Source organism: Pseudochaenichthys georgianus, chromosome 8, assembly GCF_902827115.2.
Source record: "Pseudochaenichthys georgianus chromosome 8, fPseGeo1.2, whole genome shotgun sequence".
In the NCBI taxonomy this organism is placed as follows: domain Eukaryota; kingdom Metazoa; phylum Chordata; class Actinopteri; order Perciformes; family Channichthyidae; genus Pseudochaenichthys; species Pseudochaenichthys georgianus.
In genome coordinates this window covers 12,347,022-12,415,486 of record NC_047510.2, presented here as the reverse complement: position 1 = coordinate 12,415,486, position 68,465 = coordinate 12,347,022, and the positions used below count along the sequence as shown (strand labels likewise).

The following is a 68,465-nucleotide window of genomic DNA, read 5'->3' as shown; positions in this document are numbered from 1 at the left end:
TGAAAGATATCCCTGCCCTAATGCCAAAAGTAACTGGCAACTGCATATGTGTCGCCGTATGATGTCTATGTCTGGACCGCTCCGTAAAAAGGAGGGTTTCTGCCCCATTACTTATCTTCTTACTTCTATAAGAATAAAACACGGAGGACGGAGATCTCTTTTTGTCCCCCTCTTCTCCCCGCTGCAGCCTAGCAGCTGATATCAAAGCACGCTCCCCTCTCCTGCAGGGAGAAAAACTATATTTATATACTTTATATAGGTTGATACAGTAGCCCCTTTTTTAAAATAGTTTTTATAGGTGTTGCTATCTGTTTTGTGTAGCGTGGTTCTACAAGCAAGTCAATGCATTCATTGGGTGGTATCAGAGAGTTACACGGGTCTGTAAATGCAATGAAAACAATTGGCCACAGCAAATAATTTATATTAAACATGTAATTTTTACTTTTGAATACTTCAGTACAAAGGATGTCTTGAATAATTTAAGTGATATATGTGTACACATATAAATCATTAGTCAAAACAGGGCTACATTTGATTTAATTAAAAGGTATAATATGTGGTAAACTGAAGAGCCCTTTGGGAGCCGAAAGAGCCGGCTCTTCTTGGTGAGCCAAGAAGAGCCGGAATTCCCATCACTAGGACGAATGACTTCTTCTGCGAGGATTTCTAAAAGCAGCTGGAATCCCTTAAGTTGCTATTGGATAAAAAAAGTTAGGAAACGCCCCTATACGATCCGCCCCTATACGATCCGCCTCCTTGCTGCGGTCTGCAGCCAGACCCATCTCACTTCCATTCACATTTTTCATCATTGTTCCACAATGTTTATCATCATGAAATTAATATCTAGCCTATATATTTTATACTATAGGCCTACTATACTTGCACTGCTTACCGTTTTCATACTTTATATATATTAGCATATTCATACACTGTTTATACTGCTCACAGTCTGCTGTGTATATCTATTCATACCTCTCCTCACTGTTTATTCATCATTCAATTAATTATATATTTTATTCTGTAGATTGTGTACATTACTTTTCACTTTACTGCTTGTTGCACTCCTGGTTAGAAGCTAAACTGCATTTCGTTCTCTCAGTACCTGTAATATGTGCAATAACAATAAAGTTGAATCTAATCTTGAGCAGGAACAAATGTATTTACTTAGTACATATCTGACATTAACGATTAAACACATTTGTGCATTCTTTATAAATGCAAACCCAGTCAAGCCGACTCCGGAGGCGGCAGTATGCACCTTAAAGTTGTTTACAATCCCCCAAAAAACCGAGAGAAGAAGAAGAAGAAGATGAAGAAGCCGACTCCGAGCTGTCCGACTTCAGGCGAGCTTTTTGAGACCTCCCCCGGCTGCGATCGGCTATTCTCGTCTACTTTCGAGGCGAGCCGCAGCTCGTCTCAAACAAGCCGAAAGAGAAATCTACAACGAGGCGTTCTGGGGCAGCATAGACAGGTATTTTCTGTGTTAGAGTTTTACTCGCTACAAGGTGTACTTTGAGGGTTTGTGACTTTGCAGACTGTTTACATGCAGAAAAACCTTCATAACACGCAAGGGGACGGGTAACCGGAAAAGCATGACATGGGACCTTTAATGTTACTGTTACAATACAGAATAATGGAGATTACTGCCACCCTGTGTTCAATGTGTGGTACATCGCTCAAATTCAATTGAATTTAGTGTATTCACAGGAAATGAAAGTGAATTTAGTGTATTCACAGGAAATGAAAGTGAATCTAGTCTATTCATAAATAAAAATGTAAAGTGGACAAAGAGTACTAATATGGAGAAGAAAGTGAATCCATTAATCAATGTAATAAAATAAAATAAAAATAAACAGAAAAGATACCAAAAATCACCATCATGTATCATCTTTTGTGTTTTATTTGTGCTCTATTCATTCATTTACAGCTCCAAAAACTAATGCAGATGTAGGCTTGCACTTTTCTAAGATGATTTTATACAATTCGTTTTGTTTTTTAAATAATTGATTTATAAATGATTGCATGGGGTAGAAATGTAAACTTGTCTAAATCTGTAGTTAAGTGCAATGATAAAAAAATGATGGGGATCAAGATGATAATTGAGATGTAAAAATATATCTTGACACTGACACTAGTGATTGGGAATATTTTAAACAAACACTTACTGAAACAAAACATGTAATGCAATCAATAATTGTGACATCTGCTGGATACCTCTTTGGTATTTGCTTTGAACATTTGGAGTCAAAATAAGTTAACTCACTGTTATCACCAGTTGTGTTTTTCTTAAAGGTCATATATTTTTTTAAACCTCCTTGACTCTTTCAGTCTTATTCAGTCTGTGGCTGGCCCAACACATGATATAGGACACACCTTAGACTTAGTATTATTGTTTGGATTGTCTATCTGGATGAAATCTGTGCAGAAACGCGTATCTCAGACCATTTACCGGTTCTGTTTACAACCTCGATCCCTTCTGTAGGAGTCGAATCACGTGCTCCTGCGCGTTGTCTGCGTTCAATTAACCCCTTGACTGCCTCACAGTTTTCAGATGCTTTTAATACTTATCCGATTAGTAAGTTAGAGGTGAACTGTGCTTTTAGTGCGGATGAGCTTATCTCTTTGTTTGATTCGACATGCACACTAATACTCGATTCCGTTGCTCCTTTTATGCTTAGATGCAACAAAGTTCTCTCAGAGCCGTGGCTCAATGATCGTACTCACGCTTTTAGACGCGCTTGTAGGCGTGCAGAGAGAAAATGGAAAAAGGATAGACTTCATGTCTCCTTAGAAATTCTTCGTGCTTGCCTTTCCGATTATCAGACGTCAGTCAAAGCAGCCAAAACAGAGTATATTTCTCTGTTAATCTCCAAAAATAGCCATAAACCTCAAGTTCTTTTTAATGTCCTCAATTCGATCATTAATCCTTGTGATGCTTCTCCAATTGTGCCATCAACTACTCTCTGCGATACATTTCTTACATTTTTTATCGAAAAAGTATCTGCTCTTAGGCTAGCCTATACTAGTGCTACCGCAGATCCTGCTCCCTTTCTGTGCCCTGCTGTCCTCGACCATTTCGAGCCTGTATCCCTCTCTTCTCTCTCGGAAGTAGTCAGGCACCTGCGGCCGACAAACTGCACCTTAGACAGCATTCCCTCTCGCTTCCTTAGAGATGTTTTTGAATCAGTTGGAGCAAGTGTTTTATTGCTTGTAAACACTTCTCTTAGCTCAGGATGTGTCCCAGCTGCCTTCAAACATGCCGTGGTTAAGCCACTACTTAAAAAGATCCATTCTCGCAAATTTCAGGCCCATCTCCCAGCTACCCTTTTTATCTAAAGCCCTGGAGCGAGTAGTCTACGCCCAGTTGCAGTAATTTTTAACCACGCATGGTATCCATGAAAAATTTCAGTCTGGCTTTAAACCTATGCATAGTACTGAAACAGCCCTTTTAAGAGTTTTTAATGATCTGCTCTTAGCCGCCGATTCAGGCAGCCCAGCTGTTTTGGTGCTGTTAGATTTTACTGCTGCCTTTGACACTGTGGATCATAGTATCCTGTTGTCACGGCTTGAACAGTCCGCTGGCATTACAGGCTCTGCTCTTGCATGGTTCAGGTCTAATTTGACGGACCGTAGCTTCTCAGTGCAGTTAGGTGTCTTCTCCTCTGCCAAAGCCCCTCTTACCTGTGGGGTTCCCCAAGGCTCGATTCTGGGCTCCATCCTTTTTCTATTGTAGGCTACATATACTGCCCCTAGGTTCAATTCTTACAAAACATAATATCCCATTCCATTTTTACGCTGATGATGTACAGATTTATCTGTCTCTCAATCAAAATGCCAACTCATTACAGTAGTTGAAGGACTGCTTAACAGAGATTAAATCCTGGCTGAGCCAAAACTTCCTCACCCTTAATGAGAGTAAGACCGAGGTCATTTTTTTTGGACCCCAACCAACAGTCTCCCCGGTTGATATTCTGGGCTCCCTCAATAAAAATATCTTCCCCTCTGTTATGAACCTTGGAGTGACCTTCAAGAGCGCCTTTACATTTTATAAGCAGGTTAGCACTGTAGTCAAGACCTGCTTTTTCAAAATACGACTGTTGACTAAGACCAAGTCGTTTTTATCTTTTAAAGACCTAGAAAGGGTTATTAACGCCTTTGTTACCTCGAGACTGGATTACTGCAACGCTCTGTATGTGGGTATGGATCAGGCCTCAATTAGACGCCTCCAGCTAGTTCAGAATGCAGCTGCACGTCTTCTCACTGGCCATAAAAAGCGCGACCATATCACCCCAATTCTGGCTTCATTGCACTGGCTTCCAGTTCGGTTCAGAATAGATTTTAAACTCCTTTTATTTGTTTTTAAAGCCCTAAATGGGCTGGCTCCTGCCTATATAGCCAAACTCCTCCATTGCTACATCCCAGGCAGAGCCTTAAGGTCGGCTGATCAGCTGTTGTTGATAGTTCCTAAGACCAGGCTTAAAACCAGAGGGCATCGAGCTTTCACAGCGGCTGGCCCTAGGCTCTGGAATACTTTGCCCCTCCATGTGAGGTTGGCGCCCAGACCCTGTTTTTTTTTTTTTTAAATCAACACTTAAAACTTACTTTTTCTCTTTGGCTTTTGTTTAATTATCTATCTATTTATTCATTTATTTATTTAGTTATTTATTTAGTTCTTTATTTTAATATTTATAACATAACATAGGATTTCATAAAGTATTTTTAAAATAGTTTATACATTATTCAAATATAGGAATAGTAGATAGGATTACTTAAAATATAGTACCTTATATTTCATATTTTTTCCCTTTAGACCATTGCGGTTTATTCTTAAAAATCCTTACCCTTACACACCTGACGAAGAGGTTGTTGTGCTCCGTATCTCTGTTTCTTATCCTATATCTAATAGAACTGCTCGGGTCTTGATAGATTGAGTGGGAAAGTTCATGAGATCTTTCTAGAGGGTTATCAAGAATAACTTGTATCCAATGACCTTTCCCCTCTCTGTCTGTGTCTGTGTATTCTCTTGTTCCGATTAACCCAGCCAAATCTTTTTTCTTGTTTTGTATCTATATCTATGCCGGGAACCGGAGTCGAGGCTGATCCTCTTGCTGTAGTCCTGTGTCTTGGATCCTCTATCCTGAGTTCTGGATTAAGTCGTGGACTTCGGGTCGTGGCTGAACCTGTCTCTGCTGTCCTGCCTTGGGTCTCGTCATGCTGCCTGCTTCCCTGATGGCTTCCACAGGATTGTAGCTGACATCCTCGTGGATTCATCTTCTTATTATAGACACATGCATTTCCTAACATTCGGTCTATATGCTGTAAAATGTATTATCTCTTCGATTTACACACGGCATCTATTGCACGTCTGTCCGTCCTGGGAGAGGGATCCCTCCTCTGTTGCTCTCCCTGAGGTTTCTCCCATTTCCCTTTAAACTGTGGGTTTTCTCCAGAAGTTTTTCCTTGTACGATGTGAGGGTCTAAGGATAGAGGGTGTTTGATTGATTGATTGATTGATTGATTGAAAAGTTTATTAACAGCTTGTATATTGGGTACAGTACAGTACAGCTCAAAAAATACAATTGTTAAGGGGATGCAGACCAGAGAAAGACTTTCGTCTTGTTTACATCAGGGTCCCCCATTTCCAATTCATCATATCATTTAAGACATATAAGACATATTTGACATACAGATGGCTTATTTACAATTTACATACAGGTGGTTTTTTACATACAGATTGCTTATTTACAATTTTCATTTTAGATTTCGTTCTAATACATCCTAACCGGACATTTAAGACATACCAAGTCTACAGATATACAGTTAGTAACATAGTCTAAAATGCGAGTATATACATAGATGGGGGGGGAAGCTGTCCATTGGACGACAGGTTGAGATTTGTACCATTACCGGGGCCAGTTTTGCAATGCTCTCCCCCGAAGGTGCTCTTTAAGAGAGGTTTTGAAGGTAAGTAAAGTTTTACTTTCCTTTACAGTTGTGGGAAGAGCATTCCACCTTGATGTGGCATAATTGCGAAACGTGTATTCCCCTTTTTTGTGCCAAATCTGGGTTTCACATGATTTGTGGAGCTCCCTCTGGTGTTATGATCATGGTATTCCTTGACCTTTGGGAAGAACTTTGACATGTACATGGGTACCATAGAGGTGTAGTGGATCTTGTAGACCAGGCCCATTGCAAGTAGCTGTACTCTGTCGTCTACTCTAAGCCATCCTAGGTTGTCAAAGTGGGCAGAGGTGAGGTGGGTTCTAGATGAAAGGTCAAGCAGTAGTCTGACCAGTTTATTTTGCGATGTTTGAAGTTTTATTTTTAGCGCCTTGGAGGTGCTATGGTACCATGACGTGCAAGCATAGTCATAGTACCCTTGAATGAGTGCTCCTGCCAGAGTTTTCAGGGTGTTTTTGTTTACCAGAGAGGAGATCCGGTATAGAAATCTAGTTCTTTGATTGACTTTTTTTATTACATTGGATGCCATTTTGTCACAGGAGAGGTTTGCCTCAAGAATAGATCCTAGGTATGTAATTTCCTTCTTACTTGTGACAATAATGTCACCCACTGCAACTGAGAAGTCGTCGGATTTGCTGAGATTATGTTTCGAACCGAAGAGAATGGACTCTGTTTTACCCAGGTGTAATGACAATTTATTATCGGCGAGCCAGGTGCAGATTCTGCCGAGCTCGGAGCTGAGGTTTTTTCAACCTGCAATCTGCTCCTGTCAGAGACCAGCAGGGCTGAGTCGTCCGCGAACAGGAACAAGTTGCAGTCACATGCTGATGACATGTCATTTGCATAAATTAGGAACAGTAACGGACCTAATATGCTTCCTTGTGGAACACCACAGCTCACTGGGAGGGGGGGGGGACAGAGTACCGTTTACCTCCACCATCTGTTCTCTCCCCTCCAGGTAGGATTGCATCCAGCTCACCGATAGTTTATCAAAACCAATTGCTTTTAGCTTGTCAATCAGAATGGGGTGATTGACAGTGTCGAAAGCCTTTTGTAGGTCCAGCATCACCATGCCGCAGTACTTGCCCTCGTCCACCTCTTGTTTGATGTGGAAGCTCAAATAAAGAAGGCATGTGTCAGTGGAGTGGGATGTTCTAAAGCCAGATTGAAATTCATAGATTAGTTTCTTTTCCGCGAGGTACTTTTCGACCTGTTCATATACTATTTTTTCCATGACTTTCGAGATGGAGGTAAGTATAGAAACAGGGCGGTAGTTGCCTGGGTCCAATTTGCTGCCCTTTTTGTGCAGGGGGGTTACTCTTGCAATTTTGAAGTCTTTGGGTACTTTTCCCTGTTTTATGGAGAGGTTAATTATGTGAGCTATGACTGGTGAGATGGCGGTTGCTGTGTCTCTGAGGAATTTGGAGGGGATATTGTCGTGGCCAGTGGCCTTGTTTTTCTCATACTGATATTCTGAACAATCTGTGCTGTTGTATTTGCTGTAAAGTGTCTCTACTGTGTAGGCTATTTTTATTTTATGTACAGCACTTTGGCTCGACCAAAAATCGTTTATAAATGTGCTATATAAATAAAACTTGATTTGATATTCTTTATAGATATTTATTTGAACTACTTTTAAAACTCGTGTTCTATGCCTGGTATGATCATATATGAAGCCTATATAGATAGTAGTATGATCAGTTTTGTTTGGAACCTACATAATGCAATGCACAGTTACACAAAAAGCCGTCCTTAGTGCCACTGCCACCCAGTGGTTGCAATGAATAACTACCAGTCCCATTTAAAAAACGTTTTATTTTGAAAGTGTTGACAGGAAGTTTATGCTATTTGGTCGTTCAACTTGATAGTGCAGTTACCTGCTGTAACCTCCAGATGGCACACATCGTTCAACAGAACACATTTTGCACTGTTGTGTACAGTCCTCTGCCCTTTAGTTGGATGGCCATAGCACATTTCCCTGAAAACGTAATGTCATCTTTTACAACAGAAAATTAAGTTGTGACCAACCTCGAGTGATACAAGAGCTTAGTAAACTATTGTATTACTCTTTTCTGCTGTGATGGCTAACGTATTATGAGTTGTAATGCCCTCTGGTGGTCCCAGTGAGTAGCTACTCCTCAAGCGTCAAGTTAGACATAACATAACGATGCTTCCGTTGGACAAAATACAACATAACACGTTTTAGATACAATCCGTAACCATTAGAATAGCGATAAGGAGAGTGTAGGGTTTAAGCATAGCCTATTTTACATCTAATATCTGCTTTGAAGTCAATTTGTTTCGCCTTGACTGCGTTCAGTTTAACATTATCACCACCGGAGACTCTCTTGGCAGTAGGTGACGCTGTGACTTTAGTTAGCCAACAATATTGATGCCGAGAGGAAGAAGAAGAAGCCGTTCATGGTTCTATCTGATAGCTTTTGAGCCGGCTAACGTAATTTGTTGTTAAAATTGCATCTCTTAGACTAACTACGACCCGTTGTATGGGACCGAATACAAATGTGAGTCACATTTTAATTAAATAAGCATGCCAAATAATGTTAATTCAGTGTCATTAATGGGTTTGACACCGTCAACTAGCTAAAGTGACTAACAGCCACATATGTAGCTTTAGCCGCATTTGTTGTCGTTAGCCTAGCAGTTTTTGTCCAGTGTGTAATCGTGGATATATTTGGAGTGTTCAGTTTAGTCTGTAACTTTAGTATTGTTTTTCTGGCTAAGTCCTTAGTTTGTGCGATTTGGGGTCGCTACAATTCAATTGATGTTAGCCCTAACCGTTAAGTTGCTTCAACTAGGGTTATTATTACACTTTTATTAACGTTGTTACGTTTGCTAATCTTGTGTTCCTTGATGTTTTTCTCACACACAGAATCCTTCAAGCTAAGTAATGTCACCCGCTTGACCTGCAGTGAATCTGGCTTTGCTTTGTGCTTGTTGGTCAAGATGAATCGTGCAAAGCCAACAACTCTCAGGCGCCCCAGTGCTGCAAAACCATCAGGTACTCCAGTGCAATATTAGTGTTTCTCTACAAACATTACCTTCTTTTCCATGATGGGAGTTGTTGCTTGTACGCGGCAAGAGTCTAATGGCACTATATTTTGTATGCTGTACAGATTGTAAATCCCCCTTAAGATAATGTTATTTTGGGCTCTATAAATAAATTTGATTGATGATTTATATAAGAACCATTTCCCTAGATTTGGCATATTTTGTAATATTAGCGTCTGCATTACATAATGCTTTTCAAAATGTACTAGACTATTATATTGCCTTTAACCACTTTATATGTATATATCTGAATTACTGATGATTATTTAGCAAACAATATTATTGTGTAATATTTTTGTAAAAGCACCAATAGCCTCCCTTTCAATATAATTGCAATATTTTTCCAAAATATCATGATATGTAATGTTCTCCCAAATGCACATCCCTGCCTGACTTTGATATCTGCTTCCCCCAGGTCACCCTCCACCAGGAGACTTCATTGCTCTCGGTTCGAAAAACCAGAGTGGAGACCCTAAACCCCCCGCTGTCCTGCTGAAGCCAGCATCCACAAGTTCAACTGCTGACCGTAAGAGAGAGACTTCCTCCGCTCTGCCCTCTGCAGGTCTATCTGGACTCACCAAGCGACCCAAACTATCCACCACCCCCCCAGTCAGTGCTCTCGGACGACTTGCTGATGTTGCTGCTGTGGACAAGAGGGCGATATCACCCTCAATAAAGGAGCCATCAGTGGTGCCTATTGAAGGTATGTTTTACTAAAGCCTCACACACATGGAAACACAATGTTTATTCGACACTGTCAAAGAAGCAAAGATAGTTTAAACTATATTTTTGTATTGTAGTGTCACCATCTCTGCTTCTTGATGAGATTGAAGCTGCAGAGTCTGAGGGTAATGATGATCACATCGAGGGACTGCTGTGTGGAGCGGTCAAACAGCTCAAATCGAACCGAGCAAAACCTGACATAACGCTGTACCTCAGTCTCATGTTCCTGGCCAAAATCAAGCCCAACGTTTTTGCTACCGAAGGAATTATTGAGGTAAGATTTCTCACTGATACTGTGTTAGTCTCACAAATAAACACCCTCCTAAAGTGAATGTTGAAATTTGACTTTCCACCTGTCCGACTCTTGTCTCAGGCTTTGTGCAGCCTCCTGCGTCGAGATGCTTCTATCAACTTTAAAGCGAAGGGGAACAGTCTGGTGTCTGTTCTTGCTTCCAATCTGCTGATGGCAGCCTACGAGGAGGACGAGAACTGGCCAGAGATCTTTGTAAAAGTGAGAAAGAAACACTTGAACCTGCTTATAACTTAGTTTTATCTTAGCCATTTTGTGCAGTTTATTCATATGTAATGTCATTTCAGGTGTACATTGAGGACTCTCTGGGGGAAAGAATCTGGGTTGACAGTTCTCACTGCAAGACTTTTGTTGACAACATCCAGACTGCTTTTGGGACAAAGATGCCTCCCAAGAGTATGCTGCTGCAGGCTGACACAGGCCGCTCAGCTGGAGATCTCAGTGCAGGTACACTGAGAAAACACACTGGCTCGTTTGGTTGATGCAGTGAACAAGTGCTGTAAATTAAGCTGCTTTTTACATTGTGTCTTTAGGTAGCAGCCCTCATCCCTCGACCCCTGATGAGGACGACTGCCAGACTGAACTGCTGATAGCTGAGGAGAAACTCAGCCCTGAGGATGAAGGGCTGATCATGCCGAGGTACGAAAACAATTTGCGTGTGTAAATACAATTCCACAATTATATTGAATAAGATTTAGATATTTTATAAATGTATTACAACTTATTTCTTGAGATTTTTGCAAAACATTTTCTCATTTCCTCCACCATTTTGTCTTCCCCTGTGGTGTTCTGTAGGTATGAAGAACTGTCAGAGAGTGTGGAGGACTACGTGCTGGAGGTCCTTAAGGACCAGCTGAACCGCAGGCAGCCGATGGACAACGTGTCCCGGAACCTGCTGCGTCTGCTCACTGCCACCTGTGGCTACAAAGAGGCACGGCTCATGGCCGTACAGAGACTGGAGATGTGGCTGCAGAACCCAAAGGTGAGTAACACATCCTGAATACCACTTGTTAGTCTGCATAATCCACTATCTTATTGGCAGTATTATACACCTGTAGTAAAATACTTCATTTGGTGACCTAGATACCCGGTCAAATTAAATGACAACATCTGTATAATTGTCACGTTTCTTTTGTTTATGTGAAATCATGAATATGTAGATTGCTGTCAATAACCATAATGAATAAAGCTCTTTGTCTTTATTGTTGTGTGTGCACAGCTGACTCGCCCTGCCCAGGACCTCCTCATGTCTCTGTGCATGAACAGCATCACCCAGGGAGCAGATGACATGGAAGTGATCTCTAACCTGATCAAGATCCGACTCAAACCCAAAGTCCTCCTCAACCACTACATGCTGTGTGTCAGGTCTGCAGACTCTTGTTTGTACTTACAACTTGTTGCTACACACAGTGACCTAAGACCCTTTCCCACTGCACAATTATTCAACTTATCTTAGGTACAAGATGTACACTTGATATGCTTTCCTCAAAGCCACCATTGACAGATACAGTACTTTTTCCTCACTGATTATTTTAAAACATTCAAAGATACAACTTATTACAAGTGTGTTTGTTAGTCTTCTCACGAGTCCAACAATCACTACTTTAGGGTTGAGAGTTTTCAAGAGCAACTAAATAGGTAAGATATATTAAAAAGAGTTACCTCTATAAAATGTCCGCCGTGTACTTATCTAGCTTTGTGGGACACACCAGAAAAAAATAAAAATGGAAAATGTTTCTTTTGCCTATTTTTAGCACTTTTTCCAATGTTTGAGAACACGTCCATATACTGCTCTGAAAACAATTAAGAGACCTTTTAAGAGGTTTATCTTTAATCTTAATCTCTACATGTATGGCAACCATTCCATTCCAGTGTCTGTTGAATTCCAACTCAGAGAAATGTTTTCAGCAGTTTATAGAATAAAATAACACATATCTATAAATAGTAAAAGCAGAGAAACTGATCATTTTGCAGTGGTCTCTTCAGGGTCGTTTACTAACTGGTGTTTTGATGTTTCTTTTCCAGGGAGCTGCTTAATGCTAACAGAGACAACCTGGCCACGATGGTGAAGCTGGTGATCTTCAACGAGCTGTCCAATGCCAGGAACCCTAACAACATGCAAGTCCTGCACACAGTGCTGCAGCACAGCCCCGAGCAGGCTCCAAAGGTCACTGGAAACGTTCAAATAGTTGGAACAGATAGCAGTTTGGAAATGGTTTTAATAGTAGTAGTATAAGTCTTTATCATCTGTTACAAATGCAATAGTTTCTCTAAATCAACATTCCCCTTGTCTTCCATTGTGTCTGTAGTTCCTAGCGCTGGTGTTCCAGGACCTGCTCACCAATAAGGATGATTACCTGCGTGCCTCCAGAGCCTTGCTGAGAGAGATCATCAAACAGACCAAGCATGAGATTAACTTCGGGGCCTTCTGCTTCGGCTTAATGCAGGAGAGAAAGGAGACTATCTATTTGGAACTGGAATTCAAAGTATGTGTTTCTTAAAATCATTTGAGCTTTACTCTTCATGCAGTTGCTCTGAAGCTGAGAATGACCGGCTTTGTCTCTCCCTTAGGAGCGTTTTGTTATCCAGGTGACAGACTTACTGACTGTCTCCATGATGCTGGGCATCACTGCTCAGGTCAAAGAATCTGGCCTTGCTTGGGACAAAGGGGAGAAGAAGAGTGAGTGCTTTATATTTGTTGTTTTGATGCAATTTGTTTTAGTGCAATCATTAGCATTTTAGCACTTACATTTTCCTTGTCTTAAAGTAAATTGATTGTTTTTAAATAGATGTGTGGTAAGGTCTTGTGGGGACCTTCTTGTGTGACATAAGTAGGTCACTTTGTGTCTAAGGGTGCGGTCACACCTAATAGTCCGCTCTCTGGTGCGCACCAGACCACAGTTTGTTGCATTGTTTCATTCTCAAGGTTCGGTTTGCGTTCACACGTCAAAACTCAAACGGACTATAAACTTTAAACACAAGTCATGTGCTCGGAAATGCTGTTCAACCATTGGTCAGACATTAAGGGGGTAAAAACGCAAATACCGGCAATTTCTACCGGATTCTCCGCCATGGAGCATCGGCAGGTTATGTTCATGCTGCTGTTAATCTGGAGAGCATATCAACGGCAACGGCGCATATGATTATATAATCAGACAACGTGCGATACAAAACATTATAACACATATCATGAGAGACGTTCTGCAGTAAGGAGGGGGTTTCACCGACGGCAGGTGGCTCTGACTTGTATGTATAGTTTTATAGTTGTTTTGACTTTACGCGACACTGTTCAACCTGTGTTCAACACATCACTCTGCTTCACTCTTTCACTAAAGAAATGAAGACACCCGCGTTCTTATGACACGGAAATACTGCGCTTCCTATGTTTTGGTGCGGACTGCGTTCACACCAGCGATGAACCGCTCCAGAGTTCACTAGCAAGCGGTCCGAGACCACCTATTTTAGCGGTCTGGTTGTTTAGTTCACTTAAGAGGTCTCGGACTGTGTTCACACCGACCCAAACGAACCGCACCAAGCGGCTAAACGCACCAGGGTTCGATTCAACCGGACTTTACAAGGCAGGTGTGAATGCGCCCTTAACAATGGTGGTTGAAGTGGCTAAATGTGAGTGCACAGGTTTTCAGGGAAAACAAACACCTGTCCGCCTTTCATTTGAACTCATGACTAGGGTTGCAACATTCTGGGAATTTTCAAAGATGGAAACTTTCCACGGGAATAAACTGGGAATTTTCAAAATTGAATGTTGGCTCTTCATAGGGAACTTAAATGTAGTTAGGGAAAGTACATTTTAGCATAATCTTGACTAAAACAAACAGATGCCATTCAAGTACATTCAAGTACACAAGCACACTGCTTACTGCATGGCTATTGAGACCACAACCCCTCCATTCCTCCATCACATGCACAGATGAGTAATATTTAACTCAACATTCCTGTTTTCGTTCATCAATGAAACAAATAATTGTTCAATAAAATAATTAAAAGTTGTTCTGTTCTACTTTAAAAAGAAAAAAAGGTCTGTTGAAATGTCATGTTTTTTGTTTAATTTTGCATTGAATATTTCCAAAATTCCCCATCTTCACTTCCCGCCCCTTTGCAACCCTACTAATGACACTGTGGTGTAGTTTGCTTAAACTTTAAAGCAAGGTTTCCACTTTTGGTGATTGCCCTTTTTAATTTGAAAAATCCCAAAAGTTATTTTGCTGAACAAAACATGTTTGCATCATTAACTATAGTTTGCCATAGAGCTTTGTTCTGCAATAATCCAAATTCCAAGTGATTATTTCAAAGCAACCAGGGTGATGCTAACCTTCGGCTTGGGTTTTATTAATAAATCATCCCTGCTCTATACTGTATGCTGGATTAGCTTTGGTTTGAATGTGTGTCTGTTTGTTTCAGATCTGGAGAGCCTGCGGGCGTTTCAGAATCAGATCGCTTCCATCCAGAGAGACGCTGTGTGGTGGCTTCACACCGTGGTTCCCTCCATCAGCAAAACTGGCGCTAAAGACTACGTTCACTGGTCAGTCACTCTATGATGTGATTATTGTTAAACTGCACACGCTTATCATATTTCTTGCTGCTTTATATGAGACTTCTCTCTTTATGTCCGCAGCCTCCACAAAGTGCTGTTCACAGAGCAACCTGAGACATACTACAAGTGGGACAACTGGCCTCCGGAGGGCGACAGAAAGTGAGTTTCCCCCAATATTTAGATTGATTCTTATGCAGTGTTACATATATTACTTGTATTTATATACAGATAAACTGTGATTGATGGATTATTTTGATTGTTTCCACAGTTTCTTCCTGCGCCTCTGCTCTGAGGTGCCTCTGCTGGAGGACACACTGATGCGCATCCTGGTGATCGGGCTGTCGCGTGACTTGCCGCTGGGCCCAGCAGATGCCATGGAGCTGGCGGATCACCTGGTTAAAAGGGCTGCTGGAAGTCAGTCGGATGGTGTGTGAAGGTCCACTTAGGCTGTGTCTGTAAACGCTCAAAGTCAAAGCTGTGTATTACTCCATGGCAGAATATTTGGACATTTGGTAAACACTTGTGGTTCTGTTTAAGGAGCAGTTAACCCAAATCTATCTTAAAGCCAACTTCTTATTTACATATTACCCTCACAAGTTGCGAAAATAATGTTAGGGAGGTACGAACAAAGGAAATATGGTTTTGGATGTACTTGTTTGAATAACAGAGCTATTTGATGATCCATTTTAAAGTAGACTTGGAGGTCCTGAAGGTGGAAAGGATCCAGCTCATTGATGCTGTGCTGAATCTGTGTACATACCACCACCCGGAGAACATCCAGCTGCCTGCAGGGTACTACAACCTTCTTATAAAACACTTTGGGGTCATACAGTTTACAGTCTAAAATAACAAATCATTTTTATTGTTTCAGGTACCAAGCTCCCAATTTGGCCATATCTGCGTTGTATTGGAAGGCATGGCTGCTAATTCTCGTGGTGGCAGCTTTTAATCCTCAGAAAATAGGTACAGCACACCTTTTTACATGTTGCATACATACAAATAGCTATTTCTAACTATTAAATGTTCTTTATTAATATTCTCTGATGTTGTTTTGCTTTAGGTCTGGCTTCCTGGGACGGCTACCCTACACTGAAAATGCTCATGGAGATGGTTATGACAAAGTAGGTGTTCATTTTGTATCGAATAGTTCTGGATAACACGTTCAAACAACTCACACATCTCTCTCTGGTATCTCCTCCACAGTAACTACACCTACCCTCCCTGTACCGTTGCGGACGAGGACACGAAGACGGAGATGATCAACAGGGAGCTGCAGATCTCCCAGAGAGAGAAGCAGGAGATCCTGGCCTTTGAGAGCCACCTGGCAGCAGCCTCCACCAAGCAGACCATCACCGAGAGCAACAGCTTGCTCCTGTCTCAGCTTACCAGTCTGGATCCACAGTAAGAGAGCAAGGGGAATCACGTCATGCACCTAGTTTATGGTATTCGTAAACAAAAGGCCTCGAGGACAGTAATCATACCATCCTACTCTTTAAGACAGAGGTGTCAAACTCAAGGCCCGGGGGCCAAATCCGGCCCGCGACTTCATGTTATGTGGCCCCGCAAGAGCTTCCAAGGAATAGAATACGTTTATTATACGGTTACATGCCGATTTACAGAAGCACGTTGCCCATAAACTACATGTCCCACAATGCATCTGGTTTTGTGACATGCGCACTGAAGAGACTTGCCATTATTTGCCCTAGACTTCTGCTTTCAGACGTAGTTAATTATGAAGTTATTACCCTATCCCATAATAATCCAATTCAGAGGAAATAATGTCATATAATACATTATTTTATATATATTATATATTTATTTGTATATTAAAAGTTACAGCCGGCCCTTTGAGTGCAACCATAATGCTAATGTAGCCCGCGATGAAATTGAGTTTGACACCCCTGCTTTAAGACAGGTCAAACTCATTTGATTTGTACAATATCACCAAATACAAATGACTTTAATAGTATTTTCACAACACCCTCTCAAAAACACTTTATAGGGAAACAACTTCAGGAAAAGCTACACAGGAAGGATCTGACTTTCTGAATAGACGGACATGCATTAGGTCATGTGTGCACAGAATAATCAACCTAGTGAAATGACATAATAGGATGACAAAATGAAACATCGCTATGTTGCTAAGCGACACAACCACCATTAAGCCTCACAACGTCCACTTTGCCATGTAAGCTGGGAAGAGGATGGGCCAAACAAATGGGAAGAGAACAGTGAAAACAAGAGATGCTAATTCTCCTGATCTTTATCCAAAAATATAGCAGCCTTAACCATGACAACATCTTATTGCTGTCAGACAATTATGTAAGATCTATTATTCAATGTAAGCTTTTAAGTATTGATAAACGAGTCTTATTGCTGTGTCGTTAAGACGGTGTTGTGTTTGTGTTCAGGGGTCCTCCTCGTCGACCTCCTCCTCAGATCCAGGAGCAGGTGAAAACCCTGAACCAGTCTCTGCGTCTCGGACATCTCCTCTGCCGCAGCCGCAACCCTGACTTCCTCCTCAACATCATCCAGAGACAGGTAATGGACAGGGACCGATACTACGCACTACAGAACTGCCCAAACTGTAACACATCTCTGCTACTTATAGTGCCAAAAGATTGTCTCTGTGTACGTCTGACTCACAAAACAACTTGTTGAACTTCAACTGCAGAAAACCTGTTGATGTTGAGTTATTTATTGTCAGCAAAAACATTGATGAAGATTAGTGTGAGCCTGACTTAAATAATACAACAAACACATTATTCTTAGGCTTTAGTCGTCAGTGTGTGTCTTATAACACACACTGACGAGCCGTTGTGTCCTTGGGCAAGACACTTCTTTGTGTCCACTTGACTGTCTCCTCCATGATTTCCTGTTTGTGTTTTTATCTTGTTCTGTTGCCTATTAGCTTTTATTTTTAATTTAGTTATTTTTTTTATTTTTTATTTTTAAATTGTACGGTGTCCTTGGGTGTCATGAAAGGCGCCTAAAAATAAAATGTATTATTATTATTATTATTATTATTATTATTATTATTACTTCACCTGAACCTGCTCCTGTGGGTATTGTCCACAGTGACCATTGCATGTATAAAAATAACATGTGTAATGTGTGTATTTGTAAAGCGCTTTGAGCACTGGAAAAGCGCTATAATAAATGTAAGGAATTAATTAATTATTATTATAACTGTTATCACTTTCCACCCCCCCCAGGCCTCCTCTCAGTCCATGCCGTGGCTGGCTGATCTGGTCCAGTCCAGTGAGGGCTCTCTGGACGTGCTTCCAGTGCAGTGCCTGTGTGAATTCCTTCTGCACGACGCAGCGGATGACAGTCTGCCAATAGAAGATGACGAAGAGGGAGAGAGCAAAGAGCAGAAAGCCAAGAAGAGACAAGTATGTTGATTACTACACCATACCACACTGTTGGCAGGCAGCAATTACTGAAAAACAACCCTGCTTGGACATCGTCTGGATTTGTTCTCAATAACTGGTCCTTATAAGTCTCAGAATGAAAATGCTAAATTTAAACTTGAGCTTTTTATTCTCACTATACTCACTCTTGCATAATCCTGAGTTATCATCTGTCTTCCTGTTAGAGACAGCAAAAGCAAAGGCAGCTGCTTGGACGGCTCCAGGATCTTTTGTTGGGCCCTAAGGCCGACGAACAGACAACATGCGAAGTGCTGGACTACTTTCTGCGCCGCCTCAGCTCTTCTCAGGTGGCATCCAGAGTCCTAGCCATGAAGGTACCGTATTGGATCCAAATGGAAACTGCTTTAGAAGTATTGTGTTACTGTTGGACAGAATTGTTTGACATGATATTCTTGTGCGTAGGGTTTGTCGTTAGTGCTGAGTGAAGGAGGCTTGAAAGATGGAGATGAGCGGGATCAGCCCATGGAAGAAGATTCTGCTGATGGTGAGCTGTTGCCGGGATACCAGTGGCTGCTACAGGACCTCCCAAAGCTCCCCTTGTTTGACAGCGTCAGAGGCATGACGTCCACCGCCCTGCAGCAGGTTGGTGATGACTTAACAACTGTCAATAACTGACTGTAAAGCTTTAAGAAATGTTTTATAATAATGGAGTTTAACACTTGTCTTGTCTCTCTGCTTTCTTGAAGGCTATTCACATGGAGACTGATCCACAGACCATCAGTGCCTATCTCATATACCTATCCCAGCATGCACCAGTGGAGGAGCAGGCTTCTCATAACGATCTGGCTCTGGTAATCACTAAATCCATCACATCGTTTTTCTGATGGATCTGACATTTCTTAATAGGATGAATGAGACGCCTATCCAGAGTTTCGAGATGCAGACAGGCGTATAGACAGGAACATCTTTGCAAAAGTAATAGATATTCAAACACCTAAAAACAAGGAACACCTAAAAAAGCATACTCTATATTTGGAATCATTTCAATGCTTTCCTGTGCTGCCAGAAATGCCTTTTTGAAGAAGTGAAGTGTTCGTCCAAGCTTTCTTCTTTGACTAAAACTGAAATGTAACTTGGCAGAAAAACAGAATGCCTGGTCTGCATCTGCCTTATTAGTTTTGTCTGTGTTTATAGTGTGACTTTGGTGAATCCAAAATGCCAAAGTGAGTTAGATCGTACACTATTACCTCATACACTCCAAACGGTCCCTTCTATGTGTTTTTGCTTTAATGGAGCAGTGCTGACATGAATCATCTGTTCCTCTATCACTCTCTACAGGACGTCGCCCGGCTTATCGTGGAGCGTTCCACCATCATGAACAGCCTGTTCTCCAAGCATTCCTGCAGACCTGAGTCTAATGCTGTGCTCAGTGCCTTCCTCACCATCTTCTCCACTTACATCAGGAGGATGAGGAAGACCAAAGAGGGCGAGGATCTCTACAGCTGGGTGAGCATTAGCAAGAGTTTAGTTACCAACTGAGCCGAGTGGCCCACAGTTCTCTGTGATTATTTATTCATCTTGACAATGAGTGCAAGAATGTATCCTAGTTATCGATTAAAATGCAGAATATTCTAGATTATTGTTTTGTCAGTCCAAAACCCACTTTAATAAGAAGGGAAAAGGAACAGCAGAGTGCGGGTTGACAGGTGTCTGTGTTGGCATTCCCCTTATTGTGGAATAAGGGGAATGCAGAGACAGGCTGCAAGTGTTCAAGTTAGACAACTAATGTCTGGGTTAGTGTTCTTGACTTCATGTTTATGTCATCTTAATGGTAAATCTCAATGCACACACATTTTCCGTGCTTTCCAATAGTTTAAGATAGTTGTATTCCACTGTTAAATAACCTGTTCAATACAAACATGCCACTTGTAAAAATTAAATAACATTTCTGTGAACTGATATTTGTTTAGTGAGCTTATTAGAGGATGTTCCCTGAAAGATTGTAAAATGTCAATGAAGATGTCAGACTTAGTATATTTGTTAATAATTACATACAATACATCGAATTTGTGTGTGTGCGTGTTCCAGAGTCCTCAAAAAAGGTGATTCGCGGGTGGTATTTTTTCAAACGCTTTTTTCCGGGTTCGGTTCTGAGTAAAACAGAGATGATGCGGGTCGGGTTGCGGGTATTGCATAATAAATATATTAAAATAATAATAATTTAGTTTAATGTTTAAAATCCTCAGACCTCTCCCCCGCGGGACCGCGCATAATCATAACCTCTGCAGCGCATCAGTCTGCTGCTGTGCGCGCCACATTCGAAATGGCTGAGGTGAAGCTCTCTAGTTGAGAATACAGCATTTTCAATAACACTTCCTCAAGAGCGAAATCCAACGTCTGGGAGGCTTTTGGTGTCATCCTAGATGGAGAAAATAACCAACATCCCACGCTTTTTGAGACAAATATGCAACTGCATGTGTTAATAATTGCACGTTTTCACTGCTCATATATGGGCTATGCGGGTTCGGGTCGGGTTGCGGATCTTGTGCCGACGGGTCGGGTCAGGTTGCGGAACTAATTGGCAATATGTGCGGGTAGCGGGGCAGGTTCGGTATTGTACGTCGCGGGTGCGGGGCGGGAGCGGGTCTTGAAAATCAGACCCGTGCAGGACTCTGGCGTGTTCCAAGTGATTCTGCGGCCCCCTGGTGGCCAGTACATCAGTTATGTGGCCCCCACCACCATCAAAGTTGCCCATCCCTGCTCTATGGCATCCTGTTGCCCTCAGGCAACAAACCACTTTTTTCGACCTCACACTGGCCCTCTAAATATTTTTATTTTTTTAAATATACACAATGTCACCTGACATGCTGGTGTCCAATAAAATGAGGGAATTATATGGGTGTGGCATTTTGTCTGGGGGTGGAGCAGTCCTTTCTGCAAGCAAAGCTGCAGGGGACTCAGGGCCACCACATGGTAAGATACATTTCACTTTAACATATTAGAAATGTACACAACTTAAAATAAAAAATATGTGCATGAATACGTAAATAAGTATATTTGATTGTTTAAAGAATTATTATGTATTTATTAATTAGCTAAAACTATGTTTTTTTGTTCGTTGCCTCAGGGCAAGACTGTGTCACTTAGACCACTTTTTTCCAGGCAATAGTGTGTGCTCAGTGTGCTCAGCTGTAAAATGATAAACCTAATGAATGTTTTTACATCTACTGATATTTACAGGAAATGGACACCAAAACCTGTTATGGGCAGAAGGGACACGATCAGGCTGTTAGGGCTATTCCGTCTGACAGTGAGGACAGTGAAGGTCAAGATAGGGTTAGGCACACAGACACACAGACACACAGACACACAGACACACAGACACACACACACACACACACACACACACACACACACACACACACACACACACACACACACACACACACACACACACACACACACACACACACACACACACAAGACCTTTTGAATTCATAGAGTTGTTTTTTCTATTTCTTCTGAATTGTAGAAGTCCTTGGTGTTTCCCCTCGTAGCACAGTGTTGCCCTGAGGCAACAAACCAACCCCTGGTTGTGGGGTGTGGGGGGGGTCACATATTATAATTGATATAATATCAGGGACCCCTAAGCTCCTAAAACATATGGTGAAACTTTTTTTTCCTCCCAAAATAAAAAGTCATGCCATAGAGGGTTAAAGATTATTTATATACAAAAATAGTTGCGTCTCTCTACTAGACACTATGGGGTGACAACATGTGCTTGACAAATGTTCTTTCTACAGTCAGAGTCTCAGGACCAGGTGTTTCTGCGTTGGACTACAGGAGAGACCGCTACCATGCACATACTTGTAGTCCATGCCATGGTCATCCTGCTGACTCTGGGGCCCCCTAAAGGTAGTCATGTTCGCTTTCCCGTTAATCCTTTGCAATGTTAAATGGGCTTGGCTAATGGTTTGCTAATGCTAATGGCCAAACACATTACATGTGTTTACCATTGTGCATGTTACAGGAGAGAGTGATTTCTACGCTCTTTTGGACATTTGGTTTCCCGACAAGAAACCCCTTCCCACTGCCTTCCTGGTTGATACCTCAGAGGAAGCCCTTCTGCTGCCTGATTGGTTAAAACTGAGGATGATCCGATCAGAAGTCTCTCGATTGGTCGATGCAGGTACAACTTGCCATAGTGGACAAGAAAAGGTGTTGATCACCATGTAATAAATGAGTACTTCCTCACAGAAGCATACTTGTGTCTCCCTCAGCTCTACACGACCTGGAGCCTCAGCAGCTGCTGCTGTTTGTTCAGTCCTTTGGCATCCCTGTGTCCAGCATGAGCAAACTGCTGCAGTACTTGGATCAGGCTGTCTCTCATGACACTCCCACGCTGGAGGAGAACATCATGGACAAGCGTAAGAGTGCTGCAGATACCCACGTTTAAAATCGTTAAAGATTTTGTAGATATTAAGACTTATGTACTTATACTTATATCATCTTGTATTTATCCTCCAATAGACTACATGGCCCACCTGGTTGAAGTGCAGCATGAGCGAGGGGCCACTGGGGGGCACACTTTCCATTCCTTACTGAGCTCCTCTCTTCCACCAGACAGAGGTTGGTGAACTCCCAATGATTGTGTTTGAGCTCGTTTTATTTTATGACATCGACAGAAGTTTTACATATTTTACTGTCCCTCGTAGTGAAGGTAGTTTTACGTACAATAATCTAAATATGTTTATCAATATAACAACTGTTTTTATACTTGAACAAATTATTTGATTTCATAGGGCTTTAAATGCCAAGTGTCTGACCAGGAAATGTTCAAAAATAATTGTATGACTCCATGTCCTGACTATGTCTCTCCTGATAGATGCTGCCGAAACAAGTAAGGCCAAAGTTACTGTGGAAACGCCGCACAGCTCTGTGAAGATGAGAGCAGCCAGTCAGCTTCCTGCAGTCGGGCCTGATGACGATCTCACTGGCATGATGCTTCAGGTGGGATGTGCAAGCTGTTTTATTAAATGTTTCTGCAATATGATATTATTTATCATTTTTGGATAACATGTGCATGAAAGACCATTTTGTGGCTAAATCTCAGTTGTTATTGTTGTTGAAAAAACAAACACACTATAGCAATAGTGTATCCTCATGATTTCTTCCAAGCTGTTGAGTCTCTTTTTTGTCAAACTGACCTGTTTCTGTTTCCCTCGCTCTTAAAGATATTCCCTATGAAAGTGGACCCTCGCTGGCACGGCCCCCCTCCCAGCCAGCTCTCCCTGGCCTTGCAGCAGGCCCTTGCTAAAGAGCTGATGCGGGCCAAGCAGGGCCAGATCCAGCAGGGAGGGCTGGCTTTCCGGCTCCTACAAGCCATTGCAGCCCTGCTCACCTCTGCTCATGCAGGGCCCATTGTCCTGTCAATGCACCACAGCCATGCCCTCTCCTGCCCTCTCATGCGCCAACTGCACCTCTACCAGGTAAGGCTTGCTTACAATCAGCATATCATTCAATTTTCAGTAATAAAACGTTGGAATATAAGATTTACTTTCTTGTTTCTTCCAGCGACTCGTGTCCCAGGACGTGGCTTTCTCCTCACTATTCCTCAAGGTCATTCTGGAGATGTTGATCTGGTTGGACAACCCAACTGTGGAGGCGGGGCCGCTGAAGACTCTGCTCAAATCCTTCGCTGGTCAGAACTTAAGCAAACAGAGGCACAATGATGGTGAGCCCCTCAACGCTGCATCTTTCAAAAATGTTGAAAAAATAATTGTATATAATCAGAGAGTGACAAGTGTCTGTGCCCTGCAGTGCGTACAGGTTTCCTCCAACTATCTGAGGCTTTGGCATATCGCCGAGACATTGAAGGGCCACTGAGAGCCGTCATTGCAATGCTGAGAGCTGGAGACCGATGTAACGCAGAAGCTGAGCTCATTGGGAAAGGTATTCGTGTGTTTTCACTTATCATCATATTAATAATAATAATAATACATGGGACTTTTATAGCGCTTTTCATGAAACTCAATGACGCTTTGACAGAGGATTAAGAGGAGAAAAAAGACAAGAGAAAACAAAAAAACAAAATATAAATAAAATAGATAACAAAGAAATACAAAAAGAGATAAACAGAACAGAAAATAGGGGGGGTGGTCAGAGATTGAATGCAGTGTTGAACAGGTGTTTCAAGTGTTTCAAACATTTGTGAAATAATGAGTGGCTTTAACAAGTGTTAATTTATTACAGTGTTGAATAATGAAGTGAAAAGTATTTTATTTTTCGTAAAGATGTCAACAGTTTTGGAGAATTGTTTATTTTTCACTGACCTCTTAAATAGAATATATCCATTATTGTTTTTTTAATACAGGAAAAGTTCTAAAATTCCCCTTTTTTTAATATATATTTATAAAGTATTTTGACAACACAAATTAAACTTTGACAAACGAAAAGTGCTTTTACGATAACAAAAAAAAGAAAGAAAACAAAAGCAGAATAAAAAAAGCAGTAGCTAATCATTTTTCACATTTTTCACATTTTAATATTTGATAGCTCAGGTGAATGTAATCAAAAACGAACGTTTGGGTTTGGTTACATAACGATGGATAATGGGCAGTCCAAACTTAGAATGTTCTAAAAAAAAAGTATATACATATTTTCCAGTGTTACAAGGTCTGATGGAGGTGAGGTCGCCGTTTTTGGAGGAGCTGCTGTCTCTGTTGATGACTGTTGGTACACAGAACGGGACGGCCGGCCCTGTTGCCATGGTGATCTCCTTGCTGCTTCAGGAGAGTGAGGAGCAAGCAGTCAAAATGGAAGTGGATTCTAACAAGTGAGCACGGCATATTCTATTTCCCTTTCAAGTCATGCAAGCAACATTCATATGTGACAGGACTAAATGACCAACGCCTGTGACAGAAGAAATAGCAAAGCAGGCGCTCGCTGTCTGTGGCCGTGTACTTCGGGAAGAAATGCTATTTGATTTGGTTCGGAAAGGTTTAATTGGTTTTGCAGCTTTACGATTCAGGAGCTGTGAAAATCAAAGAACACTTTACAGAATCACTGCCTGTGAGGCAGGTACATACTCAGAGTTTGCTCAGACATTGACGCGTCCAAGGTCTCTTCCAAGCAGTTAAAGTAGAGGGAGATAGAGATCTTATTTGTATTGCTAGAAAAGACTGCCTTGCTTGTGTCAGTTTACTACCGTGTATAGCATTTGGTATTGCCAAGACAGATTTCATATGACAAATGTAATGACAAAATGTAACATTTGTTTGTTGAACCAAAAGTTGGGACATCATGCATTAGATCTTTAGCTCGGCTTTATTCTGGATATAAGAGGATACAAGATTTAATTGCAGGTCGGGATAAAAAAACATTCACAATAAGTTGATTGCGGTTCATTTCTATATATTCTGTATTGTGACTTAGAAAAGCTGTTCAAGTGGCCGCTATATATTGCATTAAAAAATACTTTAACAAGTAAGAAAAAAACAGACTTGCACAATGGTTCTATTTTTGTAATGTATACAAGGGACCTTATTAATTGTGATAAGCTTATTTAGGTCTATTAGATTAAAATTGTTTACAAAAAAGGATTTTAAAGAAGTGTTTCCTGTGTGAAGCGATACGAAGATATGTTTTTCAACAAAATGTTTGGGAAAGGAATTCCAGTTTAAAAGCAAGTTTTAAGCATATGTTGATGATTGGGAAACTCTATTATTGTGGCCAGTCCAATGTCTCTATTGCACATTATCTTATTGAGGGTTTTATTAAGAAATGAAATATGTATTCAACCACATCTGACTCCATAGAGGTAACCTTTGAGTGTCACTTTTGCCAGCAGCTCCGAAGTGACAAAGTCTGGACTGAGCTCTGGGCTGTTGGTTGATTGGCTGGAGCATCTCGACCCTGAGGTCACCTCCGTGTGCCCGGACCTTCAACAGAAGCTGCTGTTTGCCCTCAACAGAGTAAGATAAGCCTCGCCTGCAGATCATGTACGTCCGCTGCCTTATCACACTGGACTCAGCGTCTGCTTGGCGTTCCTGATTCATGCTTTCTCGCTTGTTCTCTATTCCAGGCAAGAGGAACGCCCGCCTACAGACCTTATCTCCTGGCTTTGCTTACACATCAGTCCAACTGGTCCACCCTCCTTCAGTGTATCGGCGCTCTTCTCAGCAAACGCAGGGACTACAAGTACGGACATTTCTTTAAAGGGGCCCTATTATGCTTTTCAGGCTTTCCCCTTTACCGTAGTGTGTTCCTAAAGGTTTTGGTGCATGTCAATGGTCTGCAAAGGCTGACATCCCAAATTCACGCCAGAAGAAGATTTCTACATTACACTTGCGCTTCTATTGGCTTGCACTACGAAACATTGTACATAATAGGCTAAGGGGAGGGATCTCTAAGTGGTAGACTAATCACAACAGAGCCGGCCAGCTAACCAATCAGAGCAGACTGGGCTCTGGTTTCAGACAGAGGGTGAAAAGAAGTGCTGCAGCAGAGGCAGTATGAGAACAATAAAGATATTTTTCAACATTAAAGCATGGAGACGTGTACGCACAAAATACAATTATGAAACCTGACATTGAGCATAATCGGGCCCTCTATCTGCCAGAGCTTTGTTTAAACTGACTTATTTGTAATGTGTTGTTTCTTTCAGTGAGAGCTTAGTGTCTTTCTGTGTAACGTTTTTAGGCTTGACCCATCATCCGCCCTGGATTTCCTGTGGGCATGCAGCCACATCCCGCGTATCTGGCAAGGACGTGACCAGAAGATCCCTCAAGTAAGATCCAAATTCCTCACGAAAAGTTATTATCCACTTGCTTTGCCCTGCATTTCTAACGAGACCAGAGTCAGAGAGAGTTCACTCAGATCACAGACGTGTTGCTCTTTGTCTCTGCAGAAGAAAACAGAGAAGTTTGTGCTGCGCCTGAGTTCTGAGGAGCTCATCAGCCTGGTGGACCTGATCCTGGCCGAGTCGGAGCTGAACACTCGCGACTCACCTCAAGATGACAAAAGCAGCTTGAACCAAGCCTCCTGCTCCCTCATCCAATCCAGGATGCCCCTCCTACACTCCTACTGCAGCGGAGAGCTGGAACACATCAAGAAGGTCTCGGAGTACCTCATTAACTGCACCAAGAAGTATGAGGACAGGTAAGGAGTGGACCACCTGTCGTTCAGTGTTTATTGTTTCAATGCTGATCTTCTAGTCTTACATTTGTAACTATATCTAAAGACACATGCTCTTCACATTGTGTCACCGTCACCAAAGTACTTGGCTCATACTTTCGGACACATTGTTTTGTTCTTTCTAATGAACCCAAACACAGAAAGTCAGCTGATAAACTTGGGGTAAATCACACGAGATGTTCCTTCCCGCTGCAGATGAACTCTGCAGACATCCTCTGTCAGCCACAATGCACAGAGCAGGGAAACTCCATAATTAGGTCTATTGGTGTGAAATTAAAACCAGCAGAAGTCGTCTGTACTGTGATCTCTTTAAAAGCTCAGTGTATTATAATGAAGCCAAGAGGATTAAGGCTGAAGCTCTAAACTTGCCTGTGTTGTGAATTCCTGCTCTGACTTAGCTGTCAGAGATCAGGGTGCAACTCTTTGTGGAGGCAAACCCTCCTTTCATGAACATGTCTGTGGTTATTAAACCACTTTAATGAGGAAACTTTGGCCAAGGTCAAGCAAAATGAGCTTCCGAATTACAGTATTTTAAGTACAGCTAAGCTGTCTGTTAAAAATGGTTGCTTGCAGAAACATAGCAGGATAAACACATGTTGAAAGTAAGGGTTTTGGCCTTGTGTGGAATACACACTTGAGTCTATGGTGAGCATTCTTCTTGGGAAACCTCGCTGCCAGATAAGCTGCTGTTTATTCCAATTACACACCAACTATTGAACAACAGGCGGACTCTTTACTCTTGGTCAAGGTCGTCCTGATTTGCTTAATTCATAGCGTGTATTACACACTTCATTGAGTATAGAGTACAGCATCTGAGCCCGGCAAGAGCCTTAAAGGATTTTATAAAACCACAGAGACTTCAAGGCAAATGCCCCAGAATTACATTACGCTATTCATGTGCCTAGTTTGTGCTCGTGCACATGAATTATTCTCGCTTGTAGACATAAGTAATAGAAAAATGCTTTATCGTGCTCTTATCTGCGATCTCATATCAGCTCTGCTCATAATCCAATAAAAGAGATGAAGAAAGTGAATCCGACTCAAAGCAAAGGAAGTCTTCAGTGATGCCAGGAACACAGTTTGCTTCATAATGTTAGTCCCACCATGGAGTTTGAATGCTGTGACAAACTTTGTATTGCTGCACAAACTTGGTCAACCAGCCAATGTCAGGAAAAAAGAAATGGCTTCAAGCCGCACAACTCGTATGTCAAGTGAATACGCTTAGGGATTACAGTGGAGATGTCTGTGTAACTACGCTGCTAGCTTCACCACAGAGCCAATAATCAAATGTGTTTCCCCTCGTGTGAACGGCGCATTCCTGCAGTTGGTTTCAACGTTTACCTTTCTGTTTATTTTCTCTTTCAGTGCGATGAATAAGCGCTGTCAGAACTTGCTGCTGCAGATTTATCTGCACTTCCCCGAGGTCATCCAGCACGTCACTCTGCCAGAAGGCACCTTCAGCAGCGGGGGGGCTGCGGACGGCAGCAGCTGCAAGGTAAACATGTCTTACCTGTTTGGTCATAAACATTTATCTAATTGGAGGTGGTTTCGTTGCTAAATGCGTTGCCCTACTTCCCTGGCGTATGGATATGTTCGGTCATCCTTCTTGTGAATATAAGAGATGTCATGCTGTTCATGGACCAGATGCACTTCATGTGGAGTAAATATCTTGGCTCATATTCACAAACGTTTAGAGAATACTCTATTAGTGCTAGACTGAGACGTTTAGCAGTTGTTCCCCTTAGGAGCTCTCTGAAGGGCAGAGGTTGTAAATGTATCTATATATTCTATAAGGCAAGTTTATTTATATCGCACTTTTCTGTACGCGACAATTCAAAGTGCTTTACAAAACAAATTAAAAGACTTTTTAGGAATACATAGAGTAAAAACACATCATACAATGGTATTTTACAACAAGCATTACAAAGCAAAGATAATAAAATAATAAAAATAAACACCACAGGTATACAATACATGTTTAAACGGCATACTGTAGTGCGAATATGAGCAGCTCAATTAAAAGCAGCGGCAAAGAGACATGTTTTTATTCTCGATTTAAAAATAGTAAGCGTTTCTGCGGACGTGCACGATTTGGGTAGTTTGTTCCAGAGTGTCGGGCATAACGGCTAAACGCCGCCTCCATGTTTCGTTGTTACTCTCGGAGCCGACAGCAGACCCGTCCCAGAAGACCTGAGGCACCTTGGTGGCTCGTAATCATGTCGGAGTTCAACAATATACTTTGGTCCTAAACCATGTAATGATTTATAAACTAGCAATAGTACTTTCAAAGGTAGGTGAAATTCTTAGAAAATAATAGTTTTTAAAGATCTTTCTAAGAATGTTGCTTTAAGAAGCTTTATGCAAACTGCCCATGGTTAGATTGATATGACTTTCCTTAATGTATTTGGAAATGAAAGCGGGCAAGCAGAAAATAAACTGAAATATCCCATACCTCATCACCAAAAAGGTCACAGGTCATGACCTCCAGCCTTCACCATGCTCCATTGGCCGCACTCTCCACTGTTCTCCATAGAAAGCATTGATCATGCTGATCTTAAGAAATGACAATCTTTTTGAATTCATACAAATCCCTGTCATTGCCATCACCAATACAAACTATTGTGTCTTCATCACAGTGATATGTTCTTATTGCATGTGCTTTCCCAGCTTGATGTCCTGGTGCACCGCCTGGTGATACTGCTGGCTGATATCGGAGACTCAAAGTCTGTTGAGGGCCGCGTGTCAGACGCCAACCTCGCCTGCAGGAAGCTGGCTGTGTCTCACCCCGTCCTTCTGCTCAGGTGAACAAAGACTCCGTGGTCCTCTGTTCTGTATTTAGTCCACAAATTCACCGACTGTAACACCGTTGTTCTTAAATGTTTTCCGCAGGCACCTGCCTATGATTGCAAGCCTCTTGCACGGTCGGATTCACCTGAACTTCCAAGAGTTCAGGCAGCAGAACCACATGACGTTCTTTAGCAACGTGCTGGCCATCCTGGAGCTGCTGCAGCCGCTTGTGTTCCACAGCGAGCACCAGAGGGCGCTTCAGGACTGCCTTCTGTCCTTCATGAAGGTTCTTCGGGTAGGAGGCTCACACACCGTCTCCTCGTCACCAGAGGATAAAGACTCAGATCGGACCCAATCACCTATTTTAATAAGCTACAAATCATTATATCCACGTTTCCTCCTGTAGAACTTCCAGAGGACTCGTTCCCCGTTCGCCTTCATCTCCAAGTTCTTGCAGTTCACACAGAAATACATCACCCGCGATGCATCGTCCGCCATTCCCTACTTACAGAAGCACTCTGACATCTTGCAGTAAGTATATCCGGGCTACTATATCTTTAAATGAGGATATTCTGACTGTAATAAGTTGACTGTACTTACAGCAGAAAGTGCTTGGTTGAAAGTCTGTTTTGCTGTTTCTCCTGCCAGGGTTCTGTGTGCAGAAAACCCAGACCTGGTTCAGCTGAAGTCTCTGCTGGCTGGACTCACTCTGCCGGTGAGGAGGTCTTCATCGGAGGTCGACCCAGAGGAGGGAGAGGGTGAGCAAAGAGCTGTTACAGTGGCCACATATATCTAAAGCAGCAGTGAAAAGATGTCACCATGTTGTCCGTCTCGGTACATGGTGACATCTGATGTATTCAGCCTTTTGTGCCCAAAGACCACATGTGTTATGATACGGCAAACAAGCCATATTTGTTCTGATGTCGAAGGCCTTGAAATCTGATGAGCTAGTGTCTAACAGTCCAACTTTGAGATGTTTAGATCACATCAAAAATAACACAATATATAACCTATACATTAAATATTAAACTAAAATCATTAAATCAATGATTTAATGTATATTATATTAAAAAAACGTTTTACATTTTCCTTATTCAACTTGTTGTGATTTCATAAAACAGAATTGATTATGCTCCTTCTGAGAAACAATACTATACTATGTTTAAGGCACATGGGACTGCTATATACCAAAATAGTAGATCCATATGCCAAAGAAAATGTACTTTACATCACATCTGTTGGAACGATTAGAAAATGTCTTCAGCTTTGAGGATCCTGGAAGCCCATATTCATGCCATACTAAGATGTGCATTGCGTGCACAAATGAAGTCTTAAGATCCGCCGCTCTGCCTTTTCTTGTAAACTTCAATTCTGTTCAATAATTGCTTTTGCTCTCCGCCAGACGACGTGTCCGCTGGTTCCCTGCCCCTGGTCAACATCTCTGCCTCTGTGTCTCTGAGTGCGGCTGACATGACGATGTACTTGAAGAAGATGTCGAGAGGAGGGGCAGTGGAGGGTAACAAACATACTGCTGCAGCAATTCCCCATGTATGAATCCTGTATCATAATGAGTAAGACACTCTTTTCTTACGCACTGCTACAGATGTGCTGGAAGTGTTGACAGAGGTGGATGAGAAGTCGAGGAGGAGCCCAGAGATCATCCAGTACTTCATCGTGAGTCGTGAACAACATGAACACAACAAAAGGTCAAGGGGTAAACCTGTCAGTTTGTAACTCATCCTTCGCACCTTGTGTTTGCAGAACGATCTGCAGAGGCTCATGACGTCCTCGGAGGACTTGTGTCGGAACCTGGCCTTCAGTCTGGCCCTGCGCTGCATCCAGAACAATCCCTGGTAGGTTTGCAGCGCTTCAGGACAATGCATACAGAGAACATGTAGGGAAGAGGGAACGTGTAGAACAGACTTTTTCTGTCTTTATCTTTTGTTTCGTGTCGTCTCATTTTGTCTATATTCCATCTATTAATGTGATATTGTATCGCCTCTACTTCACTTTGTTGCATTGCCCTATGCACCAATAAAGAGGGAATGTAGGGAAATGTTAAAATCATGGCGCAGGGCGAGCTGTTTGACAATCACTCGATCTTTATTCCATCCGTCACCATACGTTTGTCTGTTACTATTTACTTTTCACTCTGTAATATGCATGTTTCTCCGCTGCAGCCTGGCAACAGACTTCCTGCCAACCTTCATGTACTGTATGGGCAGCGGTAAATTCGACGTGGTGCAGACAGCCCTCAGGAATCTTCCAGAATATGTCCTCCTCTGTCAGGGTAAGAGCATACTATAAATAAAATCTGGTCACATGACCACATAGTTCTTAGTAGAACAAAGTGTTTACACACAGCATGCACCCAAAGTCGCTGTCAGTCACGCCTGCACATGTTTTTCTTTCTTCACAGAACACGCAGACATTTTGCTCCACAAGGCCTTTTTAGTGGGGATCTACGGGCAGATCGACACCAGTTCCATGATCGCAGAGTCCATGAAGGTCCTTCACATGGAATCAACAACCTAACAACCAAAAGCACACAACTACAACACACCATGTTCAAAATGGCGTCATTCAATTTCTACATTCCAGAGCTGGATTTATGTGAATGTCTTTAGTTCAAACATTGGTCAAGTTAGGTCATGGCAGATGTATAAAGTCTGTGGCTCTTCATTGGTACAGGTTCAAGGACCAATCAGTCATCTGGTAGCTGACAGTTATCATAATAACTTCTAATAGTCTAGAAGTAATTCATTTCATGACTTGAATGTAGTGACTTCAAAGAATGCATTAAAACTCCCTCTAAAGCTGAAAATGTAATAATTCAATCATCTTATAAAATGCAACTTATTTTTAACTAATGATATATTTACCAATGATCATAAAAGATAACTAGGATTGGAAAATTACAAGGTGATCTTATTCTACAATCAGTTAAAGAAAACATAGTATCTCCTAAATAATTAAATTAATCTTGCAGTAAAAAAATACATATTATTTTAAAAACATCACTTTTTATTGCATTTTCTTACATTCCGTGGGAGTCGTTGCGGTTAATACATAACAGCCATAACTGATTACCAGATGCAGAGCTTGGTGTTTATTTGGAAAATGGCAAACTATATTCGGCTTGATATTTGTAATAGTAAGAATATGAAATGTCAACATTGTTGTAGGATCAAATAACTACATGCCTCATATGTCGTTGTTTTTAATTAACAACAAATATTTCAATATTTCCCCATCCAGTGTTGTAGCGTTACAGTAGCAACTTTGCATAACTGAACGCATTTGACTTTTCTTACTATTAAGAATACGCAGCCACAATGCCTGAATACAATGTCCATGTTATTATTTCTGTTACCTGAACATCATCTGTGAGCCACCATGATTTCAACTGAAATAAAAATACCTTTCTGGGTAAGCCCTTTTCTTTCTTTTTGTTATTCCCCTTTACCCAGTAGAAAGTGAATAGTGTTACATAGTTCAGCTATAAATTATCAAGTTCAGTGTTTAAATTAAGACATTTTAGCACTATTTAGTTGGAAAGAAGTTTCATTTTGAAATTGTAGAAACACAAATCTCACAAGAACCAATTATTACCTTTCAGAATAATATTTGAGCACCTCAAACTAAACGGAAACAAAATAAATGGTGCAACGTTTATGGCCTCTCATTTCCTTCCAATCATTTGTGGATCCTGATCAAACTGGAAACGGCTGTTATCGGCACGCATTCTCTTCATTGGCGTGTAACAGACAAATTAACATCGTGATGCACATGCTGTGATGGAAACCATTTTGCCATGAAAGTGTGAGTTGTTTTGCCCGGTGCCGCTGACTTCATCTGCAAACCTCTTGATGGAGTCAAAGGGATAAGCTACACAACGCGTAGGCATGCGGGTAAACCAGGAAAGTGGTCGTCCCCATTGATGGCAAATTAACCATGGCGGTAATTGTTCAATCACACAGAACAAAGTGTGCTTTGAAGACGTCATGTGGGTAGAGCATTTCACAGGTCAGACTGCTGCTGGTGTTTTGTTACATAGAGGACATGAAGACGTATCCACAGCATGGTTAAGGATCCTCAGTGGGGGTGAGACATGCCCACACTGGTGGGTCACTGGAGACTGCCATTCAGAAATAACAGGCATTCAGCTTCTGGCAGAAAGTAATGCAGCTTTTTCTTTTAAAATCTAACACAGTATCCGAGAATGTAGGTCAAACTTCATTCTTTTCAAAAACTGCCGACAACAAAACTCAACCCACATTCTTTTAATCTATTGGGCAACAACATACATATAGGCTGAGTTGTTGCAACAGTCTTGTATATAATTCAAACCTAATACATTGAAAATATATTATATGTGCCTGTGTCTTCTGGACCCTCAGGATGCCTCTAAGTCTCCTTTAATGAATATGCATTCACACATCCAACCCCATAATTACCTTGTTCATTGGTAAACCCAATCATGTCTTACCCATCATGCCTCATGCCAGCTTATCTCTCTGCTGGCTCTGTGATGTGTTAATTGCACCTGTATGGTGTCCTATAACTAGCCGAGTGCTCTGTTTATGGTTATCTATCAACTTACAACACAAGTGTTAGCAGCCCAGTCTCTTGGTCCGGCGCCAGCATCCTATTGGCTGGGCAGCAGTGAGGCGGAACAGAGATGAATGACAGCTAACGGGGAAGTGGTGGGAGGAAGAGAGCGGGGTGGGGGAGAGAGGTGTAGCTGCCTGTTGCTGAATAGTCTGACGGACCACTGACAAGTTAACAACCTGTGCCTTTATTCATCATACCAGGCTGGATGCCCTGAGACGCAGCTGTGAAGAGCCACCGCTCATTTGTCAATGATGAACATTTAGCTTCAATCAATAAAATATCTTCACAGTACACATGTAGTACATGTAACCCTGGGCAGTGGAGTACATTTACTCAAGTACAGTTTGAGCTATTTGTACTTTACATTTTTTTTATGCCACTTGGAGATGGACATTTTCTATTTTTATTCCCCTAAAAATGTTTACCTCTGTGGTTTCTTTTTAGAAGATTTAACAAATAAAGATGAATATAAAGGCAAATGCTATAATCTCATAAACACAACCTGTGTAATTGCAATGTTTTCTATCACAATCTGCACATTTCTATCAAATAAAAGGATTTCTTCTCTGAAATGTATTGAGATAATTGTTCAGGAAACCAAAACTATTTTAACCTAATTTAATATTTCATAAGCCAAACATAATACATATTTCTTTAGCAGAACTTTATGGTTCGTCTCTGCGTTCCCATGAACTCTTCTTAAGACCCCTAAAGTTTAGCTTGTGATTCTTTGCAGGAAACATGACCCCTAGGTTGGCAACCATTGTATTAAACAACCAAACTGTATATAATGATGTCAAATTAGCTCCATCTTGACCAACTAACACAGTACAATTCAGATGTATACATTAGTATCTTTCTCGGAAGTGAAATTGTTCTTCATACGACACTTTTAATTCTTTAGGTACAATTAAGGCATAACAATTGATACCTATGTTCCTAATTTCTTCCAGCACTAACCATGATAATGTTAGATTGTGAGATATTGTTTCAAAGTGCAGGCCCACGGTTGTCAGAGCTCTTCCTGCCCGTGTGAAAGTGGCCAGTGAATGAGCAGCGAGCAGGAATGCGACCGGCGGAGGCTTCTCGGTGTCTCTCAGCTGCAGGAGGGGCCCCGATGTGCCGCTACCTGCCCCTGCACATCTGTCTGCTCTCCGTCTTCCTCTCATTGGCACCCTCGCCTTAGATCATCTCCTCTTCCTCCACGCATGAGTTGCGCTTGGCTTGCGTGGAAAAAATGTGGACCATCTCTCGCCTCTCTTCTCCGTGGCACTTTGATGTCTCAAGTGTGATTGCTCTTGGATTGTGGCCGCTTTCCCTTGAAGGTTTTGACATGAAAAGCAGGCTGGGCTCTCAGGTTTGTCCCAAGGTCGGTGATCCAGGACTAAAACAATCAGCATGCCCACTGTGGGATACTATTACCAGGGAGAGTGAGGCACCGAGCATAGGGGCTTCCTCAGCCATGACGTACACACTATCTTCCAAGTTACAAACACATTTTAGGTGTGTTGATTGAATTATACCCATCCACGCTCCCATTAATAGATTTTAGTTTGAAGTTTGTGCAGACACTAAAATACATAAGCACGCAGTCAGAGGAATTCTCGGTGTGCTTGCATAGAAGTGGACGACTGAAATGATTCGACATTTGACGAATTAAAAATAAATGAGGCTCCGTAATTGCAGTTAAGATTGACCCAATCTGATAAGTATGATAATGTGACATGTCATTAACAGCAGAGGCATAAGTGACAACCCTTAAGCTTCACTTACACTTTCATTAAATATTGATCTTATCTTTGCTCATTGCTGTTCCCGCCTGCAAATTACACCAGATAGATATATTCCCGTGACAAACGATAATCATCCATCTTGGCGTGGCATTTGGCAAAAACTCTCGCTTTATGAGCTCAAGTGCATTTGTAGTGGATGAGAAAGCATAATACTGTGCAGTGTTCACAATCTCCATTGGGTCGGATTGTATCTCATCACACTGAGGGCAGAGTGAAAGTGAATCCACTACAGACATGTCTGTCAATGAAAGGTAGCCGGCATCATTGAATTCAAATGTTAAAGGTGGGGTAGGTAAGTTTGAGAAACCGGCTCGAGATCGCTAGAATTTGAAAATAAACAACCCCTCCTCCAACACACACGAACGCGCACATGACCAATGAGGGCACGAGATAAGTGTGTGCCCCGATTGGAGGCTGACAGGCAGGTAGGTAGGCCAGGGCCGGCTAAACGGATTGTTTTAGCCGGGCCGGCTAAACGGATTGGTTGTACTTTTTACAGTATTACGGCTTCTACAGATGACATTTTTTTATGGATTTTTTGTCAAAGCACTTAAGATATTCATTGGTATCGGGATGTTAAGAGCATTCCATGGAATATAACAAAAAGCGTATCTCGAGCCAGATTCTGAAACTTACCTACCCCACCTTTAACTCATTGAAAGTGCTTTTATGCAACAAAGTCCACAAAGGTATGGCTAATTTAACAGGATTGAGTTTCCACTTCACAATCCTCGTGTTTAGCACAGAGCATTGCTTCTTCAGGAGATACAGGTGCAATTGCCTTCTAATATCCAATGTATGACTTTCTCTGACCTGGCATTTCCAAATTTGAGAATCATTAAATGATCCCAGATCCCAAAACACACATTTGAGGAGGATTTCAGATGTCCCTGTCCTTAAACCCTCATGAAGGAATGCACGCTCAAACAGGTCCATCTGAAACTAAAGCCATCTGAAGAGTGTCCCATTGGTGGCTCTCTAAACCCATAGATAATGTCCCTGCAACTGAAGGTCTGCTAATGATACAATGATTGGCATTTCAGCTGAGAATCTCCAGTGTTGCATGTCATCCGGGGAGCTGGAGATACCTGAGAATCCAATAAGACCTGGCACTAGCCATTACTATTGTTGTCTTAATGCCTCCTCCAATTATCCACCAGCCGCTCTTTTGAGCATCTACTGTCAGAACCTCCCCCACCGGTTTTTCAACAATCTTGTCCCTGATTATCTGGATCAATGGGCATTAAAGGACACAGGCACAGACAAACACAGAAGTTTTGGGGGTAGGGAGTAGGGGTCTACTTTCAGACAGAAAATAAATCCATGTAACTACCTGTGTGCCAGGGACAAACGGAGATGGCTATTCAGTCGTCAGGCGCACCACACACAGTGTTTGTTTAGCCGCAGCTCAAACTAGACACTCTAAATCTATTTTGCTTCGTCCCGCAGAACTTGCAAACCCAGGAAATAATTTCTTCCAATCCCTGTTTGTCTGCTACCTTCGTCCTGAACAAACACATTACATAGTTAGTAGTGAAGAAACAACATTTTGGGTGCGTTTTTAGTGCAAAAAGTTGTCCAAAACAAGACCAGATTAAAATAATGCATAATCACCACCTCCTGCCGATATTAGGTTAAAACACTTTTTAGAGAGAGTTTGCAAATCATCCTTATGTGAAAAAAAAGCAGGAAACAGTTCTTATTATTAAGGCTTGATCTCCTCCTTAAAAGCCTATAGTAGGCTACATATAGGCTATATGACACATTTATAAATAAAAAAAAAATATATATATATATTTCTCAGTTTTTAGGGTAATTCTGAGATTTCTTTAGGCTTTTTTGCCACGCCTTAACTTTTGTAACTGTTTTCAGTAATGTATATTTGAGTGTATTTCTGTAGACAGGATGTGGCAACCTTATATAAAGATGATTTAGCTAAAAAAATCCACAGTTTAAATCCACTGTGGTGCAGGATTCTTAAAGTTCCTACTATTAAGGCTTTTGTTTCCTTAACATGTAAACGGGTTATAACCATAGACTGTATATATGGTTATAACGCATTTATAACACATCGCTTTTTGTCCTTTAAAATCTTGGAGGTAGGTATCCCCCCCTTGCATAAAGAGAAGATATGGCACCATTATGAAGAGATTCTGAAAATCGTTTGTTGGTCACTTGGGATAACACATGGAAGATTCCCATGATGTGAAGTTTATTTAAATTAAATCTATTATTTCCGTCCCAACAGGAGTTTAACAGAAATCCAAACCCTGCACTCTTCACTGCCTCCACTAAGGCATTCATTCAGTGTTTGAGCAGGTGCAGATGAAAGGGCCACAGGTGAGTTGCAGAGGAATGACCATCCCCTGACTCACCAGGCTGCATACGTCCTGATCAAAGCCCTCAGCCTGCCTGCTCAGCGCTGACAACACTGACAGCTCCACGACGAGCAGCGAGATGTGTTGTTAGGTGATATGTATCGTCGGATTAATTGACACACCTGTGTTTAATTCACACAGTCAGTGCAGGCGATCGTCTCATCAGAGATCCGTCAACACTAAGCTACAGCTGCCTTGCTCATAGAAAAGAAGTGTTAATAATCTTCCTGTCTCCGCTGTTAATGTGTTGATGTGTTTGCTTTGATCCGAGATGGAAAAATCCCTTAAATGTTTGGTAACACTTTGTCGATGGTAAGAAATATTGTTGTCACGATACTAGCTTCCATGCAATACCTTGACAAATGTTGTTTTATGATAGCAACAGCAAAATCACTGTTTGTAATTATCTACAATTGCCATAATGACTATTTCTGCCCTTAGTGAAATGGTTTCCTCGTGTAAAAGAATAGGCTATGAAAAAAGTGTACATTATCTCAAATGTACACTTTTTTACAATTTTGATTTTTAATTCAGTGTTACATTTATTCCGTAAATTGACCTCCGACCTCCGCACACAATTTTTTCACGAATTCAAAAATATCCTTTCCACCATATTGATACATGCTCAATTACTGACAACAACCCATGGGTACGGTCAGGAAGGCTTCTTGCTTTTGGTCTAACCTGATTTGTATATGATATGATAAGATGGTCTGGTTGGATCATTATAATACTTCACAATTATTTTGCCTTTTTCCGTGAGTTTGCCCATAATCCAACACAGTATTTGATGTATGTTACTGTCAATGATCAGTATAGTCTTTGAGTGAGAGTTTTGATGAAGTATTACAATAGTTTTTAACCCATTTCTCAAGTTGCTATTATTTTCCTAATCGAAGATTGCGTAGCTGATGGCTTCCATAGAATCCATACATCAAGTCAAATGTGAATGTATAATGGTAGCAAGTCTTATCAGGATCAAAAGTCTACTAAATGCAAATGTAATATTTCCATAGAAATAAAACAACAATTCAGTTGTTTGTTATTCTACAGGTGTTTTTAAAGACCTCATTTCATATTGTATAAAAGTGTAGGTAGTGTGATTTTCACAGCCTGTCAGATGCTCAACAAACAATTACACTTTACACAAGAATAAAATAACTACCAACAGAGTAAACAAAAATGTACAAAGATGGCTTAATAAACATGCAGCCTTCAGCTTTGATTGTTTTGTCAAGAAACAGCTGCTCAGGGTCTGCTGCGTCCTGCTTGGTTTCATCCCACAGGTCTGAACAACTTGTCTCCTTTTTTAGGATTTCTTTTTAATATATTTGATGAGTGTAAAAACGTTTAGGAAAGAGTTGTGCAAATCTTTAAGGCGAACGTGTCAAAATGTGTTGACACGTTTTCACAGCTGAGTTTCCATACACACTGAGCTCCTGTCCATCACCACTGATGTTGCAACTTGTACCTTGTAGCCAAAGGGCAACATTTCAGGGGAACCATGCGCTATCAGTTAATTTAAGAAAACAGATTGTTGGGAAAGAAATGACTAAACACGGACGCAGTAGTGCTGATAATGCACTGAGAGCTGAATCACAGGTTGGATTTCCCTCCTATAGACCAAACCCTGCTCTCTGTGTGGAGGTCATGTGACTGGGAGAGGCGAGGGGGAGGTTTTGGAAGAGTAGCACAGGTGAGACCACCTCCGCTACTCAAGTGTTACCTTTACTCTTCTGGCAACACCTTATCCCTGCCCCTCAGACACATGCTGCAGCGTTAACAACCAGCAGATACATGCAGACAATCATTTTCTCTTCTTCTTCACGGACGTTGGAATGCATTTCAGAAACTTGTCATCGTCATTGTAGGATTAAACTTGTCCCTTAACATTGGACTTAATATTGGACTCTTAACATCATGGACATGTTTGGCCCAGGACAACTGGTATCTACTCTCCTGCCTGCATTGTTCCATTCACCTGCAGCTCATTTCTTCCCTGCATTCCCAACCAGGCTGGGCTCTCCACACCAGTTTCTGATCCCGGGTCCCTTCATCAGCTACGAATCCTTGAGGAATTATCTGCAGCCAGATCCATGCAAGGAAGCTTTCCTCCTGGCCACTCAGGCGGTCGGGATAGGGCCGCTGACAGAGGGCATAGGTGAGTTCAAAGTGTGGCCCTAAAGCAGGCTGATGCTGCTGGACACGTGCAGCCACACGGGCACAGCATGTCTACAGTGTCTAAGACAGTCAGTGAGCACCATCTGATTGCAGTGTAAATGTTTACAAAAGATTGGCTAACAGCTCGTAACTAACAATCAATTATCAAGCAGTGTTAAAGCGGGCCTAATGATCGCTGTGCTAATTATCCAATCTAGAGCCATTAGTTCCTTGTCACCCGTTGGCGATTGTGTAATTGGTGCTCGCGCTGTGTTTTCCAGATGAACAGAGGCCAGTGAAGCAGCGGCGTGCACGGGCCAACTACAGCAGCTGGCAGCTGGAGGAGCTGGAGAAGGCCTTCGAGACCACCCACTACCCCGACATCTTCATGAGGGAGGCCCTGGCCCTCAGACTGGACCTCATCGAGGCCAGAGTGCAGGTAACTGGATCACTGAACTGAGTCAACTGTTATTCCTTTTTATTTGCAAAGGAATCTTTTACGCCCTGCAGACTATGTTGTCAGTCCAGCAGTACCAAGTTCTGTGAGTGACAAACAATATTCAAGTAATTATATTATGTATTTGTTTTTAACTCACCTATATTGTAACTGAAGGCTCTACCTCAGTGTATTTTCTATTCCAAAGGAAGGTTGAATGAATACAAGTTTATCTAGAGAACTAATATTTACTGCGTTTTAGCTTTAGTTTAGATGATAGAATCATTGTTTAAGTCTTACTTCCTAAAATCCTATATTTGTATTGAAACAGTAATTTCACTACTGGCTGCATATGATGTGTTCCTAACACAGCTACACTGTGATATTGGGTTCAAACTTTCTGTACATTCAACATTGCAGCTGAAACTTCAGGCTTAGCAGTAAGCAAATCAAGTTTCAGAAGTTTGTGCTTTTAATTTACACTGGAATTGCATCTGACAGGATTTGTCTTCACGGCAGTTACTGATGGGAGGGATAGTTACGGCAAACTAAACTAAAAGTCAATTCACATTAAATCAATTTATATAAAATTAGGATAACATCCTAAAATGAAGTAGGGTAAAACTTGAATTTGAACTTAGAGGCTGACACATTATCCAAAATGTTTTTGTCCAGATTTTAAACACTGCAACACAAACTGTTTTTACATTTCTATCTCCCTATTACTTCTATTAAGTATTTTTACATTTGTCTCCAGGTTTGGTTTCAAAACCGCCGTGCCAAGATGAGGCGGCAGCTGAAACTCCAGGGCCAGCTCGCAGGGCCTTTTGTAAAAAGAGACAGTGATGAAATGTGTGAGAAAGCCAGCAGGAGTTTGAAGCAGCAGACGGAGAGTTGTGACGACGACACCTGGGAGAGACGACAGGAAGGAGAGAACTATCCATGGACAAAAGCTGCGAGTGCAGCGCTGAGCGCTCGTCTGCGGCCTGCGACCCCGAGGTCGGGGAAGTGGGAGAGGCCGGAGGTGCCGGGGGGGCCGAGCTCAGACGAGCTCCGCTCCTGCAGCATCGCCAAGCTGAGGGCCAAAGCCAGAGAGCACGAGGCCGAGATCCACAGCTCTGTAAACATGTCAGCAGGCGACACACAGTCCCAAGCACAGGAAGATGATGCCATGCACAGTGACTCATAGTTTTCCTTCTTCCTGTTTGTACAGATAATAATGATACGAAACAGCATCGACACTTAATACGCAGGAACTTACTTTGTAAACTATTTGGGTGAGGAGCTTTAGTATTAACCTTAGTATAAAATGTTATATGTTAATGATTTTCTTTCAAATTATAAGTACGTTTCTGCACTATTTCATCTTTTTACATTTCCTGTAACACTTTTAAAGTCATTCTGAAGGTTAAGTAGTAAAACTGTAAAAACTCTCTGTATCTAACTACTTTAAGAACATGTTTTCTCACATGCCGGTGCCGTTTCTCTACGCACTTTCTAACATTTCATTAATGTGACTGAGGTTGTCACCTTTTGAATGAACGCCACACAGGTCATTATTGAACAGCTTACAGTAACAAATGATAAATGATAAACGTTGCCATCTTACCATCGGCCTGTTGAGGCACAGCTGAAATCTGAGTCAGTCAAATCATTTCTAAATGATTTCACTAATAGCTTCTCATCCCTGACCTCTCGGGTTTCCTTCACAGACACGCAGGATGTCTGCAAGCAGCCACACGTCCTCAAAGGAAACAATGGAAATAACTGAGAAATGAAATAATGTGTGAGTCCAATGTAGAATAATTGTATTGTTGAACTCTATGCTTAAAAATCTAAATACATTGTTTTTGCTTTGTTTTGATTGAAAGTGACAGATTCATAAAGACCTTAAAAAAGATTCAGATCAAAACATGCACAAAATACTATATCAGTGTGACATTATAATTACACAAAGCTGTTGGTAAAATCACAAAATGTTCGGTTTTTGCAACTTCCTCAATCTGGTTATGGTGCAATAAACTACACTTCTAAAACGTGTTAATTTCTGATTACAAAAGCCTTTTTAAGTTTCTTAAAACTGAAGACCACATTTTATGGAGGAATATGAAAGGGAATTATTAGTGAAAACGTATTAAACTAATAAAAAAGGGAGTGGTCAAGTATTTCATACTGTAGCTCCTTACTTTACTTAGTTAGAACATGATGATGAGATGATCATGGTTTTAAAACTTGTAATACACAAGAGTTTAAATTTCCTTCAAACTGTTTTGTATCTTTGATCTTCTGATAGCGTTTTTTATATTAACAAGTTGAACAAGTGAATAGAATAGTTTTAGATGCAATACATTGATGTTAAAACGGTCCTTTTTATTGACTGTGTGTACTGAATGCACACATTGTAAAACAATTCTCCTGGTATAGCTCTAAAGTCCTACAGAGTATGTTCCTGTGTTTCATGCATTGTTAATGCATTTGAACACAGTTCTCTCACGGTGCTGTAACGCTGCCCCCTAATGGGCATGAAGATGTCCTCAGACAGGATAGAAGAGGTGAGACAATTTCTTTCAAATCTAACTAATGCATATTTTATTTGTTGTGTTTACCTTTATGAAACTTTTAGAGGTATGTGACTCCGCATAGTTTTTTGAACAAATAAACAATTCATGTGTTGCAGTGAACGAGGTCAGTGTGGGTCGCTCACATTTCAAAGACTCAAGTTCAACTCACTAATGAGCAGGGTCGAATATGTAACTGCTTTTCAAAATGGCTCAGAAAAGCACTTAGAGATAGTATACAAGTTGTTTTATAACTTGGTTAGGTAGAACGACTTAAAACTTTCCGCCAACATTCTGTAAAAACACTTTAGATAACTATACTTCATGGAAGTTACTGAGAAATCATGTTACAAGTTTTCTCTTAAAAAATGGTGGGACACCATAATAAGGGCTAATTAGGGCAGAGTCCTTTTATGACAATAGTTGGCCTCAATTAGTCCCCAATTAGGCCCCACACAAGGATGACTGAGGGGGGGGGAAATGTATGTCATAGCTTCTGTTCCTGGTCCTCATACCACACACTGACCCTGATATGCTGCCTGAGATAACAAGTCTGCTGTTTAATTACTTCAGAAATGCTGCAGCATTTTCCTCCTTTACTGGGACAATGATGAGTTTTAGGAAGCATTCAATTAAAAGAATATTACTTCCAAAAGACCTTCAAAACCTTAGAACACTAGTGCCCTTATAAAAACAACTCAGCAACACCCTGTTTCAAAAAGCCCAGGGACTCATTAGTCAGCTTTATAGTCCAACCACTATGTCTTATGACAATACATGTGGGCCCATCAATCAAACTCTTAACATGGGGATACTTCCCTATGCATTTCATCAATTACAAATCATAATACATGAATACATATAATAGATAAAACTCCAAATGCCTTTCTTAGCTGAGTTAACTGTCAGAAGCTATAAATGATTTAGATCTGTTTTTATGTTTGATTAAACCCAACATTTAAAGATAGGTACTTTTGGAGAAACCAGCTCGAGTGCGCTAGAATTTGAAAATACACAGCCGGAAGAAATCTGCTACTACGTTAAGAGCATTCCATGGAATATAACAACAAGTGTATCTCGAGCCGGTTTCTCAAACTTACCTACCCCACCTTTAAGGGTTTAGTCCTAAACATTTAAAGTGGCATCCATGAATGAGCCTTCATGTGTCCCTAGCTTTGGCGGGAATTGTAGGTTGTACACTGGAACTAAACGCAGAATAATAAAAAATGTGTTCAAGATAGGCACATTTGGTATCCATTTGTATGACCACTGAAAACACTGCAACACAATGTGCAACACCTCTAATTGTCCTCTGTAAAAATGGGTAGTGTTTTAAAAAAACAAACAGTTTTATTTTTGACTAATTCAGGGTCAATAGCCTACAGCCTGCAAAAAAGTGCATGAATTATGAACACCAGTGCTGCTATTTACCTCTCCGTGTGAGCTGTGCTCCGCTGTTGTTAGTGTGGAATCAGCAGTCGGGGTCAATTAGCGTAATGAGCGCCGACACAGTAAGCAGCTCGTCCCGCTGGCTGTCATTCAGGTGTAGTAGGAAACAGGACGCAGCTGCAGCACCGCACTTCACGGACAAAGCCTGAACACAGACATTTGTTTGTACCTCTCTTTCCTCCGACTCCTCCACACTGAGCCTCCGCCTGTTGCACACTTTGTACCGAGAGAGCAGTGTGTCGCTGGGAGCATGGCTGCCATCAAGGCTCTGGAGCAGTGGTGTAAACTGCAGTGTGATGGTTACCGAGATGTGGCCATCACCAACATGACGACCTCCTTCAAGAACGGAATGGCTTTCTGCGCGCTGATACACAAGTACAGACCCGACCTGATGTGAGTATTTCATCTTGGAAAAAGTGGGTGAAATTCGGCCGGGGTTTCGCTGAGTAGGCTACTTTTGTTGGGTCTGGGGAAGCCTGGGGAAATGTTTTATTTAGTGTTTTCTACAAGGGTTTTCTATTTCTTTATGGAACTGACCTAAAAGTGAATTTTAATTTAGAAATTCTGATTATAATGTAAGTCATCCTATCGTTGGTTTATGTCCTCCTGCTGTTTTCAATGTTATCCCTAAAGTGACCTATCATGTGTAAAAGACGAGATACGGTCATGTCTTTAACATTTTTAAAGTACTTTTCCCACACATCTTTCTGAAACCCTTCAAGTTGAATTCGATTATTTTCAACAGCATGTCTAATTTATTTGTCTATTGTATTTCTGTCTTGCAGAGACTATGACTCACTCAAAGAGGAGGATGTGCTTGAGAACAACAGACTGGTAAGATGTCAAGTTGTTAAACCTTTGTCACATCGAGTGCAACAAAGTTCAAACTCAAGCTGCAAAATCTGATGCAGCACATCCACTTCATTAACCCCTCATGGCCCATGCAGAGACACTCACCGTGTTTGTTCTCCGCTTGGCATTCATGCAGCAGACGTTCAAATATTTAGCTGGTTCAACATTTTAACAGCAGAGCACTGTAAGCAGAAGCTGCATGTTGGAATGTACATTTCTATCACTTCCAGACCCCTGTACAACTTTCTGAATCTTTACTCTGCCTCTGTCCACTTGACCTCATTTATTTTGTTAACCCCAACATGACCCGAGCAGCACCGCTGGGACGGACCCCTTCATAATTCAGCCTTCTTCCATTTGACCAGCTTCCTCTGGAGGGTTCAAGGCCCTGCAGTGCCACAGTGTGCACTTCTTTGTTGTCTTGGATGATCCTTGCAGTGTCAGCAGAAAACCTGAGCTCAGGGGAGAGGCTCTCAAGTTTATTCATTTTGAGTGAGGCTCCCGATCCTCTGCCTCTCGATCTATATGATGACATTTCACTTGAAGTTATTGTTGGATTGTTGAATGTTAGCCATGAAGAAGAACATGTACAGGATGTGAACATGTTATTGTGTTGGATCAGGTTTTTAGTTATGAGCTGTTGAAGGTGTGCCGAAACAGGACACTGTGAATGTTACTCACACTCTTCTATATTTCACGACTAGTGTCATGTTTCTAACAGGTGGTTATTTTACGAGTGTAGGAACCGTCTGTGTGTTTGTAGGAAAAGCAGCAGCCTCACATTCTTTATCTTTTGTGCTCGTCTTTTATATTAGCAGACTTGGTATTCAGTCAGGCTTTGCTCTAAATGTAATGAGCGTGTCCGGGCTGATCCCAAACACCGGCCGGTATCCTGCTCCCTCCATCCCCTTTCTTATCCCTACAAGCTCACAGGAAGTTCGCTATTCATTATGCAGCCCTTTGCAGACCTCTCTGGGCTGAGTACTGCCAGTCTATTTAAAGTAGATTGTATTGTCTGACATTTTTACACATGCTGTAATTGTATTGCTGAGCCCAGTGAATATTGTGTTTCATAAGGAAAAACAGTGCATCATACATAATATTTATCTTGGCAGGAGTTGAGGGCTCTTTGTTAAACTATGTATTCTTCTGTTAAGGCTTTTCAGATTGCAGAAGAGAAGTTGGGGATTCCTGCTTTGTTAGATGCTGAGGACATGGTGGCTCTGAGGATCCCAGACAGGCTGAGCATTCTCACCTACGTCTCCCAGTACTACAACTACTTCAAAGGACAGCCTCCAAGTGGGACATAACTGCCTTACATGTCCTGACAATGCATATTCTCTTTAAATCAGGACTTTTCTTACATTTTGTGAGGCTTGAGTATATTGTTTCTCTCCTGTGCTTCATTGTGATGAGTGACACTGGTGGTGTTTTATTTCTCCTCAGTGGGAGGTGTAAAAAGGCCAGCAGAGGGCTCCAAGGAGGAGCCATCAGAGAAGAAGAATCTGCCAGTGGTTTCCAAAACCTTTGTGTCTAAAACCGCCACTGAGAAATGTTTACCGTCCACGGCTCAGACCTCCCCCAAGGTGGCCAGAGCTGCCGTTCAGGTCAGTGTCCAAATGAAGATTTTGAAGTGACGGACATCTTTGTTGTCTTAACCATTACTTCTACATGATATACATAGGAACAATGAGGTTTATTGTCAGTGTAATAATACCTTTTGGAATAAAGCATAACCTCAATTTGTTTCCTTCTTTCACAGAAGCCAGTTCTGGCAGAGAACGCTAACAAAAATGGGACTCTCACTAGCAAATGTGTTGCGTGCAAGTGCCATGTCCATCTGGTTCAGAGGCACTTTGTGGACGGCAAGCTCTATCACAGAAGCTGTTTCAAGTAAGAATATAGTCTGTATCCATTGATGCTTTCCTGTCGCGTGCTGTTCATGGTGTTCATGTTTTGTATGTTATTTCAAACTTCTATTAGATGCGGTGAATGCTCGAGCGTGCTTCATGCAGGAGGGTACAAACCCGGGAAGAATCCAGACACTTTCATCTGCAACGCCCACCAGAACAGTTGCACACCGCCCTCCTCTGAGCTTGGGATCAAAAACAGACCCAGTGGTTCAGCAGGGTGGGTAAACAGTGCCAGTCAGACCCAGCCTGCACCACGCCCCTCTTCTGTGCTGTCAGCTCCACTGAATATCCTCCTGAAGCCGGTAGTCAGTCCGGCTCCGCCCTCCCAGTCCTGGACGGCCTCCGCCCATCGGACGCAGACGGCCCGGCAGAGGTTCTTTCAGGCGGCAGCGCCACTCATAGAGGCCTCAGCCTCAGGAAGGCCAAAGGTCCCACTGACCTCTGATGATGAAAATAACACAGCCAGGACAAACATTGGAAAGAAGTTGGCAGAGGAGAACTGCAACAACAACAACAAACAACCCTTTACCATCCGATCAGCCGAGAGAAGGTGAGAATTGAAATCCATATGCTTTGAGTATATTCTCCTTTGGAATAATTTGTGTTGAGATGTACCGGTATTGACGCTTACCCATCTCCATATTCAAAAAGAAATATAGATATCATGTTAATAATCCTGTCCTTGTGGATTCATCTGGTTGTTGTTTTTTAAAACCCATTAGTGTAACTGTTCTCTTTGAACACTATACGTTCTAGATGTATGGTTACTAACTGTCTCCCGACACTATTTTTCAATTCATTTGCCAAAAAAGAAACAAAACACACACAAATTAAAGCTTAGTCCTCTATATTATCAACATACAACAGAAAAGCCACAAAGTTCAATGATACTGACATATGAAATGTTTACCCTAAGTTCGAATCAGGACTTATTTTACCACCAATAATTATGTACTGAACATCTGATATCCTGACGGCCTTATTTGGACTTTTCTAGTCTTTCCCACCGTCTGTATGGTTCCTTCACAACTTCTGTTACAAAGAATGACAGTGAGGGCTTCCCCTTCTCTGCAGGTTTGGAGAGGAGCCAAGTCCGGCTGACGGCCCCGGTTTGAGAAAAGATAAATGCAGCCAAGACCCAGCAGGAAACCGGGCAGGACAGCCCGCCACCAGCCAGACAAACAAAAAGGAACCGCCATGTTTGAAGGCCATCAACAAAGACAACACGAGGCCAACGACTGAACACACAACCGCCGAAGGCAACCACAACTCAATTCATTTCACTTGTTCTGATCCATCATTTGACATCCAGCCAATATTCACCCCCACCCCCACCTTCATTCTCCCTGTCTGTCTCGCATTCATAGAACACAAAGCCCTTTTGTCGTCTTTGCCCTATTTATACAGGCAGTGCATTTAGCATGATGGTGGCTCAATGCTGGGTGCTGACATTTTAATTTCTGTCTCACACTTTTAATGAACTTTCATAGTTGAACTGCCACTCTCAAGATGGATGTGCATGCATGGGTGCAGCATCCTGACAGAAGTAGCTTTTCAGACAGAAAGACAATTACTGTTGATTTTTAATATAAATACTCGTCAAATCTTTTAGAGAAGTCTCCCTTTCATGGAACGTAATTATGTTGCGTGTTAATATGGACCATGGACATTATTCCAACTTGTTTTGGAAAACAGGAACACCTCTTGTCAGATTTAACATATCCTTTTCTCTGATTCACAGATTATAACATTATTTGTCTTTTGAATACAGATGGGCAGGTGAGGATCGTTGTGGTGAGAGACTAGATAATGAAAGCGGTAACTGCACTCATTAGGAGCTGTTCATGTGGGTGTGACATGGAGAAGAGTCAAGGGAGTCTTTTGTTTACTGTGAACAGGAACTTGAACTGCTTACAGAGCACTCTTCATTGCTAAAGCAGATGTCAAATCAAATGTCGTTGAAATTAGGAATGACTTTAACAAGTGTTCATGTGACAGACGAGGTTTTGACAAGCTTTCTTTTGCTATCATGCTTTTATTCTCATTCACTTAAACAGTTTTTGTCTAAATCTGCAGATCCAGTCTGGGGGCAATTGAGGCTCAAACCTGTGAAAATGGAGCTAGCTTCAAAGTAAGTGTCCTCAATCATCTTACTACTCCCTCATGACTAAGTGGAAATGGGTAGGTCACACAGGTGGAAGAAAATCTGCTTGAAAGATTTGTCATGAAACATCCCTGACCATTGAGCTTATTCACTCTCCAGAATGCAGAATCGCCGAGCTCCTTCCGTCTCTCTTAATGTTGACTGGCTCAGACTGCAGCAGCTAGCTCTCTCCCCCCTCCTAACAAGCCCCAGGGAGTGCCAGGCCTGAACCTTCCCCACTCTTAACACTAGATTCTCTCATTTCTAAACCCTGCTGACGATTCCTCCATTCATCCTTTTCTCATAACAAAAAGAAAGGTGAGGCTTTTCCCATATTTTCATTCTTTATGTCCAGCCTATAGTTGTCTTGAATCTAACAGCTGTGCTTATTATGTCTTTTTTTAACACACTTTAAATGCAAATGGCCTTTTCTCTTTGCTTACAGAGATGCTGAAGCTGAAGGCTTTACTGAGCATAAACCTGGATGCTTGTCCACCACTTGCTCTAACGTCCGCAGCAGCCCTACAAGGCCTCCCTCTGCTCCGTTACCTGCACTAGCTCCAGCCAGCTTCCCTCTGTTTGATCCCGCACCCCAGAAACCCCAGCTTAGTTCTGGAGACCTTGGTGAGTTCCTTCTGTACATGTTAATAATGGAAATGTTGTTTGTATTGGTTTTGTGCTCCGAATTTACTCTTTGTCTATTGGCAATAAGGTGTATTGTGTGATATACAATAGTATATATTGGTTTGTCTAGGCATTTCCCATTACTAAAATTAGGTTGTGGTATGTTACAATATTTGTATGTGAAGTTGATGATGTGTTTAGCTAACGACTGCCTCCTGGGGCGGTAAAATGCACTATGAGAGTGGTTCCATACCTAGTGTTAGTTTAAGGGGCTCAATCATGTTTGTTTTCAGGTTCATATATGTATGTAGTGTCTCTACTGTGACATGTCTCCATGCTTTGATGTTCAAAAAGGTCTTTATTTTTCTCATACTGCCTGTGCTGCAGCACCTCTTTTCACCCTCTGTCTGAAACCAGAGTCCAGTCTGCTCTGATTGGTTAGCTGGCTGGCTCTGTTGTGATTGGTCAACCCCTTAGAGATGTCCCGCCCCTTAGCCTGTCACGTACAATGTGTTTGTGTGTCAGCCAATAGAAGCAGGAGTGTTACATAGTGATGTCAATGGAGGTGTTTCAGGCAAGAAAGAAACTCCCTCTAGAGCGAACTTGTGGATTTTAGCCTTTGCCTATTATTTACATGCAAACCTACTGTATACAACACTCCAAAGGGAAACCCCCCAAAGCATAATGGGGCCCCGTTACTTATGTGATGGAAGTAAAATGTTATGACCGGCCCGTTGGCCACAACAGAAAAACCAGGAGAGACGCTCAAAGTTTCCAATAATCTCGGCACTTTATTCGGTCAACTTCAACTTTTGGTTTCAATCAGGACTCGGTACAACAGTCTCCAGAGCAAAAGTAAAAACATTTTTTTTAAAGCCATGATAATGGTGCCAAAAAAAAAACAAGTCTGATATTTTTTTCTGTTTAGGGGAAATACAGAAAGACAGCATTTAAAGCATCTTGTTCTTTTTATTTTAGATTTCAAAAACAGGACTCACTCGCCTATAAAATCCCCACCCAGACGGTCAGCTGTGGAATCTGTTAGGTCTCCAACGACGACTCCGGCCAATCACAGTAATCCTCCAGGTTGGTTTCCAGCCTTCATTAAAGCTTCACATACATGTCCACCGCCATCTTGTTGATTTCATAGGAGCAGTAATTTCCCCCTGAAAATAAATCGGGGGAAGTGACAATGCTTTTCTGAATAGCTGCCATGAAAGGACTATCTAATCCTATTTTATCTACCTCTTAGGTGCTAAAAAGGGAAAGTATTTGTCACCCACCAACGCCTCCAGGACTGAAATGAGGTCACCCTCTGTAAGTTCCCTCCATTAAGTCTCTTAAGAGATTAATTAACAGCTCTACAAATATGCTTTCATTATATTCCCAGCTAAAAAATGGATGACCTTCTTTACGTTTAAGTGTCCAAAGTCGGAATTTTCAAATTAAAATTATCTGTACTTTCACTGAGACACTTAAGTTCTTTTGTTTTATATCAGGTGAAGTCTTATCATGTTCCAGTGGCGCAGATTGAGAGGGACCTGGATGATATTGAGAGAAACTTGGCTCTGTTGGAGAAGGAGGGCGTGGAGCTGGAAAAGAATCTCCGCAGCTGTGAGGAAGGTACTTTATTCCTGTCACTCTTCCTCTGCGACTCCTTTTTTCCCACGTCCTTCCTTTTCCTTGTTTAGACGTGCCCGCAAAATTGAATGATGACGTGTCGGAAACGAAACAAGCTGTGCAATTTTAAAAATAAACACTCCCAGAAACTCACTTATTCGGAAGATGCCAGTGGTCAATTTGGCTCTCTCGCAGTGAATCACCTTGACACGAGCTGTGATATTTTATTGTATTTGTGCAAACTGCTGAATCCCACCGCTGCTTCTGAGAGCATCTCTTCGTACGGGACACACACACTTTCACTCGCCATCAGCTGGAGCTTGTATGTGTGTGTTCTGGGGATATACCTGCCATTTCTATTACTGTTTCTGCAGCCAAATGAGGTGAGAGGCGCACACAGCCCACAGGGAGGTTGCCTCTCTTTTTGAGGTAGTATGAGTAGGGGGCCTGATTGCTTTGCTCAAGGTCAACATGACTTGGGTATAGTAATATATATTTTTGCTCTGTTGCATACTTTTGCTTCTTATTCTCCACCCAGGAAACCTGAGCATGCAATCACTTGGCTAGGATTTGACACCAATTGCACACCACCTACCTAGGAGATCATTTACTCCTCAACCTGTCGTACAAACTAAACCCCGGCACTCCAGTGCAACTCGGAATCAAATCATGTTTGTTCTGGTGATGGCACCATGTAGACCGTCTTGTCCTGATCTGTCCTTATTTGGTGTGTGTTGATGGATCACTAATTGGGTTTGGCAAATATTCACTATTGATCCACCTTTCAGGGTATTCCAGTCTGACTTGGTGAAGCAGTGCACAACATACAAAATAGCAAGACCAAAAATATCCCTAAAGCATTAAAATAAATATTAAAACAGCCTTTAATGTTTAAATGTATATAAATCACTGTCTTTAAAAAACAAGTTAATCCTTATTGGAGTTTTGTAAATCATTATTAAATAAGTGATGAAGACAAATGTGTACATGTATTTCCTCCGTGTTGCGCTCCATCCCCTGCATGCTAAATCGTGCATATTAACACCACGTTTTGAAATGAAGAGTTATTTTATTATATGGGAATGCTGGGACTTGTCTATTTCATTCCTGGGCTGTAATGATTATTTTAACTATCAATTAATTCAGGATTTTACTGCAAAACCTGTCAAATAAAGAGAAAATATAATTTCCTAAGGTGGCATTTGAAAGTCATCAGTCTTTATCTTCATGTTTGACTGAGGAATGCAGAAATCCTCACATTTGAGAAACTGGAGGCGGATCATCTTTGTGTTTCTGCTTTCAAACTAACTTATTGAATATTGTTTCAGTGTTAGGGGCCCCTCTTATTGGATTAGTTAACTAATTGGTCCCTTGGGTCGAAGTCATCTAATATTCCTTTGCTATTCTTTTTTTCTTATGCTAAATTATCTTTTTTTTTTACAAGAAACATCTTTGGTAAACACAGGATTTGAAAGATTTGAACTACTTGGATTGATTGGTCAACAAAATAATATTAGTGTTTGAGCGACTAAGAAATGATTTCGTCGAGGATAGCCATATTTTGGTATTTTAGAAGATGAATTAAACCAAGAGTAAAATAGAATATTCACCCGGGTGATCATTGCTAAGTCTAAGCAACAGGGGGGGGGGGGGGGCGGCTGATAATGTCAGCTACACAGTAAATGAAGCCAATTTCAAACTGTAAACATATCTTTGTAATGTTTACATTACATGTAAAGTATTAGTCTTAAGGTAGCCTAATGTGCAAGGCTGTGTATTATTGACTGCTGAAGTGTTGATACTAAAATCTTTATTTAGTTAGTGCGTAGTTGTATTATTATTATGTAACTTGTAACTAAAACGTTTCTTTTTAAATAAAATGATGTACAATCATTTTTATTTATTTTTAATCATTTTTTAAACAAAGATATATATATTGTAAATAACTTCAAACTAATCTACAGTTTGCCTTTTACCCAGCCTGACCAGTCTGGTCCCGTAGAATCGTACACCATCGACTCATAACCCGTTCTTTGAGTTGCAATAACCTTAATGAATGATGTCAAGAATGTTGGCGTTATAGTTTCATCGCGTGTATGTGTGTACATACTGTATTTCTTAATTGAACATTGTTTATGTTGTGTGTTTCAGAGGGAGAGGGAGACATATTGATGGACCCTCTGATGGTCGACTGGTTCAACCTGATTCGAAAGAAGCAGATGTACATTAGGAAGGAGTCGGAGCTTGTATACAAGTGAGTTCTTCCAAACCGTTTTTGGGTTGCAAATGAATCTATTGGAGAGCGTTTTGCAAATATTTTCTGATGGCATTCTGCTATTTGAAAGAAGCTTTAGGAAGGGGCCAAAGACATTATTTGCAGTTTTGGGATGCATGTGATTAGGAATTAGGTTTACCTTTTTATACGTTCATGATGTCTTGATGCATATATTTAGAGCCAGGACTCAGGAGCTGGAGCAGCAGCAGCCCGGTGTGGAGGGGGAACTTCGCAGACTGCTGGAGAAGCCAGGTTAGACATCTCAGACTCACTTCTCAACATCAGGTTTTTATTTGTCTTACTCTAAAGTCTGTTTGTATTACAGATCATTTAAAATCCAGAGAGGAGCAACAGCGGGAGAAGAAGTTGATGCAGAGACTGGTGGAGATTGTGGACGGCAGAAATGCAATAGTGGAAGGTCTGGATGAAGACAGGCTGAGGTAACACAATGTGTCTTTAATTATTATTGTTTAACATATGCAGTAATGCAGCGCACTTAACGACACAAAATGTTTAACTAGAGATTTATTTTTGAATTTTAGGGAAGTGGAGGAGGATCAGCAGCTGAATGAAATGATGCAAAATCTTAGTAAGTATTATATTAGATACTTCTTCATTTAAATGACATTCTGTTTTGAATGCTTCACTAATATACATTATTGTTGGTGACTAGGAGTAAAGAAAGCGAAAAATAAGAGGAAATCCTCCATCTCAAAACTATTCAGGCGGAGAAATAAAAGACGAGTGGAATGATCCTCACGGCAATTTTTACTAAATTCATTTGACTGTTGTATTATTATCGTATTATCATATTTAAATTTTAAAACAAATATTTTAAGGTTTTTATATTTAAGTACTGCAGTACGTAGGAAGGCAAATGAACAGATTAAATCATGTTTGTATTGTTTCAGAATATTTCAAATTAAAGGTTCAGGTATAATAGGTTCAGGTTTTTTGTTTGTTGTTTGTTGTTATTGGAATGAGGTGAGCATTTCTAAATGGTTTATGATCAAATATTTTCTTTTGTTTCACAACGGGTGTCCTGTTTTTTCACAATTATTGTTTTTCACAGTTTTTTCACAAAAGAAAATGGTGTTTAATTACGTGGCAAACACAGCCGCGCGCGTTTCCCTTGTATTGATTAGGATTCAGTAGGAGAGTGTCACACGAAAACATGTCATGAATATGTTTGTTAAATGTTCTGTTAATTTATTCTATAATTGGAATATGATATGTAATGTTTAACTTGCACTGGGGCAAACACATTTGATGTTGGGTGTTAAACAAACCAGCTATCATGATTTAAGGGGAGGGGACACTGGATGTTTCACAGATAAATGTGTTGTACTAAAACAGCTTTGATTCAAAATAAAATTATTTTAATATTTATGTTATGATGGATTTGAAGTAACTGGGGTATTAGCAGGAGAGAAAGCCTGTTGTGTCTAAATGTGTGTGAGCTGAGAGCCACACATGTTGCAGAGCCTCCTCTCCCTCTGTACTGTAGGTGGCAGCCTGGGTATGCTCTATCACTAGGCAAGAGCTTGGAAATCCAATTTGCCACAGTACGGACAGTTAATTTCTTTGCTAATTTTATAAATGCTGCAAAAATGTTCAGCTGTGCTGATGCAATAATGTTATGTGAAAGAGGATTAGGTAGAGCAGTAGCTTATGGCCGGGGAAGGCTTATAAACTATAGGTTGTATTGAGCTTTTTATCTTCAAACCGGGTTTAATTAAACATTACTCTTTACTAATATCTGCATCAGAAATGCTCCGTACCTGAGCTATTAAAATGTTCAAACGTGTGTGGAGTCACTCATGTGTGGAAATGGCATTTGCAGTGTTTGTAAGGAATGAGCTGTAATGTTGCATTTTAAGTGTTACTGAATGGTATGTACTCTATTTATAATATGTTTAAACTTGAAATCTGTAGTCCAATAAATCCTTTGAAGATTAGTGTGTATGTGAGGTTGAATTATTTACTTAACAGCTTCCTTTGGCACACATCTCTCTATTTAAACACATCCTTGAACTTTTTATCACTCCACTTCCCATACAAGCTCCAGCGTTGACTGTTGATTCAACGACTGCCAAGATCAGACGCAGTTTCCAGTGAGAAAGCAACAGCGCTGCGGCTCCTTTGCATTAAAGCTGCGCGGCAATCACAGATCTGCATCGATGTATGCTTTTTAATAAGGTTTTTATTTTTTTTAGGACATCAAGATAATTCACTGCCGTCAATATATTACTGCTACTTAAATCTCCACATCCCTCAATTTGAGATGCATGAAATTGTGATCATGAACTTGGAACACAATCTTTCTAGTTGAGCAGAGTTGGGGATGATATTGGTACAAAAAATGCCACGCGTGAGGCGGGTGACAGTCGAGACTGAATGTGTGATATTGGAGTTAATTAAAGCTTTGCGCCCCATCTACTGCAAATGCTTGCACTTCTGCAATTAAGAATCAAAGGCGAGGGCTTAGTGTCAGGGGGGTGTCTAATACATGGTTTTAACAGGAATGGGACCTGATTTGCCAAGCTCCTAGCGACAAGCATTAACAACAGCCTCAAATTAGAGGGACATTAATATTCATAAGTAAAACAATTCATCCTGTGAATGTGTGATGAAATGGAATCCTCTGAGGTGAGCTCTTGTGTCCAGACTGCCATCATTCATTAAAATATGCCATTACCCATGAAGTGCTTAATCTTTATGAAACGGTGGTAAAAATCTGTTTGAAATGCTCTGACAGAAAGGTGGAAATTGTAATATTGTTCGGCGCCTTACATTATGATAATCCGGGACATGTATTTAAAAATGTGGTTAAGTAAAATAAGCTTCTATAGCAGCTGAATTGTTTCGACTTCCTGAGAGAAAATGTATTATCTTTGCTTGTGTACATAGATTGTATTCTACTAATAAGACGTGAGTGCTTTGTGGTGCTTTAGGTTAGCTGTTGTACGCTGCCACTTGCAACGCAATCTAAATTCTGTGTGTGTGTGTGTCGTCTTATTCCGGTCCCTGCCAGAGTCTCTGCCACTAGCCTGTAATTATGATCCTCGAGGTAATTTTATCAGGCTCATTAGCTCTGATGAGTAAACGAGAAGCGTGCCTCTAATTTATTGGCCATCCAGGCTGGAGACTTAATTCTCATCAGAGAGATCATAATATTTGTACAGAGACAGATATACAGTATATATACTCCGTTACACGGCTCCTAGACAAACACAGAGACTTTCTTTGACTTAAAACCAGTAATTACACTCAAATCATTAAGGGTAAATGGGGCATGTGCTAAAGAAATAATCTGTAGATGTCATTCTGATGAGCACAGGGCAACATTACATTGTCTCTTTTTTTTGTATTTTTAAAATGAAAGCTTTTGTTTGTATCCTACCGAGTCTCGTGACTTTATCTTCCTTCACAAAATTAGATTCTCACACCTCTGCAAACAAAAATGGCATTGTTTTGTTCCCTGTTCAATAGAGATGATCCATTTTCTGTGTCAGAGAATGTGTTAAGGGAGCGGGGTAAATATGCTCACAATTTCCAGTGTGTAGACATTTGCATTGAGGGGAAATTATGCATGCTGGCTAGTGGAAATGAAATGTATAAAGTGCATGACTGGTAGACTTGACAAGTGCAGCTTTCATCCATCTCAAATGAATAATTTTCACTTCCCTTAAACATCCTTAATCCAACCATGTTATCAGCGGGCATGCAGGATTCTGCCAGACTTTCTCCTTAACGGCACAGCAACTTTCAACTTGCTTGAGATTCTGCGCTGCAGTTGCTTACCACATGGTCTTAGGGACTCACTCTTATCCCTCCCTGCTGGTTTTGTGGATCAGTCAAATTCCTTCAAAACACAATACATACATAAGGCAGGTCTTAATAGATAGCAGAATGTCTCACTCTGCCCTCCTCTGTGCTGCCTCAGAGGTCGACTTAAGGCACTGTATTTTACCTCTGATTCACATTGGCAGGGACCTCACTGGGATGGTGTCTACTGTAAAAAACCTATGTGCTCCGTGGCCCTTTGTCCTCTATTTCAAATGTCAGTGACGGCCCCTTCCATGCTAGTATAACGCAGTTTAGGAAATTGTTATGGCCGTAAAGGGATAGAGAAGGATATTCATGGTAAATGACTCATTTACAGGCCTGCATGCAGCGGTTTGACTCTATTTAAGCAACCTTTCCTTGTCTCCTCCCCTGAAATACCCTCTTATGATGATACTATATTGTGGCAAATCCCCCCTCGACATCCCAATCCTTTTAATTTATGTACTGTGGCAGGTTTTCTAAATACTACTGACGATAAACAATTAAATGTGTAATTGGTGTTTATGCTGCTAATCCATGTGATAGCCTTTTAATATGAAGGGGTTACCTGGCTATTTTCAATATCCACTCTCACACAAGCCTCGGTTTGCGATAAGAATATTAACCTCATCAATTTCAGGTAACTTTCAACGCTTTAACATCTTGTCTTAAAGACCTACGTGTTAGCAGGAGTCTCAGCCTTGGCATTTAGTGACATTTTAAGCCTTTTAACAGAATCCAGACGGGGATTTGCAGTTTCCACCAAAGGGAAATAATTTATATCCTCCTTTCTGAGAAACTGTGGGTAGAGGGATTAAATGCACCAGAGAGATTTGTATGTGGTGCAAGTAAAACAATATTGTGACTCAGTTAATACATTTCCTACCCATCTACTTTCATGCTTTCAGGAAGTCGGGAGTTGTTACTCATCTGAGTTGGCTTTGGTCCTTTTCGTGGTTAATGTTCTCCTTCTGGAGGGTTGTAAGTGTAGAGGGCACGGTGATGGCAGCGCTGTGGACCTGCACTCCTCTTGCCGGAGTGCTGTGTGACACCCGTAAATAAGTGTCTGCTGGCTCTGAGGCAATGAAGAGTCTGACCCAGACCAATTATTTTGTATTCATTCCTAATCAAACATCATTAAATCCTTTGGAAAAAGCAAATGTTTTCACACTACTCTGATTTATATTTAAAACATAATGATGTCCTGCGCCCGCGAAACGCTTCTGAATGACAAGTTTGGAACACAAAAGCTCTCTGTTTCCACATGTTGGATGGTTTGTGTGTGTGCCAGTGTGTGTGTTGGCTGCTGTGTAGTGGAGACATGCAGGGCTCTGTTCTCTCTGTGGGCAGGCGGCTTTGATGCACTGCCTCCCTTATCTCATGCCTGGCAAGGTTAATGAAGGGGTGGCACTTTTGGAGGAAGTAGAAATGGGATGAGAAGCAAAGACCAGAGGACGGCTTGGAGATGAAACATCCTGCTCTTAGCGGCTGTAAGTGGCAATTTTGGTGAATTACATAGACAATAAGAAAAGGGGGTTGTCCTCCTCTTAAACACAACAGTGGTCTGAATCAGGGGTGGTTGATTGCATCTCTTTCAGCCTGGTTCATATGAAATACATTAGCATTTAGGCATTGCTTGTAACTTGATCTGTCAAGCATCTCCTTATGAAGCTAATGTTTGTAAGGAACATTCCAGTCTGGTTTGTGCTTGGTAATTTCATGTTTTTCAACGTGACACACAAAAGATCTTTATAGCAGCGATAAACCAAGAAATCGACTTGTGAAATGCTAAAAGTTGTTTTCCGTCTTTGAGCGTTAGATAATTTCTCATTTCAACCCGGAGAGCTCATCTGCTTTTCAGCAGGGTGTAGCCGCTCGGGTCCTTTGAAGGACTTCTGGAAACCCACTGTGTCTTTGTCCAGGGCAACAAGTCTCACTTAAGTGAAAGGGCTGGCTTCTTTTATTTGTAATAAGTGTCTTGGAAGTTGCCGTTGCTTCAGTTTAAACAAAGGGCAGGAATGCCACCCTAATATAAATATAATCACAGGTGATGTACTGCTAATGCTCTGTATTCTTTAGCTTTTTGGTTTTAATATTCCAATTCCCTTTGCATCTATAAGAGCTAATAGGTAAACAGTCGTGAATGGAAGAAATGAAGCAGCTCTACATGCCAATGAATTAGCATATAGATGAGTTCATCTCATACAAATAGTGCTCTTTTGCCCAGAACTCCCTGTGCCGAGCAAAGATCATGTATGTAAAGTATGCATGCAGAAAATGTAAATTAACCCATTTCAATAATCATTTTCTTCCTCCCTTCTCTCGTTTGTCCCTCGTTGCTCAAATGTCCAGAAACATTGGGAGGGCGGTCAAACTATTCCCCGAAGCAGCTTAATTGTTTAACATAAGTACAAGAAACACACTCTACTCGCAAAACACATAGCATATATATAAATGGATGTCAATGACAAATAAGCACCCGGATTATTTGCATGTGGATAAGACAAAGGCTAAATTGAGTTTTACATAAATAAAAGCGCCTCAGTGTTTCTGAAATCAAATCATACTTTGATTTTCTAAAGCAGCCATTCCATAAAAGGAGTGCCATTGACCGTATGTTTTGTGTGTGATCCTCATTATTGTAATTCCATAAACAAACAGCACCTCTGTGAAACACAACTATTTGTTACATAGCTCTTGTTAATATGCTGAAAGAAGCTTAAAGAATTGGGTCAGCTAATTAAGCAATTAGCTTATTTCAGCTCTGTGGTCAGGCTGTTACTAATCTACGGCATTGTGAGCTCAGAGCTGCCAAAAGCAGGAGAGCTTGTGCCTGTCTCCCATCCCGCCTCACAAAGGATCATGTTTGAAGCCATCCTCTCCCTCTGCAGAAAGCCAGAAGACTTGTCTCTGTTCACTAATGCTCACGTTTCTCATGCAAATCCCTGGAATTGAAAAGGTTGTTTATTGTCTAGTTAATATATTGAGACATTTATGTAGTGCTGTTGAAGTGTTTGATCTCTGCATTTGTAGCTGTGTTAACACACATGGAATCCCAGACAGATTAGAGTTTGATAGCATTAGAGCCATGATAAATGTTGGTGGCTTTTCGCAGAGCCCGCCACGTGGCTTCTGAGCAGGCGACTGACGACGGCAGAGTTAGGAAGAGCAGAGTTAAATACATCACTGGTAGAATTTAATGAAACTTACTTTTTATAATACCGTGTATGATATTCTCTATCCAGTGTAGAAACTGCTGTTGCGGTCACTTCCTGGTTCATTTGTTTAACACAAAATTAAAGGAATTGTTTCGTGATTCCCAATTAAACGGGTTTTTGTATTTATGTATTTGTATGTCTCTGTGGGATCTCTGCTCAAATGTAGGCAAGTATAAATTGTTAATTTCTAAAGGTCTGTACCATATAACCTTGTTCAAATAATTGTTTCAACATTTATAGCAGAATATGAAATTCTAATATTAGTATTTTTAACTTTGTTGCTGCTCTGGGCCATTGCTTTTTCAGTTACAGTAGTATAATTGGACATATCTGTAATGCGTGTCTTTCCCGAGGTGTAAGTATATGACTTAAACACAAAACTATCCAACAATAAACAAAATGCTCATTTACAGATCTCTAATTATACTGTACCAAGACATTGTGATAAGGTGTGCAAGGTTGCATCTGCCATGGCAACACATCATCACTTCCGAGTTACAGTATACAATAACATTTCCATTTAGGCTGCGGCCACACGAGGACGAAAACGGTAGTTTGCGTTACTGTTTGGTGTCATATAGACCATTCGGCCACACGAGGACGACCGAATACGGCACTAAACGACTGCGGAAACGATAACGGGTCCCAAGGTGGATAGAACGGCATACGCAACGCTCTGGGGGGTCCAACGGCTCCGTGTGTACGCCCTATACGATCATTTTATGATAATGATGAGGCAATAGCCCCGCCTCTCCCCACCTCTGCTGCTCACCCCCGCGTCAAAGTAAACTGCACCCTGAATTCAGATTATTTATCCTTCTCTCGATATGGACATAAACGCGGGTGAAGTCTAATCTGACTAGTTGTAAATATGTTTATTTTTACTGTCGGCCGGGTCACTCATTACTGGATCAGCTGCTGCATGAGACAGACACTGGCGCTGTCCGATGAGAGGGAGGAAAAAGAGAGGCTCCGTGTATTTTATTATTATATTATATAGAGTCGTTATTCATTTGTTTTAAAGCTCAATAAATAACAAAGAAGACCTTTGACCGGCACTTTTATAATTTTGTCCTGAAGATTTAAACTTTAATACACGTTGACTGGCGAAAAACTCTGCCCGGTTCCCTCGGCCCCCACCGCGGAGAATAAACAGAAGGGCAACCATGACAACCATGCTTCTTCGCTGCTTTTGTGGAGGAAGTTACAGCGCCACGTACAGGCTCGGCATATGTACTGCAGCTTCTCCAGCGGTTGGAGCTAAACGGAGCGGTCTCGTGTGGACAGACACTATCCGGATAACTATTGCGTGTGGACGGAAGCTTGTTTGCGATTGCGTTTGCGTTAATCCTATGCGTTTAGCCGTTTTCGTCCTCGTGTGGCCGCAGCCGTACCTGGTGAGTTTATGAGATGTGGCCTGCAAACAAACAACCATGATTAAGAAAACACACTAAATGACAGGTGATCCAACTATCTTTGCTGATGTTTTAAAGTGGAAAAGGTCAAACATTACAGCTTTGATGTGTTTCAAAGTCCAATCAACAGTAATGAGCTATTGATGAGTGTTTACATAAACCTGCAATAACTCCGTTTTATTGGGAAACTTTGGTGCAGTGACAACAAGGCGTACCGTTTTTAAGTAGATATTTTCTTACAGTATATGCTTTATTGTGGGAATGCACTCGCTTTCAGTAAAGTCTCTGCCAAATATATGCAATTCAAGCATATGGCAAGCTTCGAAGCAAGCGCTTGCCTATTTACACATCCAGGAGAATTTGCGTTTGTCTCCATATTCTTTCTCCACCACTATCTGAAAAAAGTTGGCGACTAAATGCTTTACTTCATTTTTATTGTAAACATAGTAGCTATTTTTGCTGGAGAAATGAAAGAAAATGACTGTTTAGAGCAGTGAGAGTGAACCAAAGCACTAAAGTAGTGGGCTGAAAATGAAAACAATGTGAAAGACGCTGAAAGGCTCTGTTGAACTCTTGTGTTTGAATAGATGATGGTTTATCGGTCGGCTCATCACTAAGAACAACCACTTTAACATCACACAGACTCTAGTCATCCATTGTCAATATAAGACACTCTAAAGTTTGATATCTTTGAGTTTCAGGTTCCAAATCTACACGGTAACACCCAAACAACATATTAACTAGCTACTAAGGCTCTACTCTGTTCCTCCCTACTGTTAAACAAATACGAATGTGTCAAGAATAGTTAAAAGGTTGTGAAGCTATATAAGTCTGGTATATTTTTATACTATGCTAATGGTATTTTGATGATGGAAATCTGAGTGAGAAGTGTACCTAATTGAAGGAAAAGGCTTGAAATGCATTGTTAACGGGTCAGAGAGACACCACTTATGGGCATGATGATGATATGCAAGGTGTGGAAATGCATTTCCAATCTCCCTGGCTTGAGCCCATCAGTTTCCATTCAGAAGTGTGTGCACTTGTTCATTAAGCTTATGCATATCATCAACTGGTGCACTCATTCTATCAGGCAGATATGGCAGGGATAAAACGATGTGAAGGATGGAAATTCAAACAACCATTCTCATTTGCAAAGGTCATTAAAGCCTGGCATACATTAGAAAATCTGCTAATTATGAAATGGCTTAACTCCACATTCAGTGGGATTATGTCTGCTCATTTGGAATATGTTGATCCCCTCCCTTACTCGTCACAAGACAGTTGATGTATGGGACTTGTGGCACAGAACTAATGTTCCCAGTGCTTGTCGGACATCTTAACTGACTGTAAGAAGTCTATAAAAGCGTTCGTCTTGTTCTGAGTGAATATCGGCATCAGCGCCGCGGGACAGACGCACGTTTGAGAGCTGCTGGGAAAATGTGTTAGACGGATGATATTTGGCTCAGACACTTGTTCTTGTTTATTTTACATTAGACTCATTGAGCAAATACGCAGTTTATCAACACATGGTAATCACAGTTAAACGGATGATTAACAGCTGCATCTACATTAGGTGTCTACCTCCAGCACAACTAGAGCAACACACTACTCTGGCGTTTCAATGCAGAATAAAATAGTCATTTACTCTGACACGAATGTTTTCACATGCACATATAATCTGCTTTTGATATATAATATGATACAGAATCAAATGATACAACTCATGCTGGAGGTTACTGTAACTCCATTTCGATTGGACTTAACTTTACTGATTTGATAGCCCATTAGCTTGTAATCTCGTGAAGAGTTGATGCATATTTCTAATCTAAAACCATCATTTTTTGTGGAACGTGATAATACCAAAGAGACGGAACCCCTTTTTTTTATGAAATACAAATCATTGTGGAAATATTATTTGTACAATGGCAAAATATTTGCAATGTGATACCATAAAAAAAAAAAATGAATGAATAATTATTCTGAAAAGCAGGTTGTTTATCCATAATAAATAAAAAGGACACAATTAAAACAATTAGTGATTTGATTGTGACTGCATGTTTTATACAGTAATTTGTTGGGCTACCTTATTTTATTTTATTATTTAATATGTTTTGGTCACCAAGAATACCAACAAAGCATAGTATTTGTTTTCAGTTTCATGGGGAATATATGTGTTGAATAGTAAGTATACTTTATAGTTGGAACATCACTTATAAGGCCACATCACTTTTCCAATTCACTTAATTTCATTAATTAGTGTGAAAATCATTCTGAATGTATCGGCAAAACAGGCAGTATATTCACAGTTATAATTGTGTCTATTATATCATCCAGCTAATTACATTAAGTCACTGTAATTGGTCTTAAATGGGGAGAAGATCGCATTATGAACCGGAGTGAGGAATTAATTGTTGTTGCACTTAGGAAAGACTCAGGAAAGAATCCTTCGTGCAGATCCAGCTAGAAGTGGTCAACACAATTTCCATAATGGCATGGATTTCTGCTGTGACTTATAACTCCTAAGAACTGAGTCAAGGTCTGTACTATTGCCAGTGTAATTCACAGTTAACCTAATGACACACCTCCAATAAAGCTTGTTGAAATCCTTTAATTGACTGAGAGAATTTCCTTCAGGAGATTGAACCTCGTATGGATCAGATGCACACAATGCCACTGACCGCACTTTTTCTAAATAGCCTGGGTATTGTGCTCGTTGTTTTATCACATCATCAGAATTTGGACTATTTAATAATCCAATTGCCAATTAAGACGGGCGGCAGTGCTTAGATCTATAAAAGGTTAATAAGCCTCAGCTGCAGTGTGTTTCTCTTGGGTAAATGTCAGTTAGACGTAGGCCACCATGGGTCAAGATCTCCCTCCAGATCTAAATTTAATCACATAGCATCGCCTGGCCCCGTCCTCACCCTCATTAGCCTAACGCTTGTGCAGGAGTCTGGTCTGCCCTGTTTTAGCCCGGCCCCTCTCCTCTAACCCCCCAACACTGACCCCGGCGTGCCTCAGCCAGCGTCAGCAACACAGCCACAAACGTAAAGCTAAAATCTATTTCTGACTACTTTTAAAGTTCTACAGATTTAGCATGACATGTGTGCCTGCATGAGTGTCTTGCACCGGAGGGATGCTATGAAATACCATCATATGGTGCGATCTGTTGGCGGAGCTGTCACCTGATGCAGGCCTGTGCCACCTGTCGGCCTGCCCCACATAATGGCAGAATGACCATAGTAATTCAAGCAGCCGTCTCATCTTAATTATCTCCTCAGAGTTTAATTAACTAGCTCATCTATTGGCCAAAAAAAAAAAAAAAAAGAGAACAAAAAAAAGCCAGACTTGAATCACTTCAAATCACAGCCACCGAGACAGAACGGATCATCATAAGATTATTGTTTTTGTTTAAAGCTGTTCAAATGCACGAGGTGCATCATGACGAATAAATCCTAAGAGGCTGCGTATGATTAGAATGGATACATTACCATATTGTTTGTGGGAGCACCAGAGGGAAAGCGCTGTCATGCGCTCTTGTATGTGTTATGAATGTGTCACTTATTTCACTACCGTGTGCTGAAAAGATGTCATGGTTGTACGGAGTCCATATGGAGCAGAATGCAAAATCATTTAGTTTTGAATGTTAATGCGAATTACGTACAAAATGGGTAATAATTCTTCTGCCCTACAGAAATGATTAACATAATTCTGATAAATAGGCAGTTGGCAGAATGTGTGAATTGAGGTGGATTTATCTTAATTAATATCTTGAACCTACTTGGAGAAAGGTAAATGGCTCCACCGGGGCCAGGGATGTTCCTCTGTCTTGTGTGTGTATCTTTCCCATGGCCTGACATGTAGTAGTGGCCTGAGGATATTACGTTGCTCTCCAGGTATGCATCAAACCCAGGCAGCCTGCTGATAATGAACATATACCCAGGCAAGCGAGCAAGCAAAGCCACACACATACTAAAACACACACACCCCATCGCTTCCCCCCCCCCCCTTTAACTCCACAAAAAAACAACATTTGAACAGTTTCCCCTCTCCCGGCTGTACGTGGCTAACATTCATCATCATTTTCCCGCGCACATTCCAGTGAGCTCACATTTCGTGCTTTATTGCTGGTGTCGAATAAAGAGTGAATTTATTTTACTCATCACAAATTAAGGCAATTAAAATGTTAATTATTACAAGTGGAAAAGGGACAAAGGAATTCAAATAAATTGATGTATTGACGTTTTTTTAATTAATTCATTCGGGGTCCTACTGTGTTGGATAATTATGCTTAAGTGTTTAATTACATATTTTGATGGGATCCTCAATTACTCTGGCTTAATAAAATATCATTAGCCTGTCTCCCAGGTTCTAAGCTGTGGAGACATACAGTATTAGCCGATGTATTTAAATAAAAAATATTAGATCACGGCTGGTCGCGATATGTGGAGGTCTCCAGCCCTCAATCTCCTCTAAATCTCTGTTAACCTGGAAGCCGCTCCTCACATCAAAGTTTGACACAGCGGCAAACAAACAATGTTACATTTACATATTAATTAGTGGCAGGCTATCAGCACGGGTGATGAATTCAAATGTGTGGCCCTTTGCTGAGGCTTCGCAGTACCCACAGCCACAGTGCCGCCTGGCGGGAGGCTCAGCGCTCAGCCCAGCAGAACAATGAGAAATTACCTCGACCCAAAGGCCAACGAAACCCTCCCCATCACAGCCAAGATAGGTTTTATTACATGGCGAGAGTAAATATTCAATATCCTTTCACTGACTGTGTGTCTTACAAATCAATTTGCAGTGTCATGACATCAACTGCAAAATATGCAAAGCACAGATAAGTACCTAGTTGTCACCCATCCAGTGTTGCTCAGTCAACCTCCGCTGTCAAAATGCACATAAGGAACGATAGCTGCCATCTGCTTGCTGTAGGAAAGGATCTTGTTTAAATCCTCTAAAGGTTAGGCAGTTATGCAAGTGATCCGTCAGTTGTTCAGCTCTTTGTTACCGAGCAATCGGAGCACCGAACAGGTTCCCACAATGAATTCTGTAGGCTTTGCCATGTTTTTTTTAAAGAAGAAAATGTGTTTTACATCTTCTTGAAACACGAATCCTTGGCAATGGCTCCGAGGCAGGATCCTATAATTAGAACAGTTCAGCTGGTTAGCAGGTAATTTACCTTTAGGGGGAGAAGTCTAATTATTGTCTTTGA

At 41.2% G+C, this 68,465-nt stretch overlaps 3 protein-coding genes across 7 annotated transcripts; all 3 read left to right on the top strand.

Annotated features, from left to right (window-relative positions):
* The first annotated feature begins 8,203 nt into the window (after positions 1-8,203).
* ints1 (integrator complex subunit 1) lies at positions 8,204-33,404 on the top strand. 4 transcript variants are annotated; one of them, XM_034089034.2, is made up of 48 exons: positions 8,204-8,483; positions 8,852-8,980; positions 9,446-9,733; positions 9,831-10,027; positions 10,127-10,264; positions 10,351-10,510; positions 10,597-10,702; positions 10,859-11,045; positions 11,283-11,428; positions 12,089-12,230; positions 12,373-12,549; positions 12,635-12,743; positions 14,483-14,603; positions 14,697-14,774; positions 14,884-15,041; positions 15,311-15,407; positions 15,487-15,578; positions 15,676-15,736; positions 15,819-16,016; positions 17,027-17,156; positions 17,831-18,010; positions 18,214-18,363; positions 18,452-18,631; positions 18,736-18,840; positions 19,328-19,495; positions 21,793-21,904; positions 22,020-22,178; positions 22,270-22,416; positions 22,520-22,618; positions 22,875-22,999; positions 23,224-23,478; positions 23,564-23,723; positions 23,810-23,941; positions 24,656-24,824; positions 25,839-25,962; positions 26,073-26,188; positions 26,690-26,777; positions 26,898-27,148; positions 28,550-28,679; positions 29,852-29,985; positions 30,074-30,266; positions 30,378-30,502; positions 30,620-30,729; positions 31,374-31,487; positions 31,575-31,645; positions 31,733-31,824; positions 32,152-32,261; positions 32,391-33,404. In XM_034089034.2, exons 2-48 carry the CDS (start codon positions 8,926-8,928, stop codon positions 32,504-32,506), a joined length of 6,555 nt encoding a protein of 2,184 aa, XP_033944925.2. In that variant the 5' UTR covers positions 8,204-8,483; positions 8,852-8,925; the 3' UTR covers positions 32,507-33,404. The 4 variants fall into 4 exon arrangements, with proteins under 4 accessions (XP_033944925.2, XP_033944923.2, XP_033944924.2 ...); XM_034089032.2 differs by having other exon boundaries at positions 25,836-25,962; XM_034089033.2 differs by having other exon boundaries at positions 15,308-15,407.
* A 7,260-nt stretch (positions 33,405-40,664) lies between these two features.
* Positions 40,665-42,541, top strand: LOC117451678 (retinal homeobox protein Rx1; the record flags this gene model as incomplete). The annotated part of the gene is made up of 3 exons (XM_071203883.1): positions 40,665-40,917; positions 41,198-41,355; positions 42,110-42,541. Coding segments are annotated over 3 exons (843 nt in total), but the record flags the coding sequence as incomplete, so codon positions are not given.
* A 2,827-nt stretch (positions 42,542-45,368) lies between these two features.
* micall2a (mical-like 2a) lies at positions 45,369-56,744 on the top strand. 2 transcript variants are annotated; one of them, XM_071204175.1, is made up of 17 exons: positions 45,369-45,752; positions 46,145-46,193; positions 47,369-47,510; positions 47,658-47,818; positions 47,977-48,104; positions 48,195-48,674; positions 49,199-49,383; positions 50,201-50,255; positions 50,713-50,891; positions 51,870-51,977; positions 52,144-52,208; positions 52,391-52,514; positions 54,663-54,765; positions 54,965-55,038; positions 55,112-55,226; positions 55,329-55,375; positions 55,460-56,744. In XM_071204175.1, exons 1-17 carry the CDS (start codon positions 45,610-45,612, stop codon positions 55,537-55,539), a joined length of 2,238 nt encoding a protein of 745 aa, XP_071060276.1. In that variant the 5' UTR covers positions 45,369-45,609; the 3' UTR covers positions 55,540-56,744. The 2 variants fall into 2 exon arrangements, with proteins under 2 accessions (XP_071060276.1, XP_033944400.2); XM_034088509.2 differs by having other exon boundaries at positions 47,974-48,104.
* Positions 56,745-68,465: the final 11,721 nt, after the last annotated feature.

What these genes read in the sequence shown, in the direction of transcription:
- ints1 (XM_034089031.2), top strand. Translation starts at nt 8,926, where the DNA reads ATGAATCGTGCAAAGCCAACAACTCTCAGGCGCCCCAGTGCTGCAAAA. An exon ending in GAAGGGCTGATCATGCCGAG is followed by an intron (nt 10,703 to 10,858) that starts GTACGAAAACAA and finishes GGTGTTCTGTAG; the next exon opens with GTATGAAGAACTGTCAGAGA. An exon ending in GGACAAAGGGGAGAAGAAGA is followed by an intron (nt 12,744 to 14,482) that starts GTGAGTGCTTTA and finishes TGTTTGTTTCAG; the next exon opens with ATCTGGAGAGCCTGCGGGCG.
- micall2a (XM_034088509.2), top strand. Translation starts at nt 45,610, where the DNA reads ATGGCTGCCATCAAGGCTCTGGAGCAGTGGTGTAAACTGCAGTGTGAT. An exon ending in CTGAAATGAGGTCACCCTCT is followed by an intron (nt 52,209 to 52,390) that starts GTAAGTTCCCTC and finishes GTTTTATATCAG; the next exon opens with GTGAAGTCTTATCATGTTCC. An exon ending in TGAAATGATGCAAAATCTTA is followed by an intron (nt 55,376 to 55,459) that starts GTAAGTATTATA and finishes GTTGGTGACTAG; the next exon opens with GAGTAAAGAAAGCGAAAAAT.